We start from the raw sequence: 72,089 nt of genomic DNA, 5'->3' as shown, positions 1-72,089 counted from the left end.
CGTTTCCATATCCATAATGCACACACCCAGCAAAGCATAAGGGAGGGGCGTACAACAAAATGATAATGGAGGATATCCTCTAACTTCTCCAAGGGGTGTTTTCTCTAGGCATCCCTGACCTACTCTCCTGAGGCACAGCTGTGAGCTTCCTGGTCTCCATTAGGAAGTTATCACCACCCACTGTGCCCCAGATTGTGTGCAACCCTTACCTCCTCCCTGAAAAGATGAAAATGCCATGTCTGTTCATCTCTCCTCCTCCCTATCTGGACCCTCCACTGCCAAGGTTACTAATCAAACCTGTCTCTTGAGTTGCAGTTGGGAATCAGTCCCTTGTGCTATAGAAGCAGACCATATGTGTATGTATGTATGTACATATGAATTTACACACACACACACACACACACACACACACACACACACACACACACACACACACACACACACATAGTTGCAGTAAACTATGGTGAGTGCACTTTTCAATGACAGAGTGTTGAGTGAAGAAAATTGTTAAAAGTAGGCACGTGAGCTCTTCCTTTTCTACACTGTATGCGCCTGAGTTATAGTAAAAAGATTTTTCTGTTTCAGAAACTTTCAGATATACAGAATGTTTTGTAATTGGGGTTGGGAGGGTGTGTGTGTCTGTGTGTGTGTGTGTGTGTGTGTGTGTGTGTGTGTGTGTGTGTGTGTGTGTGTGTGTGTGTGTGTGTGTCTGCGTGCATGCATGTGTGTGTGTGTGTGTGCATGTATGTGTGCGTGAAAGTGTTTGCAAATTAGGGTAAGTGTAAGAGCTAAGGAAGGGGATTGATTTAGTGTTTTGTGTGCGTGTGTGTGTGGGTATGTGTCCCAATTCATGGTAGTGTTACAGAGTGTTTTTGTAATGTAACATTTAGGGGATGGAGCTAGGGACAGGGGCAGGGTTATGGTCAGCATTTCTGCAGGGATACATGCCCCCCAGCTTAATATTTTCTAACTCTTCAGTCACACAACAGTGGAAAAATGAAAAATTTCTGAAAACTGTGCACAATGAACTCTTGCAAACAGTGATTCCTCTGTGCCTACATGTCAATACTACAGTGAAAAGTAAATACAATCACTTGTGCCTGGGTGATTAGAACCTAATCAACGGATTGCTGTGAATGTGTAGGGCTAGTCACATATAAACACATTTACACATACACACACACACACACACACACACAACAACCCCAGCTACACTACACCATCTGATCACCAGATGACAGTTATACAGCAGGATGAATCACCTGTCTGATGTCCTTGAGGATGAGTGAGCTGGCCTCAGCCACTCACTTGAATCCCCCAACTATCTGGTCAGCATCTTCAGCATCAGACTCACTGTTAAATCGCTGAGACACATTCAGAGATCTATCCCTCTATGCCCGCAGTCAGCCATAGCTCTCAACCTCTTAGAGGAAGAAATATGGACAAAGCCTAAAATAATTGGGGAAAAGGTTCCAAAAATAGGGACAGATTTTAAATACTATTTTCATAAACTTAGAAAATTGCTAGAATAACAAGATTTGTGTTACCATGAATTTTCTGAAAGATATGAAGTCAGAAACTCAAAAGTATGACATTACTTAGTGACTTCAATCAACAGTCATTTTCCAGAAACCCACAAATGTTCTGTGGAACAGACTAAAAATATGAGACAAAAACCTGGACAATCTGTGAAAATCTGCACAGTTGAGAGGTATGCAGCCAACCATATCGGTCCATAGTGGCAGACCTGCCAATACCGTCCCCACTCCTGTAAATGGGAATAACTTAAAAGTGTTATATTAACAGTTAAGCTCCCTGCAGCCACATGTAGAGTGTTGCATCTCCTCATATCCATTGTTATTTCTTATGAGCATATCTGAGTTTGTCATTACTTAGAAAAAGGACAAATAGTTGATTTCACAAAATCAGAATCAGTTAGTCTTCTTTCTCTTTTCTTCAGCAACTTACAAATGGAAAAGCAGTAGTTTTGATTCACTACTGCTTGAATTTACCTAATTCAAGCACTTGCTTTTCAGAAAAAGGTGCGACTCTCCTGAAATTGTGTATACCACAGTAGCTCTTTTTTAAGGATCTTCTCTACTTACCCTCATTCTGTCATTCTTTGCACCCTAATGCATGCATGAAAAGTCTATATTTGCTTTCTTATATGAGCCTCTGTCTTTCCTTCAGCAATGGACTTCACTAGTATGGCTGCGATTACTATTCTGCTTTTATCAAGCATTACCTGTTAATGCTTCCTTTGTCCAGGATTCATGGCTTGATTCCATCCACCTTCATTTGCCGACTGTACGACTCTGAGCAAGTCAGGTAACCAGACAGTGCTCACAGGTCACCCCTGAAAAGGCACAATTTGTCCAGTGGGCTTATCTGGTCAACAAATAGGGAAAATTAGCACATTTCCCTCCTTCCTGTTTGTTCTGTTTTTTTCTTCTTATCTCCCAAATGCTGTAATTTTTCACATCCCCTATTTTGGTATTTTTATTTTTAATTGCCCATACTTAATTCACAAAAATGTGAAGTATAAACCTCTGGACACACCACGAGAAGTTCAAGTTCTTTTATTAGATAAAACAAGATAAGCGCTTTCACGTGCTGAATGCGCACGCTTCTTCAGATCTCAATTAACCCACAAAAATGTTGGTCCTTTTAACATAATCATCAGCCTATAAAAAAGCTTCCTCAATCAAAGGTTTAATTGATAACCTTAAAATAAAAGAAACATAACATTTCATTCTTAGCTTAACAGCATCGTACTATATAATTCATCCTTTCTCAGGTTCAGATTCTTATTAGCCTGTAAAGGTTTCATTTATATCTGAAACGCTACTTTCTATAAAAATATATATCGCAGCATGCGTTTTAGCATGCTGCAAGCAATAAAACAAGTAAAACATTTTACAGTCTGTCATGTATAGAAAACCTTAATTAATTTTTAATGTTGTATCATATAAAAACTACTAATAAACCTTAAAAGAGGCATGAATTTAATCTTGACCTTTTGTTTAGGAACATATTTTATATACTGTGCAAAACAAAGCATGTGATGATAATTTAACTTGTGTTAGCATCGATTCCTATAGACATAGCACTAGCCATTATTAAAACGTTAAAAACATGAAATCAGATACATTCAACAGTAAATGTAAATGAATTAATAATACTTTAAGTAAATTTCATTTTAGTCATCTGACTATATAGACATAGAAGTCTGAGACTTCATGTTAGAGTGAGGAAACTGACTTCTGAGATTTCTGAGACTTTTCAGAGAACACATAAACTAATCTTAAATAAATCAAAATCACCGAGTGAGGTCTCTGTTGTTATAACTTAGAGGCTATACCGATAAAGTTATTCTCAAATTATGTTGTGAAGCATTAAGCCTATTCCCATTACTATGGTTCACTCGCTGTTTCATCATAACAGTGATGTAAGGGAACCTAAGTGTATCTCCGTTATGAGAGAGCTACCCATATTTATTGGCCTATTCCATAGTCAGTTGTGGCTGCTCAAAGTTCATCGCTCATAATTTATTAAATTAATTTAATTCAATGCCTTTTCCTTAGAAAAAATTTTTTGTGTATAATTAATTCTTACTGGCTATGATACTTACATTGTTCAAGTCTACATATATAGGGCCTAGCATTTCAGAACATAATGCCCTTATAGTTTTTATCAATGCATAGTTAGCCCAGGTTACATATATTATCTAAAACTATTAATAAAACTGACAAAAGGTACCCTACTATGGATTTAAACTAGTTGTTTGTTCTGCTTTTTGAAGTCTGATGAAGCATCTTGTATAGATGTGAAAGCGCTTACTTATTTATTAAAGCAGTGTTATTTTCAAGGTGACTGGTTGGCTTCGTTTGTCGTGGAGTACCTGCAGCTTTTTTTACTTATTCTCGATTTTTGGCTTATAGCAGGTACCTTACCCCCAGAGGTTTTTCTGTTTCTACATAAACTAGCTGTATTACAGGAGTTATGCTGCCACAATTACAGTCAAGCCAGTAAGGAGAGTTTTGTTTCTGTTATCCTGCCGTTGTTCCGGTCATGCCGGTAAGGGGTGTTTTGTTTGTCTTATGCTGTCACGGTTTCGGTCATGCCGGTTAAAGAGAGTTTTGTTTGTGTTATGCGGCCACAATTCCAGTCAAGCCAGTAAGGAGAGTTTTGTTTCTGTTATGCTGCCACTGTTCCGGTCATGCCGGTAAGAGGAGTTTTGTTTGTGTTATGCTGTCACGGTTTCAGTCATGCCGGTTAAGGAGAGTTTTGTTTGTGTTATGCTGCCGCTGTTCCGGTCATGCCAGTTAAGGAGAGTTTTGTTTGTGTTATGCTGCCGCTGTTCCGGTCATGCCGGTGAGGAGAGTTTTGCTAGTGCTGATAGTTGCCCAGATCATTGCTGCCATGCCTGCACTATTGCTGCCAGAGAGTGTGTGTGTGCATGCATCTGCCAGTGTGTGTGTGTGTGTGTGTGTGTGTGTGTGTGTGTGTGTGTGTGTGTGTGTGTGTGTGTGTCTGCATTTGCATATGTGTGAGTCCGTGGGTGAATGGGTGTCTGCATCTGCCTGTGTGTAAGTGGGTGGGTGGGTATCTGCATCTGCCTGTGTGTGATTGAGTGGGTGGGTGTCTGCATCTGCCTGTGGGTGGGTGGCTATCTTTCTGGAAACACATGGTAACACAAAATACTATTTTAGCAACTTTCTAAGATTATACAAGCCATATTTAAAATGTGTCTCTGGTTTTGGGCCTTTGCCCCCCAAATAAATTTTGGCTTTTTCCAGATTTCTTGTGCTGCGAAGTTGAGAGATTTAGTTGAGTGTCAAGTGTATTTTACAAGGAGCTGAGAGCTTCAGGGGAAGAGAAGTTTAGTGCTGCATATGCCAAGCTGTTGGCATTGTTAGTAGCACAACAGGTAGTATACTTGCTTTTGATGCATAAGGCTATGGGTTCTACTCCCACAGTATGCAGATGGATCACTGATACTGTACTGTGTTGTACTTTAAAGGGACTGGATGCTGCAGTCCTATGAATGTCATCCTTTGGAGGAGTAACTATGAACCTGTTATCAGTTTGCCATCCATTCCCCATTGCAACATTACTAGCTTATCATTGTTTAATGTAACATAGGTAATTTATTCTTAAAACACGAAAAAATATAGTAGCAGCTGCAGGATACAGTTCCACTGGAACAAAAAATTCCAAGAAATGTAAAAATAAAATCCAGGGATAACACCACGGCTGAGGCAGGAAAAACTTTAATAGAGCAGAAGTGCTCTATTAAACTTTTTGCTGCCTCAGCCGTGGTGTTATCCCTGAATTTTATTTTTACATTTTAAATTTATTCTTAAAGGGCAACAGGCACTTTATTTGTACATGAAACAATGAAATATAAAGTTTTTTGCTAGTAGCAACCTCTTCATTAGTTACAGATCCCTTTAATGTGGAATTATTTAGATGACTTACTTCAGAGATTTTGCATATTTACTGATATTGGTGTATTATAATAACAGAGTGACCTATTGTGGTTGAAATATTCTGAAATGGGTAGTTTTGTCATTATTGGTGCATACAATTTGTTTCATTGCTTACTAAAATATTGTTCAAAACTACAAATGTAAAACACATTCTAACAAGTGGTGCTGTATTATACAAGGAATATAATGTAATACAATCATGAAGGTGAATCAAAGAATGTATATATGTATGCATGGCCCTAAAAATGTGTAAGGAGCCCATGGTGTGAAAACAACCCAGAGGTAAGCTTAGTCCTCCACTGGCCAAATGCAAAATGAATGTGGGTTTTCATGCCCTTTCAATGAATGTGAGTTTCAAGGGCAGAGAACTTTACTGTTCGTGCATAGTCTGGTTTAATTGTGAGACAGTATTGTTTGTTTAGCAAATCGTTCAGCGTTTGTCTGAAACTCAAGTGTTTTATCATTATTTAAGTTTTGCAATCCTCATAAATTTCCCAGGAAATCATACATATGAGAAACAGGCCAAAAATATGACACAAAATTAGGGACAGTCAAACGTATGCTCTGAACTGTCAACCTCTTAAGGCAAGAATCAGGAGAAAGCGTGAAAGGTTCAAAATCATGGGCAAATTTTAAGCTTTACTCTTGTTACCAAAGCAATGAATGAAGGCATAACAGTACACACCACATTACCTTGACCTGGCCAAGCCTTTTGACACAATCCCCTACTCAGGTGTAGTACAAAAGATGAATAATGTAGGAGCAAATACTTACATCACCAGCTGCATTGCCAACTTGGCTCACAGGATGCAGGAGATCAAAACAGGGGAAGAGACCAGTCACCAATGGAGTCCACCAGGGTTCGGAGCTGAGAATTTTTCTGTTTGGCATACACATCTCAAAGGTGAAAAGGAAATACCAAAGGGATTTGGCCGACTAAGTTTGAGATGACTGCAATCTAGGAGCAGTTATTGAATCCCCAAATGACTTAACCATCATGCAGGAAGGTTTGTCCCAAACAATAACTGGTGCCAGAATCATGAATTGAAACTAAACTCCAAGAAATACATTATCGTATCCTTTGGGACGTCATCTATTCCAGAGAACTGCCAAATTTACAATGCCCCCTGAGAAATGACCCAGTTGTTTGGCATTTGGGAACTTGTGTGTACAGTGACCTAACTTTTGACCAACATGAGCCCAGAGACATAAGAAAGTCTTTCTGTATTGCACAGCTTATAAGCAAATTGATTGTGACTAGATCTCAAGATGTTATTGTCCCCCTTTACAAAGCCCTCGTTAGGTCAATCATTTTGTATAATGACCACTTTGGCATGTATCTGTCCAGACCCATGCAACAACTGGAATACCCTCAGAGATACCTTACTAAAATGATACAAGTCCTAAACAATAAGTCTTGCATGGACCAACTCAAAGATTTATCACTAGACTCAGTATCCTACAGCGTGCTTAGAGGTGATGTGTCTGGCATACAAAGCATCCTCCGACCTAATACAGATGGACCTACTGAACATCAGCAAGTCAAATGGCATCAGAAATACTCAGTCCAGGTATCTAAACTGAATGTTGTGGAGAGATGGATATATATCACAGAGGCTACCATGGTACTAGAACAGACTATCCATTCAAGTAAAACAAAGCTCATCCCTGTCCATATTCTATTGCAACTTGGAACTAAGGATGGGTAATAGAAAATGTACTCCAGGAAATGCTGCATCCCTTAAATGGGTCCCCTCAAATTATCTACAGTATGATCACAGTTATTCTCACTAGGGCTAATATACAATTATCAGCCATGGGATAGGTAAGACCAATCAGGAAATGTTAATTCAAGCACCAAAAGGGAAATTGGCTAAGCTTAAAATGTCCTCCAAGTGAACCTATGTTGTGGTAGTAAATAGTTATAAAAAAATGCCCTTTTTAGATCACCAAGTGCCCCTATCACCCCCCACCCCCCCCCACCCCGTCTTCAACAACTTCCAGCGCCTCTGGAGAAGGGCCCAAAATCAGGGACAATTTTACATGTTGCTCTTATAAACTTAGAAAATTGACAGAATAACAAGTTTTGCATTAGCATGCAATTTCTGAAATATGTGAAGTCTGAAACACAAATATCTATCATTATTTAGTGACTTCAGTTCTCAAAGATTTGCAGAAAACCCAAATGTTTTATGAGGAACAGACCAAAAATCTGAGCAGAAATCTAAACATTCTACAAAATTCTGGACAGATGAAAGGTATGCCCCCTTCTCCTCTACCAAAGCTGCCAGCTTTTCTTGTTGGTAGCACATCAAGCATTCCTTTTGCCTAAACCTCATTAAAAACGGTAACCTGAAAGACAACCCCTGAAAAATAATACAATAACTAAGAAGTACATAAGCTCTGAAACAAACAAAAACAATGAGAGCCTTGTTCTGAAGAATGAGGGAACCAAGCCCACATTTTTTTGAAATAAATATGAAGGCATTTCAAATAGCATAAAATATATTTTGCAAGAGTAGCATCTAGTCTGCATCTTCAAAAACAAACCTAAAATTCTCATTTTAAATATTTCATTTCAAATACTAAGAGAAAGAATAGCAACATTGTTTCTGATGAAAATAACATTCACAAGCTTCGCTCCAATGTGTTCCTGTTCACTGTCATCAGCGGTAACCACAGCTCACAACCTTCCATCTTAAGAAGGTGGAACATATGAGCAAATAAACACTTCCTCACATAATGTGGAACAAATGGGCAAATTGTGGAACACTTCCTGTCATAATGTGGAACAAATTGGAAAAATGTGGAACACAGCCTCTCATAATGTGGAACACTAACTCTCATAATCTAGAACAAATGGATAAAATGTGGAACACCACCTCTCATAATGTGGAACACTTTTATAGAATGCTACCAGGCCAATGACCATGACAGGGCCTTTCTAAGCCTAGCCAAGTTTTCTCAAAAGAATAATGGGTACTTTTCCGTTATTGGGGCAACACTTTTAATGAGCGCTTTCCATTCCATTCATTGAGACAGTGTTGTCATAGATACAATGACTCTCTGGGTAGTAACAGCTATAATCCTGAAATGTGAGTATTATAACTAGCCCCAATTTTCAAGCACCCAGTTTCTAGGTCAAAAGGTTTAAGCTCTTTCGCCTAATTTTTTTCAAGACAGGGTAGCGATTTACAGTCAACAAACAGTGCCCAGTCCCAGCTTTAGTCACTTTAACTCCAGAAACTCCATTTTAATTAAACTCCTGTAATCTTATACTGTTTTAAAAGCCATCATTATGAAATATACACCACGTCTGTGGTTTGAAAACATTATTCCTATTATTTATGTATTTATTTTTCTTTTTTGAAGGGGTTCCAAGTCTGTCTCAGCTGTAGAAGTAAGAAACTGAGAGCTACGTTTTTTAGCAGATAATTGGACAGAGCAAAATAGTGGCTGTATGAGGCATTACAGTCTGAGAAAGTGTTGCCCCGATGTGCGATAAAGTCTTTCAATGTGGAAGTTTGAGGAACATTTACTTGGCAGTAGAGTTTTATGTGCTGGCTTGCCGGGCCTAATGCACAACCTTCAATGAAGGAACGCCCATTCACGCATGTCGAGACACAGAAGATGCTCTAACTGAGAATCGAATGGGCAATGTCTAACTGTGAGGCGACAACGCTACCGCAGCACCACCACCGCATGACAATATGTACCATAATAAAATAAATGCAAGTTAACTAAGACTGCTACCTTTTCAAAGAGCAAAGTGGGACATTTTTTGTATGAACGTGAGATTTTGCAGGACAAGCCATATCCGCACCTATCGCAAAGGTCAGAATGATTTTTGGTACAATAAAAGCTTATCCTTCTATGACTTGATTTGCTTATACTCCTTCAGATGATATTAATGTGTTTCAGATACAAAAAAAATTCTGTTCATTTTTACAAATTGGAAAAAGGGTCATTTACATAGTCACAGTAACACTTTCTAAGTAGTAACTGCATTCATAGCCATGTTCATAGCTAAAACGCAGGTGCATCACGTATTGCCCCGATAACGGAAAAGTACCGAATAATGATGGCCTGTATCTGAACAGGTCATTGAGAACCTTACCTCTGTCCATAAGGGACATGGTTGCCAGGCCCAGGTAAATTTCCTATTTCCCATCCACTGGTCTACGTTGCACTTAAAGTGGGTAACAGACGTGGATGGGAAGCCTGTTCCATAGGAAGGGCAGTCTCTGGGACACATATGTATATCTCCAGCATCTTCTGTTTAAATCACAGACAAAATCCAGGTCCCTAGATCTTGTACTTCTAGTACTCTTTGACTTACAAATATATAGGAGATTCATAAGTGTGAGGTTTGCGGATGCCTTGTAAGCCAGACATAGATCACCCCTCAGCAATCTACAGGAGACTGAGTAGAGGGAAAGGGCTTTAAGGCGCTCGGCATAAGGCAGGTTTGGTTTATTACGCCTTGTATCCTTTTGGTAAGGAATCTCTGAGATTGCTCTAGTTGATGCATATGCCTGGTCAGGTATATGCTAAAGGGGGCATTGTACCCTATGACTGGTCTGATAAGGACAGACTACAGTGGGAAGTGATCTCTTTGGACCAAGATGCCATGCCCTTTCTTATAAGTTGCACAACATACAAGTATTTCTTCACAACACGAACACAGGAACTGCTATTCAGCACAAATAAACCACACAGCGAAAGCCAGATAAACAAAAAGATAGATTTATTCCTCTAGCGCCTCGGCCACAATAAGCCTTCACTCTTTGAAGGCTTATTGTGGCCGAGGCGCTAGAGGAATAAAAGTATTTTTTCACCACTGTGGCCACGTGGTGGTCAAAGGTAAGGCTACTGTCTACATGCGTACCCAGACCTCTGACCACTGGGTCGATTCTTAAGGGCGTATTATCAACACGGTAATTAGCTGGGATGGTTGACTTCCTGAAGGACACAATTATGCATTTCTTAGCACTGAGTTTAAGACCAAGGCTTTGGCACCATATGTTAGTCAGTGATAGACTTTCTTGACAAACACTAATGTCAGCAGGGCATAATATAACATAGGAACATAATGTAGAACAAATTGGCAAAATGTGGAACACCTAAAAACAGTTTACTAACAACTTTAACTAGGAATCTCACGTGGTGGTTAAATGTGGCACTTTAGACTTCTAAAAGTTCTTTTAATGAATTAATAAGATTCTGTATTATTTACAAAAAATATGGGTTTAAAATTGTTAAAACTGCATGCTCGACAGACAGATCATTCAAAGTGGAACAGGGAAGAACACAGCATTTTTAAGATTAGTAATGAAATACGTTCTTCATAATGAAGTACACTTGAGAGACTTGATGCTAACAGCAAGCATCCACACAAATCTTCCTTGAGGTCAACATTCATGCATATCATGCTATTTAAAAGGGCACGAACGTGGATGGAATGCAAAGTCTCATTCAGCGTCAATCACAGTCATTTAGCAAACCATTCATGACATGTCATTTTTTTGTAATAAAAAATACTAGATTGCTCAAAAACTGAATAACTCTGCAACCTAAATTGGCAACGTTAACAACTAAGTAACTTTCTCTTTAAAAATGAGCATTTCTTTTGGCAAACCTGTATTACTGTTTCCAGCTTGACATCTGGCTGCTTCTTGCTGCTGCACACGCTATCGGCAGGTAAACTCATTGTACTTGAACACAATGCTTTAAATAATCCGTTTTTTGAATAAAATAACAAATTAATAAAGTAAAACTTAAGACTTGGTTTAAAACACTCCCCCAAACTGCCTTCTTTTCTCCAGCGTGTGGGTTCTCTGAAATCAGTTGTGCGATTTTTAATCTTGCAGTATTTAATACAGAGCTTTGCAAATCAGTCGTTGCACATTTGCTGATCAACTGAAACTTTTTAACAAAAAAAGTACACTAACCTCCTGAAATCTGTGCAACCTGATAATCGGGTTTTCTGCACTGCAGGTTTCAGGCAAAACCCGCACGTGGGGCAGCGGATGTTCCCGTGGCAACTAGACGCTTTCAAAGCCGTTGTCATGGAAATCCAACGCTCTTCCTAATTTTTTGCCGCGGCGAAAGGACGCCAACAATCGGGGCCCCAGTTTCCTGGACACCAAAGCACGCTTTGGAAGTAAGATTTCTGTGTGTCCCGGGACACGGCGAAATCTAAGCTATTATCTGTGTGTATGGTGACGGTTTGGACGGCGGTTAGAACAGAGAGAGCTACAGGAGGAGAGAGGATTCAAAAAGACTGCAATAATCTCATCAGTGCCGAGGGCTGTTTACATTTTAAGCTGCTCTGTTATTTGTCAAAAATGTGCTGCCTACAGGTATATGTTGTTTTTCAGTCAATAATGCTGATAATCCGGTGTGCTAGCAAAATACGTATATATGATTAATTTGCAATCTGCCCACGTAATATAAAGAAGATGTATATTTCGGCTTTTCCCGGTTACGGGTCGCCACAGCGGAACTCCGGTCTGCTAAGTAATATAAAGAGGATAAAATGCACAAATACGTTTCAAGACACCTACGCCGACGCGCCGCTTGTGTGTTGCTCTGAGTAAGAATTAGAATTCAGAAGGGTGAAGCTGTACTGTCCCCCATAGGTCTCAGGACAAATCTCAACAAACTCGTAAGAAAATAAGGGACTACCTTAACAATATGCAATAATTTAGAACTGTTTTTTTAATAATAACTCCAGAGCACAAAAACGTTTAGAGCAAGTTGGTTACCACCCATCCTTCTTTACGAGGGCACAGTCCCAGTTTGGACTGTTCTGTCCTGCAAAACAAAAATAAATTAAAAAAATAAATAAAAATGCCAAACGTCCTGAGTTTTTAGTACAAAAATTATTTCCTAAGTTGTAATGGTTGCATAAACTATTAATTTTGTATCTGAAATAACTAATTGTTGTATGAAATAGCACAATCAACTCCCATAATACAAGAATAAGTTTTAATTTTGGCAAAAAAGTGAAGTTCTGTCCTTTGCACTGGCCGTGAGTATGTTTTGTCTTGCAAAATCTCACATTTCTATAAAAAATGTTTAACCCTGGGCATTTGAAAAGGTGGCAGCAATAAACACAATGGCTCAGGCAACAGAGAGTAGGAAAGGATTGTTGCCAAGCTTAGGGAGCCTATGACAAGGAAAATAACCAGAGATCCTCTAGGGGCATTAGAACCATTTCAGAAATTTTATTAATATTTGTATAAAGCAGAGAAAAAGTACAAATGAAAATGTATGGAAAAATTAAATATGCCAAGGTTAGAAGTAGTTGAAGTTTGTTTGCTAACAGGATAGATGGATATGAGATAAAAATGGTGATATATAACCAATTTACAGGAAAGTCCCCAGGAACAGATGGTACTCCTTTGGAAGTTGGGAAGCTAGGAGGGAAGAAAGTTATAGAGGTTTGAAAGGTTTTGTTTAACAGTATTTTAAACGGAGAAGAAGCACCAACATCCTGAAAAAAAAACAGTGGTGGTTGTAATACACAAAGATTGTACAAACCCATCAGATCCAGCTTCATATAGGCACATTTTGATTCTAAACCATTATTATAAAGTCTTTATCTCTATAATGGCTAAAAGAATGGCAAAGGTGATGATAAAATAGCTAAATATGCATCAATGTTATTTTGTGAAAGGGACCCTAATATTTAACAGCATTAACAGAACAATGAAGATCTAGAAGGAAGCAAAATGTAAGAAAATACTGCTGCTGTTAGTGGGTCTTGATGCAGAGAAAAAAATATTCAACAGAGTAAGTTGGGATTTTATGAGTAGGGCAATGGAAGCATTTGCGTACCTTGATACAATAATAAGGTTAATTAGGAGGAGACATGAGGGATCTGAGGCAAATATTGAAGTAGATGGCTTTCTCTCTGATAAATTGTGTCTGAACAGTGGAACCAGGTAGGGGTGCCCTCTTTCCCCTTTGTTATTTGCATCATATTTAGAACCATTGGCCAAGAAACTAAGGGACTCAGAAATGCAAGGATATAATTTGTATGGTAGTCAAGAAAAGTTAGTTTTATTTGCAGATGATATTATTTATACCTCATAAAACCAGAAAAGACATTTCAGTGTTGTGGAACATTCTGAGACAGTTTCAAGTCTTTTCAGGATACAAAATTAATGAAGATAAAACAAAGGCAATAATTGTAAACTGTACCGACTCACAAATTGGTTCAGCAATACCCATATTTATGGGGACATGATAAAATGACGTACTTAGGAGTATAGATTAAAAAGGATTCTGTTATGGAAGGTAAGGATATGTGAGAAAGGACTAAATAAAAGGTAATACAAAAACAGAGAAAGTGGAAACTGTTTTATGGATTATGGATAGTAAGATACAAGCAGTAAAATGTTTTTAGTCCCTTTTAGTTTTATAGACAGGTCAGGCATATTTTTGTCAACCAGAGGAGAAGTTGTGGATAGCAATTAATAAAAGAGTTGAAGGAATTTATCTGGGAGGGGAAGAGGGCTAGAGTCAAGTGTGGTAAGATGGTCCTTCCAATAGACAAGGTGGTTTGGGATTACCTGATTTGAAGGGGTATTTCAGAGCTACACAGTTAAGGCTCCTATACATAGCACAAGCAGAAAGCTATAATTCAAAGTGGAAAAGAATGATGATGAAATTGGGCAGAAGCTCAGGAAACAAGGACAGACTGTGATTTTGGATCCAGATCCTTAAGGAGAATAACAATAACCATACAGAGTATTATATTCATAAAGTAACAAAAAAGTATTCTAAAAGCTAAGCAAATTCGGGGACGGAGAGAGAAGATTCTGTCGATAGGGATGACTGCAATCAGGGGTACAGATAATAGGCAAGAGGGGGTTGGAATTTACTGGAAAAATTAGTAAAGGAAACAAGGTTTGGGGAGCAAATAATTATACAGGCAAATGTAATAGAATGGGAAGAGGCTAAGAGTTAATTTGAACTGCAGGCTAGAGATTGCCTTCCCTATTGAGGACTGATATCAGAGTATAGGCAAAGAGAAAGAAATGGGTGGATCCTAAGTGAAAGACCAGCACTGATAGAGTTTTTAGTCAAATCTAGAACAGAAACTGCTGTTAAGAAAGGCATAATTAGTACGGCATGTAAAATATTGCATGGTAACTATAGGGATCAATCAGAGGAAGTTAGAATGGACTGGGAACAGAGGTTGGATAAGCAAACTGCTTCTTACTGAAGTTGGTGCGCCTTGTTTGCTGTGGCATAGACTGGATTCGGGCCTGCTGGATCTAGCTTTGTTTGTGTAACTTGAGCACTAATCCAGGCATTCTCTAAAGTATTCAATTGTATTTATTACTGCTTGGTAGTAACTTGATTAAAGTGTAGCTATCATTCTAAGACTTTTGGATTAAGCACTTGGGCTTCAGACCAGTTGTTTTACATTAGGAAGGTTTGTGGCATGCACTGTGGTGGCAGGACAGGTAGCTTTCATCCTTTTAAGTTGGGAACTGCTGATTGAGAGCCCAGTGTCTGTTATTCTTAAAGTGTATTAGTTCTGGTTTAAGCACTTGGGCTTCAGGCCAGTTATTTTACATTAAGAAGGTTCGTGGTCTGCACTCTTGTGGGAGAAGAGGCTGGACTCTGCCCTTCTGAGCTGGGAATTTCTGGTTAAAGGTTTATAGTGCCTGAATATTTGAACTGTATCTTACTGAAATTGGTACACCTTGTTTGCTGTAGCATAGACTAAATCCAGGCCTGCTGAATCTAGCTTTGTTTATAGGATTGTTGTTCGTTTGCTTGTTATTTCTCTGGAACGCTAATTCCACCTAATACGCGGCTTCTCAGCGCTTCTGTGGATCACTAGTGATATCTGCATTGCTTACTGTACTTATTTCCTTGTTTCACTTGAAAGAAAGTTACTGTTTGTCGTTTTTGCATTTAAGTTACCTGTAACACATTGCACTTAAGTTACCTGGCACTTGCTCGCTAAAGCAATTATATAAGTCAGCACTAAAAATTAAAAGCACTAAACCCTCACTCCCCACTGGCCCTTGTTTTCAATTATTAAGGAATTCCCAATATTATTCTAGCATGTCCAAAGGTCAGTTGTCAGTCTCCTCTCCGGTCCAGCTGGTGAATCTGGGAATCTTGAGGCAATGTTACAACTGCCTCATGTACACAGACAACCCTCTCCTCTTCCCAACAAATTCCAACACATGTGAGAGATGCAACCATATAGCCAAACTGGAGGCTAAGCTCTCTCAACTCAGTACTGGCATAACCAGTCAGGAGGAGAAGGAAACCACACTCACTACAATTCCAGTCTCACATAGACCTACCACGACAGCAAACCAAACACATAATCACACAAAAACATACTCGGAGGCTCTAAATAAAGATCTGCCTAAGCAGCAGAGCCCTCCAAAGCAGACACCCAAGCAACCGCTACCCCAAAACAAAACACATGCAACACATATCTCACAAAGCCAGTGTGCCGAACAGTCACAGCCCTTAAGACTAAACAACACACCTGATACACTTGTAATAGGTGACACTATCGTCAGGCACACTGATGTCCCGCTCACCAGGCTGAACAAGGAGAGGGTCACGGTGAGCAGCCTGTCGGGCGCTAGGATCCGCCACATAACACAAGCACTCAGGTCACTCCAAGGCAAGTACAAATATGACTCAGTCATTGTCCATGCTGGTGTGAATGACCTGAGATGTACCTCCCTGGACTACATGAAAAGAGACATAAAGGAGCTCTCTGAGCATGTAGCCCAGGCCGGTATGACCCTGACCTTGAGTAGCATCTTACCCTCACCAAGAATGATGCCACAATATGAAGACAAGATGATCAATTTCAACAACTGGCTTAAGTACTGGTGTCATTCAAAAGGGATCCAATGCCTGTCAGCTTGGGATGATATGCTCGACAAGCCACGATGCTTCACTAGGGACGGCTTGCACCTGTCACCCCTGGGCTTTTGGATATTGGCAAAGGCTCTTGCTACCCCCATAGTGCCTTTTTTAGGCAAGGCTCAAAAGACAAACCCACCTTCATAGGTATCACAAGGGATAAGAAACTAAGAGTAATGCTACTCAACGCCAGAAGTCTAAACCTCAAGATGCATGCACTCGAAACTCTCCTTAGCATGGAGAACATCAATATCTGTGCAGTAACAGAAACCTGGTTCAGGGCTCCCGAGAGCACACCAGCACTACCAGGTTATACCTCATACCATGCTTTTCGGCCCCAAAACTTGGACAGAACCACAAAAGGAGGGGGAGTATCGATATTCATCAAAGATACCCACACCTCCAGGTTGGTGGCAAAGCACGAAGCATCAGAGACTATCCATGTGCAACTAACAGTAGGTAAAACTGCCTTCCAGTTTATAGCCTGCTACAGACCACCCTCCCAAACCCAGGAACCCCACTCGGCCTTTCTGAGAACACTGGAAAATATGAAGGTCTCTCCAAATACCATTATATTGGGCGACTTCAACTACCCAAACATAGACTGGGAGCATTACTCTAGCTCCAACACCCTAGCCCAAAGGTTCCTAGAATTTATAAACTCAAATGCTATGGAACAACTTGTTACCACTCCCACAAGAGAGGAAAACATACTGGACCTGATCATCACCAACATGGGGACTCAATGCTCCAGACCAGAAGTGTATCCCTCACTGGTAAGATCAGACCATAAACTAATCTCACTGGATATTCACATCCCGTCCCCACCCCCTGCCCAGAAAACCACAGTGAAAAACTTCTCTAAAGCAAATTTCACACTCATCAAAACCGTGGTGGAATCCTTCAAAGCCCCCAGGCCTGTGGAAAATACGGCCCAGACCGCAGAATCCTTTATAAACGCATTCTATGAACACCTTCAGGAATGCATGGATCATGCGATCCCAAATAAAACCAAGACCCAATCCTCCAAAGGCAGACGTCCTGTCTGGTGGACCCCAGCCATAAACAAACTATACAATAGCAGGAGGAAGCTACTAAATGATAGAGCAAAATCCCAAAAAGGGAAGGCATCACTGATCAGTATTAGCAAAAAACTACGGGCACTCATAAAATTGTCTAAGGCCAGCTTCGAGAGGAAAATTGCACAGGACACTACGGATAATCACAAGGCTTTCTTTAGTTATGTTAGAGACCTGGGTGGTAATTCCCAGATATGCTCGGAATTAGTCCAAAATGACAAAAAATACACTGAACCCACAGACATTGCCAACATCCTAGCTGACAGGTTCAGCTCAAACTTCTCCCCGCCCCCTCCCCACCAAAAGGGCAAATATCTTTCCCAGCAGAGTGTTGCCCCCCTGACATCTCAGATGCTCAGGTAAGAGCCGCCCTCTCCAAAGCAAAAAACACAGCATCAATGGGACCAGACGGTGTCCCGGGCTGCGTCCTACATGAACTCCAAGAAGAGCTAAACCCAAACGTAAAACTACTGTTCAATCTCAGCCTTACTACAGGTTATGTGCCCAAAGAGTGGCGTACAGCAACACTGGTCTCTCTCCATAAAGGTGGTGCCTCAACGGAGCCTGTAAACTATCGCCCCATAAGCCTGACTAGCTTGGTCTGCAAAGCTATGGAAAGGATCATCATGGACCTCATAAATAAAGATATTGGGGACCTACAGGCACTGGATCCTACCCAGTTCGGTTTGTTAAGGGCAGATCCTGCCTCTTAAACCTGGTTGATTTCTTTGAAACAGTCACCAAGGCCATTGACGAGGGGAAGGTGGTCCACGCAGCCTACCTGGACCTCGCAAAAGCCTTCGATACAATACCTCACTCGGGCATTATAGATAAGCTCACCAGCTTAAATATAAACCCCTATGTCACTAGATGGATTGCAAACTGGCTCAAGGACAGAACCCACATGGTTAGAATTGCTGGAGCCATGTCAGACTCCAAACCAGTTACAAGTGGTGTCCCACAGGGCTCAGTACTGGGACCTCTCTTGTTCAGTATATATTTCTCGGAGGTACAGGCCAACACAGAAGGACTGTGGCTGACCAGGTTAGCAGATGACTGCAAACTGGGCGCCATAATCGACTCTCCAGCCGACACAAGCATCCTCCAAAAGGGCCTCATAGAAACAGACAACTGGTGCCAGAGCCATGGCCTCAAGCTAAATGCCAAAAAGTGTATAGTCATCCCCTTTGGCAAAATCAAAGTGCCCACAAATTACCACATAGGTGGTAATCCATTAAGTACAGAAGAAGTAATTAGGGACCTGGGGACCCAAGTTGCTAGCAATCTCTCATTTGACAACCACGTGGCCAAAGTGGTTAGAAAAACATTTTATATAGCCCACCTAATCATGAAGGGATTCACATCTAGATCAGGGGAGGTCATCGTGCCTCTTTACTCATCCCTCATCAGGCCCATAATTGAGTACAATGCCCCTTTTGGGATGTACCTTACCAGACACCTGCAGCAACTGGAAAGACCCCAAAAGTACCTCACCAAGAGGATCAAAGGGCTCAAACAGATGCCATATGCTGCCCGGATAAAGGAACTCCAGCTCTACTCAGTGGCATACCGCCTGTTCAGAGGCGATCTGTGCCTGACGTATAAAGCCATGTCCAACCCAGAATTAATGGACATGCTGCACCTCAGAAAATCCAAATCCCATCGAGCTACGCTCGAGAGACTTGAACCTCAGCACTGAAATAAATAGGACATGCTGGAGGGACAGATTCATAACCCAGAGGCTCCCTTCACTCTGGAATAAAATCCCAGTCCAGGTTAGGCAGAGTCCCTCATTGACTCTCTTCAAGAGGAATCTTGATGAGTGGATGGGAGATCGTAGGTTTACCCCAGGTATCACTTCTGTGTCACTGTTAGACAGAGGCACAGTATACTAACCTCGAAAAAGGGCATAGCAAAATAAATTTAAAATGGGTGGCGAAAGCCAAGCACATTCTGGCTAGGCTTATAAATGCCCTAGGGCAGATAGCCAAGTATGAACCTATGAACCTAATTCAGAAAGAAACAATGGAGGATATATGCATGGCTTGCCAATTCACAACAAAGTCTAGAAGATTTAGGATCTTTGCTTTGAAATATTGCATAGGTGTTTTTATACCCCAAGCAGAACCCAAAGACCTTTTTCTCAGGTAGATTACAAATGTTGGCGGTATGGTGGGGAAGAAAAAGGTAATTGGGAATATCTTTTTTGGGAGTGCAATAAATTGGCAGACTTTAAAAATCGCATGTAAACTATTCTGTCATTAATACAATGTGATTAAATTGGTGTAACTAAGGATTTTGTTTGAGATGATACAGAATTGTAATTGCCCAGACATAGTAAGGCCTTGTTGAGTTTAATTCTGGTGGCTGACAAAAAAGCAATTACTATAAAATGGAAATCAGTCCAAACCAACTGTACTAGAAGTACTGAATATAGTCACAGGGAAGAAATAACTGTAAGTGAGATATTTAGAAAAGGATAGGAGCAAATTACACAGAAAAAAAATGGGAATTGTGGGAACAATATATGTAGAATAATGTTTTGGAGGAGGAATGAGGTTTAAGGCAAGGCAGGAATTGAATGAGCTATGTAATGTCTGACCGACAATGGATTGATTATAAGTAATATAATGTTTGTAACTAAAATATGTCGATATGGTTTGTTTTCATTTATATAAATGTATAATTGCCTATGTCATAAGTGATAATTTGGTAAAGATGTTTCTTGTTTAAAAAAAAACAGGTTTCTCAGACATCACAAATAGTAACACAACACCCAGTTGTTCCATATACTGACTCAGTTCTCCTAATGGTAACCCTTACTCAATCAGTACTGTTACCGGCAACCCTTATATCATTTTATTTAGTTATTTAGTTATTTATTTATTTATTTATATATGTCTGTCTTTGTTGACTGGAAAAGTCTGACTGGGCAGAGCCCATTTTCACCGAGGTCTATATTAGAACACCGAATAGCCAAAATATCGAGCGGCTGAAAATGCCGGACCTCGAACTCGCTATTGTGGGGGGCTGCACCCCACTAATTATATATACCAACTCCGAGATCACACTACAGTGAGGAAAGTGCAAATATTCCAGTCTTCACTGTACCGCAATCTTACTATAACAGTTTGCTGAACGGTATTTTCGATGTGAAATGACATTCAATGAACTGACTCTTCGATCACGTAGTATAGACCCTTTTCAGCAGAGGCCCGGGGAGAAATGCTGCATTACAATACATTTATATTAGGATGTGAATTTAGATAGTCCTCAGAAAAAAACAACAATTATATTTCATGGAAAAAAAACATAGTTACAAGACAGGCATATACAGTAAAGTAATTACATCGATATGTATAAATCTATACTGTTCTGATAGCACTAAATTCTTGCTGGTTTATACAGCAAAAGGGAAAGCACTGTTGTAAAGTTTAGTGTTCTTACATTTCAGTACAGAAAGGTTTGTAAAGAGTTCAAGAAATACAATGAATAATATACTTGAGAAGTAACGTATAAAATTATGCAGTAGAGGAGATATTAGTATTGTATAAGATGCTAGTGGTAATAGTATTTGAGTGAGATAGCAGGGTACAGGATTAGTTTTATCTAAGCTGCTTGTTCCAAACTGCATTATTTGGAAGGCTTATAACTTTGGTACACAGGGAATGCGTGAAAAGAATAGGGCAGTTAGAGAAACAGAAAGATGAAAAGTAGCTTTTATGTATTTAAGGAAGGGAAAGATGAGCAGTAGAGTGTATAAGGGTGTGAAATGATTCAAGTACAGGAAGTCAAACGGCGATAAGTATTAAAAAGGTCAGGAAAGCAAGGTATTATGTAGAAATTCTATGAAAAGAAGAGTATAATTGAGTGTGTGGATTGCAGGAAGGTATAGTGTGTAATAAGTTGATACTGTTATTGAATAGTAAGAAAAGTAGGTGTTATTTTTGTTGTTACTTTTTATGATAAAGAGATGTTTGTTTTCATATGCTAGATTTTAAATTATTTTTCTTGTCTCTTTTTAATTCTCTGTGTAACTTTAGCAATATATTGATTCCTTCGTGTGATTCTTCTGGGGATAATTCTGTAAAATGTTAAACTCTACGCGATTGTCAACAGTTTTTACCTACTTTGCCTGAGTTTTGGCTGAAAAGGTTTCCTGGACAAGCCCACCTACCTGGCTGACAAATACATAAATAAATATGACTGTGCAGACGGTGTTGCTATAGCTGTTCAGTTTGTTTGGGCGGCACTGAGAGTATAGGCTAGGATACTTCAGGAAACCTGTATATTCAAATGTCTGCTGTTCTCACCTTGTAACATCATGGCTGTCATAAGATACTGTATTTTTGAATACAGGGCATTGGTGCTATGTACTAAACTTTTTTTTTTTTTAAGTGAAACTTCTTATGGGACGGTGTGAGAGCTCAAGAATGTAATGGAAAAGTGAAACATAAGTACGCAAGTCAAACTCCAGCCTTATGGGTGGAGTTTGACTTGTGTATTTCTACTTCAGCTTTTCACACACACACACACACACACACACACACACACACACACACACACACACACACACACACACACACACACACACTCACACTGACAGTGAAGAGTGACAGCGAGCGATCTCACACACACAGTGAGAGTGAAGAGTGAGAGCGGAAGAGTGACAGGAGCGAGCGATCCCTGGCAGCCGTGCACGCACACACACACACACACACACACACACACAGCGAAGAGTGAGAGTGAGTGAGCGATCCCACGCATACGGTCTTATTTAGAAATGACACTGACACAACACCAGTGTTAGGAATCCAATTCAAAATGCTGAAAAATGTTTTGCAGGCTGTAGAGTATGAAAAAACAACTGTGACTGTGACCCAGGTGCCCAGGTTCATTTAGCTGTTTGGGTGCAGAAGGAGAAATCAGTTGAAACAAAAGTCATCTTCTGATGGATACTCGCACATCTCAGAGGGGGCAACAGGGCTATGATGAGGACCAAAAGCCACTGCTGACATATGGTAGAGGCCAGGTGTCCCTGCAGGCATGGGGATGATGGCATACGCAATAGCTTGGCAAGTACCAGATAATTTTGTTGTCAAAAGTGACATGTATCTGGTGCCACATGTTTATCCAGATGGTATTGCAAACCCTGCCTTGTCGGGTGCATATCACATTACAGTGGCAGGAGAGAAGGACATAAAGAAAAAAATACAAACTGTCCAAGAATGGTGGCTCATCTTAGCTGGACTCTTTCTCATCTGGTTCTTTGGATACAGAAGGTAAGGGAACATGCCTAATGTCTGCATGGGAGGTTCACCAACATAAAAAAATATGTGCGAGTGCCATGCTCATTACAAGTGAAACTGCTATAATGAAGTGTGAAAATGAACATACACACACACACACACACACACACACACACACACACACACGTGCGTGCGCATGCATGGTTTTCCAAATAAGTACATTTTTGCACTTTGTTACATAAGTTGCACTTCTAATGTGCATGGCGGCCACACACAATTTTTTTTTTCCATCTCAGGATAAGTCCGTTAACACTTGAGTAAGGGAGAAAGACGTTATGGCATCTACTTTAAATTTGTATTGCAAAACTAACTTTGGTAAATTGCTGCTAGGCATGTAGGGCACAGAGCAACAGTCTGTTGGCTTTTGAGTTTGCATATGCAATCAGCATGGCATTTTAAAATCCTGTTTCCCTCTGCGTGTTTGGCCAAAAACAAACATTTGCAGCATTTCTGAATTGCCTTCTTCATTACTATGCCTTTGCAAGCAGTAATTACCCAAGTGAGGTGTTCATTATCATAATGCACTCTGTAATTTTTTCACTGACCTAGCAGTGCCTCCAAATGAAAACAAGCTACTATTCTGGTATGCAGCTTGAGCTTTCTCTGGTGCATTTAATTGCTGTCCCATCTACAATAATCATGGCTTCATCATCATAATAAAAACATTTTCTCTTTGCCAGAAGTAGGCATCTGCATATGTGTTTCTTTATGTCCCAAATTCAGTATCTAACATAAATAGGTATGTCCATTGGTAGCTTTCTTAGCAATAAAGACAGAATGTGGGGTTCATAGGTTTTAAAGATGGCTTTCAAGATTCTTGATGTTGTTATACAATGCTGTAGTTTTCTGTTGCCAGTGTACTTATTGGTGTTTTTCAATTCTCTTGGTGAGGTGCCTGTCTATACTGAGATCTAAACAGTAAGGCCAGACATACAGGTATGTGTAAAAATGAACACTGACTGATGCTTTGAGTTTTTTTTTTTATAAAATACAGGAGATGGAATAAGGAGAGGTGGTCTGATAAAATTACAAAATCTCACATAGTGCAGGTTTAGTGCAAGAGACAGTGGACACTCAAAGAGGAATGATTGAAAAATGATGAATATTTGGGATGGGGGACCTGGCTGGCCTGAAACAAGATACTCCCATCAAACCCAGGCAGAATAGTTGTTTTTTTTTAATTTTATAACTCAGTTTCTTTGTACAGAAACTATGTCAGCAGCCATCAAAGCAAGAAAGCCTCCCCAGATGGGAGGATACTATTACTTTTTGAACACATGACCCCGGTAGTCTGTAAGTGGAAGCCTACCACTCACTAACCACCTGGCAACAAACAAGGATGAAACAGCTCGAGGCAGAAGTAAACATTTTAAAGAAAGCAGTAAAAACTAATGGACCTTACAGATACTTCTGTACAGAGCTTAATTTCAATAAAAGAGGACCTCTCCCTACAGGCATGGAAATTGGAGAATCTGGAAAAATGGTCTTGCTAATTTAGCATGTCAGTCAAAGGGCTTCCTGATTCCATTATTAACAGAGACGTGTGCTCATTCTTTGAACATCTCCTGTTAATGGTGATGCATCTACTGGGATACCTCAGCCCAGAGAAGAGTGCATAGGATTGGACAGGTAAGGAAAAGACCAAATGCACTGCCATATGTGCTTATAGCCTTATGATCGGCTAGTACTAGGGATTTGATCATCCAGAACAGTTAAAAGCACAACACTATCTCCATTTTGTGACAAATTACTTACAAATGTTATATATGTTGAGGAAGTTGGTTCTTTACAAGAAAGAACTGACTATGGATACAAGGTAACACTGATATGCTAAACACTCTTGTGGTTGAAAAGGAGGGCAGCAAGGTAATTATGCATGATATGAAGGAAATACCAGCATTTGTGGATGGTGTGAGGTCTCAGAGTAACCACTTGACAGAACACTCAGAGAAAGGCCAATGGACTGACAAAGAAATGGGATAGGAGCTGGTGCATAGTAAACATCAATGACCAGCTACTCCACACAAACCAATAGGCCTGCACAATAAAAAAAAAACTTATGTGGTAATAAACAGTCCCCTCCTAATGCAGTTTCAGCTAATAAACCTCATTTGCTTTCCCCACCAAAGTCTGTTGATAACTGTAGGACACAGGAAAATGGATCTTCTAAAACTAGGATGAAACCAGGGCCACATAGCAGGGATTCAAGGCAGGTTCACAGAGAATTGAGACCTACTAGGACTTGAACAAACAGGGTCCTAGAAGGTGGCATAAATGTCTACATTTTAGAACCACACCTGAGAAGACCAGTACACCCAGTGAGAAGACCTGTTCAAAGACTTTGTCACGTTCCTTGGATGTGACTGAACGACATTGTTGGACTGGGCAGGGTCTTAAAAATTGGATAAAAGTGCAGCAGATGGCTGAGGAGGAATGCTTGACTTTGAGACTTTGTTAATATCTATGCCATTTCTTTTACTACAGGTTTTAAGTGGACATTGCTCCCTGACTAAAATGGGTAAGCTACATATTTTATATGTAAAGCCGTGGTAGTACATCGGTAGCATTGTTGCCTCACAGCAAGAGGTTCTCCTGTTCGATTCTTGGCTGGAGTGCCTTCTGTGTGTAGTCTGCATGTCCTCTCCACAGTCGAGTGGCCTCCAAAAGACATGCGTGAATGGGCGTGCCTTCGCTGAAGGTTAGGCGTTGGGCTGGCAACTCAGCACCGTAAAAATCTACTGCCAGTCATTAGCGGACCGGAGTTCCGCTGTGGCGAACCCTAACCGCGAAAAGCCAAAAAGACAAACAAGTGGACTTCAGCAAAGATTAAAAAGATTTAAATTCCATTGCAGCAGTCTGATAGAGTAGTGTTTCATATTACCAACTGTATATGGGTAGGTCCACTTCATTTTATTACACCTTGGTGCACATTGGGGAAGCACTATTAGACTATTAGTTAATCCTCTTTGTTTGTATTGTAGGTGATGTAATAATCCATGTCAGCAGTGAAGCTAATATAACTGCTTGATTTCCTAGTTCAGTACTCTATTATGTACCATTTGGTATATTCCTTCTAGTGTGTCCCTTCTATAAATTTCTGCATGACTTTTGGTATTGGTGGACGGTCTGTCTGGACTTTGGATACAACATTTTGTCAGTATTGGTGTGATACATACAAGTTTCAACTTTTATGGGACTAATCACTGACAAGTTGTGGTGAGAAAGAAGTAAGTTAATCCTCCCAATGATTTTCTCCCTACTTTTCATATGGTGGGTGTCACTTTTGTTTACCCTGAGTTGCTGTGCTTTTACTTTTTAAGCATTTTAATTAAATGATGATAATTTACCTGAATGTCTTACTTCACAGTCTTGCTACGCTGTTTTGAGACTTTGTTTGTTCTCTTTTTAGGCTGCATTTAGCTATCTTTATGATGTTTTAGAAGGGGATGTCTCTAGATCGTCTTCTGTGGATGGGCACAGAGGAATGAGCAAGGAAACCATAATATCCCATGGTTGAGAAGAAAGCCACAAAGAGAGAGCATTAAGTTCTCATTGTGGAATGCTGGGATAGTATCCATCCTACTAGAAGAACAAGTATACAACAAAGGATTAAGCAGGAGGAAGTGCAAGCAATTTCTCTACAAAAAATTAAACTTAAGGTCAGAAAGGCACATGTATTTAAGAAAAGAAGCTTTAAAATAGTTTTTGCAGATAATCTAAGTGGAGGGAAGAAAGCAGTGCGTATTATGTTTCACATCTCCTTGGTGTGGGCAGATGGTTAATCTAGGAAGGAAAGATTAATCAAGGAAAATGAGCAATAGGGAACATCTGTGTCCCTAAAGAAAATGATAATACATTTCATACAGATTTTCTGGAGCTTTGGGAGGTGTCATTAGTCCTATCCAGTTTAATATCTTAGCAGGAGTCTTCAACTTGGTACTCAATAAAAGAATATATGGATTTTCCACAGGTAGACAGACAGCAAATGTTGGAGGTGTGATGAAGAAGAAAGAGGTAACTGTAACAAATTTTCTGGGAGTGTAATGAGATGGCAGGCTTTAAAGATTCCCTGAAGACTGCTTTGTCAGAGATACTGGGTGAGCAAATTGGTGTAACTAAGGAAATATATTTTTGGAGCTATGATACAGAATCGGAATTGCCTAGACATGTTAATGCCTTGCTAAGTCTAATTATGATGGATGCCAAAAAAAAAAAAAGCAATTGCTAGAAAATGGAAATCAAAGTCTAAACCAAATGTAGTAGTAGTAAATATAGTAACAGAGATAAAACAACTGGAATTGGGATATTTAGAAAAGGGAAGGAGCAAATTACATAGGAATAAATGGGAATTGTGGGAACAATACATGCAGAGAAGGAACAAGGTTTAAAAGAAGGTATGATTTGAATGAGCTATGTAATGTTTGACTGACAATGACTGGATAGATTATAAGTGATGTATAATGTTCACAACTACAATTGCGTCAACGTGGCTTGTAATGTATAATATTTGCAACTAGAATTGTACCAGGATGGTTTGTCTTCACTTATATAAATGTATGGTTGCCTATGTTATATATGATAATTTAATAAAGTGTTTCTTGTTTAAAAAAAAATTGCTATTTCTACAAAATAAATAAATAAAAGACTAGCCACCTGGAGGTGTAAACCTTGGCTCTAGATGATTGTCACTGTTGAAGTGACACCCAACCCCATATGCAAAAATGGAAAAGAGGTTGAGAATGGATGGATGGATGGTAATATTAGGGTACCATAAGAAAAGCTGGATGGTTCCAAGATGCTGTATGATAGCTTTGAGTGGTTAAATATTTGGAGAGAGACTCACCCTGATGAAATAACTCTATCCTTTTTCCAGGAATCTTGTTCAACAGGGCACTAAGATTGACATAATACTTATTCTAGCATGTTTTAGGCATAAGGTACATGGCAGTGCTATACACGAGCTAGTGCTATCAAATCACACTCCATTTACTATTATCATTAAATTTAGATAGGGTTACCCAAATGCTTAGAAGATAGAGATGGGTTCACTTTAGATGGAGGACCCAAAAGGACAAAGAAAAGCTACATTGTTTATTATTTCTAATGTATTTGCTAGGAGTGACCATCATGACATCTCTGGACAGGTTTGGTGAAAGGGGTGCAAGACAACCATACATGGAAATATTTTTGAGCGAGAGTGAGTTGTAGAAAGAGAGAAAATGGAATTTCATACAATTAAAGACTAGGGAGCCGAGATCAGTGCATGATATGATAGCCAAAAGGGGAAACTCTAACCACTTAAAGGACCACTATGTGCAAAAAGTGGAAAAATATATTACCCATTGAAACATACATGTTAGAGATAACAGAGCTTTGAGGAGAGGTGAGTTTTGGTGGTTGAAACACGAGAAAGACTCTAGGTGTATTGTTTGGTTGAAACAGGAGAAAGACTCTAGGTGTATTGTTTGATCTGATGTTGTCAAATTTCATTCATTCCTCAACGTGGTTCAGATCCAACCTTTGGATCTGACTTGGCCACTTTTTACAGCTCATGGCCTACTGCAAACTCTTGATCTCATTTGCCAGCTTTGCATATGGATGTGTTCACTGACGGCTCTCAAGCATTATAATGAGTTTTAAAGTGTTAAAGTTTATTCATTTTTTTTCTTATATCTATTCTTTTAATTAGTAATTTTAAATCCCCCCTTATCCCTACACGTTGTCTAGCATATCTTAATACCATTGTTGGTAGTTTTTCGCCCTGTCTCTCCCTTTTTACCATTTCCAGTAATCTTTTCTACCATTGTTGGTATCCTTTTCCTTTTTCTCTTCCTAAAAAAAAAAAAATACTTTTCTTTGCCTTGTTTTTCTTTGCTGTGAATATGGTTGATAAACCTTCCAGATTCAAAAAGTGCAAGGAGTGTGGGCACAAAATTCCCTTGTCTGAAACTCATGACTCTTGTGTGTATTGTCTGGGCCCTGCCCATTTGGATGTCCCTTGTGAGATTTGCTAATCATTTAATCCTAGAGCTTTAGTGGATAGGAAGAATAAGCTGATTCTGATGGACTTCTACCAGATAGTTTTTCTGAATCACTGGCTTAAGCTCACCCCTCTAAGACAGGCCAGAAAGAGGTGGGGAAACAACTTGCTGAACCTTCTGGATCTTCTACTGTCTCTTCGGATCCTAGCAAGGAACCAGCCAGGAAGGTTTCGAAATGATCAGATCCAAAGTCCAAATCCTCGAACCTGACTACTTTGGATACTAGGTCTTCCTGTGTAGATCTAGTTGTCTCACAGCTGACACAGCTCTCCCGGACCCATTTTTCATCCTGTCCAAACCCGGTCCCTTTTTGGATACCTTCCCCATTCACCAACGCTCAATATGTACTTCCCTAGCTTATTCTTTCCATTCTTCCAGGAGTCTTACAGAGACAGGTATGGATAGAATGATGAGGAAATTTCTCTCGGCTCAGATACAGATGAGAGTTCTCCTGGCTCCTACCCCTTTGGGTCAGGAGATCGTCACCAGTGTTACTCCACCAATCCTGGTTCCTTCTCCAATCCATCCTTTGGTTTCAGAGGCCTTGGATCTGAGCCTTCCAAGACTATCTGTTTTGGATCTCAAGGTGGTGGTGTCTTTGGATCAGATCACTTCTGATCTGGTTTGATCCAGCTTCAAACCTGTCAGAGCCAGGTGACTGTCGGAGCTGAAGCACCCTTGTCAGCTCTGAGGTGTTAGAGTTGACTCCAAAGTGGTCAAAGCCTTCTCTGCCCCTCAGAGCTTCGGCACTGGACAGCTTGGTTCTGCCTTGGTTGGACTGCCTTCAGGTCAGAGGAAGCAGATAGTTCAGAAGCATGCCTTCTTGGCTCTGTCAGCTTCTTTCTCCCCTGGGCATTTTTTTTTGAGATGGTAGAGAGAGTATTCTCTTCCAGAATTCAGCCAGTTTCTCCCCACTCAGATCTTCCATCTGGTTCCCAGATGTATTTGCGCTGTGAGCTTCATCACTCTACCACACAGGACAGCTAGCTCAAAGTCTCCAGACCACCCAGCAGGGTATCCTTATTTCTTTCGATACTTCTCCAGAGCACCCCACTGAGGAGAAAGTCCCTAGGAAGAGAAAGTGCAAGAGAAAGCACTTGGACTCCCCTATGGAGTCAATCATGGAAGATACTGACTTTGATGAAGGGAAGGGTCTCCAAGATCACCACTTGAAGATGTCTCCTTTGGAGACGTTTTGGAGATTCTTAAGCAAAGAGTTGGTTGGTCTACTGATAACCCTTCCAAAGATGAATTGGTATTTCTGGAGACATTTGTGTCTGGCACATCTACTTCCTGGGTGACCACACCCACCAATGAGCTCATTGAGTTGATCTCTCAGTGAGCATGGAAGGTACCTGATTCTAATGAGCTAGTCCCCACTAGACCAGATATGATCCTAGCACCACCCAACAGGAAAGAGTTTTGGAGCAAAGGAGTACCAGTAGATGCCATGGTTGTGGTGGCAGCCACAAAGAAAGAACTTGCGGAACAGAGTTAATCTTTTCATCCCCCTAACAGGAAGTCTAGGGAGAGGGACAGATTTGGGAAGCATGTTCACGCTTCAGTGACTTTTGCTCTTAGCTGAACTACTTAGCACATTTTACCAGACTATAGAGGGCTTTCATTAAAGAGCTCTCCAAATTCCTTTCAGGAGCAGTAATTGCTGAGGCTCCGACTTCAGTTGCATGAGGGCTAATTTCACATGCAGCTGAAGGTACCTCAAGAGCGGCAGGTTCAGGCATTTCTATTAGGATGTATGCCTGGATGTGCCTGTGTAATTTTGTGGAGCCCTTCAAGTCCTCCTTCATCAATACTCCTTTAGACAGATTTTCGTTGTTTGGCCCTAAAGCTAAAGACACACTGTCCAGGTGTAAGCAAGATGCTACAACCCTGTCTGCAGTGGGCATATGTTTTTCAACTCCTCAAAGAACCTTCTGTAGGAATCAATGAGATGGTCAAAAAATGTGGTTCGGAAAGTCCCAGGGTCCTTTCCATGTTCCAAGTGGAGATAGTTTCCTCCAGGGCAGAGGCGAGAACTCTAATGAAAGATGCCAGCTGTGTGGCAGAGGAGGCCCACAGAGCCAGAGTTCCAGAGATTCTTTCTCTGATAGACCCTACCAGTGCTCCTGAAAGGAGGCCCAATTGCCCACCTCTGGAGGCAGTCAGGGGTCATCTGTCTTTACACCAGAGAGCCTGGTTAAACATTACAAAAGATAACCTGGGTGCAGAGGATTATTTGCAGAAGCAATGTAATACCCTTTGTCCCCTTAGCAGTAAACAAAATTCCCGATGTTCCACCCAGTCAAAGGAAAACAGCAACTCTGGAAATTAAAAAGCTGCTAGAAAAAATAGACATCCAAGAGGTCCCCCAGACCAGAAAGAATCCAGAACTTACTCAAGATTCTTTTTAGTGCCAAAGAAAACAGGGGACTGGAGACCAGTTTTGGATCTCGGCAATCTCAACAAATCAGTTCAGCATATGAAGTTCCAGATGGTCAAGTTCAGTCCATTTTGCCCTTTCTACACGAGGATGACTGGGTATGTTCAATAGATCCGATAATCCAGGAGATACTTATGCTTCTGGCTGGGAGCCACTCATTACAAGTTCAGAGCACTGCCCTTTGGCCTCACCACAGCCCCCATGGTGCTCAACAAATGCATGGCAGTAATAGTAGCTCACTTGAGACTGCACGGATTCTGAGTGTTTCCTTAGTTGGACAACTGACTCATTTCCACTCCGACCAGGCATCTACTAATCAAAATGAGAGATTGTGTACTCCAATTTTGCTCCCACCTAGGCATTACAGTCAATGGCAACAAATCTCAACTAGAACCAACTCAAGTGCTAGAATTCATATGAGCCTTGTTCAACACTGTATCAGTGACAGCCTCCCTTCTCCTGCCAAGAGTACAAACTATAAGATTTGAAGTTAGAAAGATAATTCGGAACTCATTACTGTCAGTCTCATTCTACAGGCGTTAGGGTCAATGTCCACCACCATAATTCTGGTACCTTTGGCAAGATAAAGCAAAATTCACCAACCAGAAGAGCAAAATAACAGCAAAGGAAGAGAACCACAGGTGCTAAATCCAGTAAAATACCATTTATTGGTAAGCGCTTTCATCAGGTTTAAAATCACCAAACTTCTGAAGAAGGTCTAAAAGATACTAACACCTCTCTATTAATGTACAGCTCCAAATCCAGAAATTGCATTACCCTACTATGTATTCTAAATGTAAATGACAATCCAAATGTGTTATCTTCCACCTCAGCCATGAACTTTTCAAAATCATTTCTGTCCCCCTACACACAAAAATTAGGTCATCTGTGTATCTTTTGTAAATGACAACCTTCGGGGGAAAAAATTCCTTATGATAAATAAACTGAAGTTCAAAAACATTCATAAAAATAATAGCATAAGAGGGAGCGTATGAGGCGCCCATGGCTGTACCACCTTTCTGCAAGAATACCTGCTCTCCAAAATAAAAACAACTGTGTGTCAAACAAAATTCTAACAACTGAAGAATGTAGTTGGGTCTCAGTCCCTCACCTAACATCCTAGCTACTGCTTCCATACCCAATGAATGTTTGATGCTGGTGTATAATGCTTTAACATCTACACAAGCCCAATAAAATTCCTTCTCCCAAACTATCCCCCCAACCAATTCACCAAAAATCCTTGCTATTTCTTATATGTGAAGGCACTTGTGCAACATGTTCCTTTAACTGTGAATCCAAAAAAATACCCACATTTTGAAGGTGAGACAGATAAGAGGTCAACACATATATCCATCTCCTAGAAATGAAAGTGGTTCTCCTAGTGTTGCAGGTTTTTCAAGACTCTCTCCTTTCAAGGACTACTGCAATTCAGAGAGACAATATGGCAGTAGTCTGGTACATCAACAAACAGGGAGGAAACAGATCTTACCCCTTATGTCAACAAGCTATAAGAGTATGGTAATGGGCAATCTTATCCAATCGTTTTCTGATAGCAACTTGCATTTCAGGGAAATCCAAAGTGATATCAGACAAGCTGAGCAAGTCCATTTTATTACCTCATGAGTGGTCTCTGAGCAAGAAAAGTGCTGAACAACTATTCCATCAATTGGGCCAGCCGTGCTGTGATATATTTTAATCTCCCCTCAACAACAAGTGCAACAGGTTTTTTGCCCTAATCACCCCACCAGGGAGTCACTGAGAGATGCTATCCTCCACAATTGCTCCCCCAGTCTCCATCTGTACCCTCCAACCCCTCTGATACCTAGGTTTCTTCACAAACCATCCCAATTGAAGAGCACAGTAATCCTCATTGCCCCTTATTGGCCTAGTCAGATTTGCTTCCCCTTTTCTGGCCTCATCTAATTCATCCACAGTGGATCCTGGATTTGATTCCAGATCTTCTGTTTCGTGTAACAGACATGATTCATCCAGACATTTTGAGCCTAAAGTTAACAGCATGTTTTTTTTCCTCCAGTTCCACTGATAGCTAGACAACCCAGACTGTCTTCCCCTGTCTGTCATATCCTATTGTCTTCCTACAAAGCTTCCACTAGGAAAATTTACAAAAGTAAATGGAAAAGGTTTGTTCTTTCGGCTCAACAGAAATAAATCAACCCCTTTTCAGTGCCATTTCCTAAGGTTCTGAAATTTTTGGCTACTATTTTTAATGAAGGGGCTAGTTTTTCAACAGTTAAAGTTTAATTGGCTGCTATTTTAATTTTCATGTCAGAATTGACAATTCTTCCTTAGCTTCATCACGACTATGTAAGCCATTTACTAAAGGAATCTTTTTACTGAAACCTCCCTTTAAAGGTCCTATTCCACCATTTGATTTGAACCTAGTCCTCCAAGCCCTAACTCAATCACCATTTGAACCAGTTGCTAAATATGAACTAAAGTTTTTAACTTAGAAAACAATATTTTTGATAGCTATTACATCAGCTAGAAGAGTTTCAAAACTGCACGCCTTATCCTCTAAACGTCCTTATTTGATCTTCCATAAAGACAGAGTGCCTCTAGGAACCAAACCATCTTTTCTTCCTACGGTGGTGTCAGGATCCAACATTAATCAATGCATTAACCTTCCACTCTTCTTCCCCAATTTCTCCAACAAAGAGGAAGACATTTTGCATTTGTTGGACATTCACCGACAATTACGTTTCTATCAGCATAGAACTGACAAATTCAGAAAATCAGATCAATTATTTGTGTCCTTTTCAGAACTGAACTGGGCAAGCCAGTTACCAAAATAACCTTAGCCAAGTGGTTAACTAATTACATTTCTTTTGTCTATAATAAATAGGGTTTGTCCCTGCCAAAGCTTTTGAGAGCACATTCAACCAGATCTATGGCAACTTCTTCAGTATTTCTATCCAGATACTCCATTGAGGATATTTGTGCTGCAGCTACTTGGGCTAATCCTCATACTTTTATTGCTCATTACAAAGTTGATCTGGTCTCTAGGGAAAGAGCAGGTTTTGGCTCAAGAGTGCTCAGGAATATCCTTAGAGTCCACATGGGACACGGGTTACTGGGGACTCTGTCCCACATGTTGAGGAATGAACAAAAATTGACATCAGATAAAGAAGTTATATACTCATAAAACGTTCCATCTGTGTTGTCCATTTTCATTCTTCCTAAACTCTCCCCCTCCATTCCCCTTCCTTTTGTGGTTTTTGACTACTGGAAGAACAAGTGTAAATTAGAGTAGCCAATGTTCCTCTTTTTGAGCTCCAGTTAGTGGCTTCTCATATGTACATGATTGTTTAGAAATAAAGATCAGCAAACAAGATCTGAGGTATGGTGGAGGACCATAGCATTATGGGTAAGGGAGAAGATCGAGAGTTTGCAGTAGGCCACGGGCTGTAAAAAGTAGCCAAGTCACATCCAAACCCACAAGTTGAGGAAGAATGAAAATGGACAATACAGATGTAACGTTATGGAGAGTATATAACTTCTTTCTTTTAAGCAATGGGTCTCCCCAGGTGACTATACAACAGATTACCACCTAGGCAGGTATCACCATTACAAGGGAAGATGTTAGAGAAGCATTTCACAAATTTAATTTATCTCTCTGCAGCCCTGTCCCAAATACAGCTGATCCCTTGTGGAGCTTCTTGGCAGCTTGTGTGCAACCAGTTAGTATAGAGAGAAACAGAAACCTTAATAAGTCCATCGCCTCTTTAGAGGTAACAAAAGATTTTCAAAGCTCATGGTCAATTAATCTCCAAGCTTGGATGGTTACCCCTTGGAATTCTATAAGTGGGGTGGAGGTAATTTGTAAAGAGTACTGTTACAGATTTATAACTCCTAGGATCTCATAGGATGTCCCAATGTGGTCTACAACTATATACTACTAATGGTCAAACTAAAAGTCAAGGAAGGGATACCTACGTCAGGAGATTTTAAACCCTAGATTTGAAAATCTTAGCTAAAATTATGGCTTTTAGGCTGGATATTCTGTTACCACATTTACTCCAAGAGAGTCTGAATGGGTTCCTGAAAGATAAAGGCATAACAGACAACTAGTGGCCCTTGATAATCTTCCTTCATAAGTACAGACAACTGTACCAGAAACTTGGCGCTGTCTTTTGTGACATTACTAAGGCATTTCATGCTGTATCTTGGGACATTTTGTAAAGTACCTAGGGCACAAGAACTGTAGGGATAACTTCTTGAGATGGGTGGAAAGCCTTTACACTATGCCCTCATTTAGGGTAATTATTAATGGGGGTTTCTCAGAAGCAGGGTGCATTATCAGAGGCACAAACAAGGCTGCCTGTAATCCCCTGGGTTATTTCATCTAGTTATCGAAAAACTTGCATTTCAGACTGAAGCATTATTCAAGGCTAAACAGGACTCTAAAGGAATATAAGCACTCCATTCTGCTGTTTGTAGACAATTGTGCATTAATAAGCAACATTATCCCAAAAGTTTTAGGATGAGAGTTAGACATTTTCCAAACATTTGGCAGAACATCAAGACTGACATGTAGCTTTACTAAGCCAGCATTAATTTAGTGTGGAAGTTCTGATTTTAAGGTAGATAACAGAAATATTCCAGCCATTAAAGTTTTCAAATATCTAGGCTTGATAGTTGGCCAGAATATTGGCAGTACAGTTGAAAACATCTTATGCAAGCTAGTTAAGGAAAAAAAAAGATTTTTTGCCTAAGCTGCGCAGCTTTAAAAAGAAAAGTCTGTGGTATCCCTTGAAGTCTTAGAAAAACCCAGTATGCAACCTATACTGGGTCAAAAACAAACCAAGAAGAAACTTTGCAGTGTGGAGGGTGTGATGTTCACTTCCTGAATTATGTTATGCACCTAGTTCACTTAATAAAAATTGAACTATAAAATACATGCTACAAAATAATCAAATAGAAAAGAGTAGGTAGTTCACAGTTGAGTTAAAAATGTAATATCCTTTATTGAAACACAGACTTTATTGCAGCTGCATGTGTTAGTGAGGAGTTCCTCCTTTCCCTACTACTGTATAACCATGGAGTTAGTTTATATAAGTTAGGGGATTTGCCCCCGACATGTAGGCTGCAGGGTGGACTTACCTCTCTATAAAATTACTTACTTCAATTTGTACAAGTGATGTGTAGGTAAATTGTACCGATGATCAGTTCAAATCATGCAGATGCTTTTCAAGCAACTGGTATCTCAATTAGTCTTAGGGTAAGTGACAAATCGCATCTGCTTGTTTCTACACAGCACATGTAGAAGTTCTTCTCTGACTCATACCACTCAGTGAGAGCCATCAAGCTGTGACTAAAACCCAGACAACTCCAGTTCAATTAGCAGCCCAATACTAAAGGAGCTGATGACAGGAGAAGAAAAGTGATGAGGTAATGCCTGCTCCCTTCTTTCAGGGGTATTTGTATGAGGGGATATTTTAAATTATCTTACAGGATGGCAGCAGTAAAATGGGATAGACGGGAAGATCACTACTGCAAGGTTTGATATTGAATCCATTTCAGTCTGCAGTGCACACAAACATAATTGATGGCATCTAATTAGGTACCATTCACATTTAAATTAAATAGGACTTTATATTAAAAAATATCATCATTGAAGGCACCTTACAAGAATCTGTGAGAGACCCTGCATGCCATGGTAGCTCACAGCAGACCCTGTTCCTAAATGCAAAGAAAACAAAGGTAATGCTCTTACTTGCAGGTGTGAATAACAGAAACATGCAACTCGAAGTATGTTACTTCAGATGCCTATTACTTTTAGAGAAACACTGACTGGACTGTTAATGATTTTTAAATTCTGAAAGGGGGAGTGTTGAAAAAACAGAATTTCTTTTTTTAATAACATGTATTACCTGCTAAAAAGTTTTAACCCCTTTTCCACAGGCAGCATAACACAGAATAATCCAAAAACATTATTCACTATGGTGAAACAGCGTTGAGTTTTCTATAATGAAAGCAAAAGCTACGCACTGAGCAAACATGACACTTGCTGTACCATGAATCTTTGAGGCTTGTGTCTTTCGGCTTTTCCCAGTTAGGGGCCGCCACAGCGAAACTCCGGTCCGCTGATAATTGGTAGTGGATTTTTACGTACCAGGTTACCAGCCCTGACGCACAACCTTCAACGAAGGCACGCCCCCATTCACGTTTGCCTCCACACAGAAGATGCTCTAGCTGAGAATCGAACTGGACAACGTCTTGCTATGAGGTGACAATGCTACCGCAGCTTTTTTTTTAGGCTGATTATGCAAATTCATCATTATCTCTCTTAAGTACACTTCCTGAACTGCTGTGAGTTTGTGGTCTTCTAAGTAGAGAAAAATAGAACTCTTTTCATCTGCACTTACTCACTCATTCCTAAATTTTTGTCCCAGTGTACAGTGAACCATTGCCAAAAAGTTCAGTTGTCTGTCAATACTGGCAGTGACCTTTCACTGAAGAGCCTGAAGAGCATCAGAGGATCCCAGTGGGGTGAAAGGGGGAAGGGATAAGTATTCAGTATCAGCTGTCTGCCTTCCTCATTGGTACGGTGGGGATGGGTGCCATAGCAGCAATCGACAATGAAAACCACACACTTGCATATTTATACCAGCTGCTATAACACAGTCTTGTACAGCTTCACAACCACCATGTTTTCATTCAAACATTAATTTTTCTGAACACTCATACTTTCTTGTACTATATAAAACTAAATTCAACCATATGTGATTTACTAAAATGAGCATTTACTGATTTGTGCATTCTCCCTTTTCTATACCCCAAAACGTTTTTGCCAAATGTGTAGTCTCCCTTTTGAATTACAATATATATGTCTGTGTGTACATATATTTATGGAGATCCAGGATATCATAAATGGAATGTGCTGTGAGTTTTGGAAACAGGCCTTGTTATGAGTCCAGAGGCAAGTTCCTATACCTACTATACAGGTATTTAATGGGCCGGATTCACGAAGGCTTGCACGGAGTCTAAAAGTAGTGTAAGACTCCATGCAGCCTTTGCGATCCAGGAACAGCCCAAAGACCGTGTAAGAGACAAGCTAAAACGGCTCTTACACGGAGTGGGCGTGGATAAGCTAATCACCTCACTTGCAGCCGAATAGCATGCAAATGAGGATGATTAGCGATCCAGGAAGCCCAGAACAGCCCGTGTAAGAGCCGTTTTAGCTGCAGAAATGTACTCAGTTGACAACTGAGTACGTTTCTGCAAAAACCGCAATGGAGCCATGTCAGCTCCAAATAAAGGGTGCATATGTGTCAGGCAGCATGCCAATGGCCAAATATGTGGCCATTGGCAAGGTAACCTGATGCAAATATCTTAAAAATATAATTTTTTTTAACCCAGCGCAGCCCCGCGCAAACGGGCTGCGCTGTATAAAACATAAAAACGAAGGTTATAAACCCACAAATGTGGGTTTTATGCAATACATGGAATGTCAATGCAGGGACCAGCAGACCAAAACCAACATGGCCACCGTGTAGTGGTTGCTAAGGGGGGAAGCTGAGTCTAAGAGATGTAACTAAGCATTAGTAGGCAATCTGATGCAAATGAGTGTTAGGATACTGAATTCCACTGTCACATAGCAAATGAGCACAGTCTGAGTAGTGTAAGAGTTACAGAAGGGGGCGGAACCGAGTAGGAGATAGGTGACATCACAGGGGGGAATGGTAGAAAGAAATGCAGTTCATTGGAGGTCAGAGTTACATGACAGATGTCAGACAGATATCATGGAAAGAGGTGTGCCACTAAATAAGCATGAGAAAGTCAAGAAATGGAAGGTGCACACTGTTGCCTACACCAAAGTTTCTTGCTGGGCGTGCATGCGCACGTGTGCGCGCCATGAAGCGCGAGTAAGGCAGTGTGCGCGCGTGTAAGGCAGACTGAGCATGTGGGAGCGTGTTGGGAGATGTTTAACACTGTTTGCGTGGGTGTGCACGCGTTTTAATCCGAATAAGCAGATTCTGAACCATGTAAGCATGTGTGCGCGCGTGTAAGCCACTGTAAGCGTGTTTCTGCTGTTTTGCACATGGCTCCACCCTGAAGAAACAGAGGAAAAAGGAAGCAACAGATTTAGTAGGAAGCTAGCAGGGAATACTGCTGGAGCTAGCAGGTGAAAACAATTAGAAGCAGGCAATTACACAGGCAGAATAGTAGCCCAGCCCAGCACTTAAAACTCTGCAAACAGCAGTGCAGGATGTTTCTCTCAAGAAACACTGCAAGACAGGAGTTAAGTTATTAGAAGTGAAAACTGAAAAAGCTGAACTCAGAGCAGAAATGTTAGGGGCTGCCATAGCTGTCATAATGAGACATAGGCGACTTGCTGAGGGTGGTGACAATGCAGATGGTGCCAGACAACCCACAGTGAGGAGACGGAGAAGAGTGTACAGGCCCAGGGTCACCTACCACGGGTTACATGAGCTGGAGATAGTAGAGCGCTATAGAGTGGACAGAGACCTCCTGCAGCAAATAGTGGAGCTGTGCAGGCCATGCCTCACACACAGAACCAACAGAGGGGAACCCATCCCAGTGGAAACCAAGGTATGTGTTGGCCTAAGAATACTAGCAACAGGTACCTTCCAGAGACCAACTGGTGATATGATGGGGATATCACAGGCATCAGCCTCCTGGGTACTGCACCAGTTCCTGGATGCCATGTCAGCACATGTCGGTGATCATGTATATTTCCCCAATGCCCGTGAGGTATTGGCCAGCAATATGCGTCTCTTCCAGCAAATAGCGGAATACCCTGAGGTAGTGGGTGCAATAGACTGCACGCACATACGCATCAAAGCACCAACCGGTGAGCGGGGTAGGGCATACATCAACCACAAGGGCTTCCCCTCCATCAACTGCCAGGTCGTGTGTGATGCCCAGGGCATAATAATGAATGTGTGTGCTGGCTGTCCTGGGAGCTACCATGATTCCCACATCTGGCATTTGACGCAGCTGTACCAGACATTTGCCAATGGGGGCATCCCGCACGGACACGTAGTGGGGGATGCAGGTTATGCACTGGAGCCGTGGCTGATGACACCCATCAGAAACGCACACACACCTGAACAGGAACGCCATAATGAGGCACACGCACAAACACGTAATGTAATAGAGCGTGTGTTTGGGCTGCTCAAGTCATGGTTCCGGTGTCTGGACACATCTGGTGGAGCCTTGCAGTACACACCAACTACATGTACCCAAATTGTCATGGTATGTGCTATGCTACATAATATGATCTTGCGAAAACAGCTGCAGCAGGACCAGCATAGGGCCGGGCCAAACAGCCCCCCACCATTGCCAAGGCCATCACAGGCAGAGCGTGACTCGGAGGAGGAACAACCTGAGCCTGCCCCAGTAGGCAGAAGGAGGCGTGCCCAGTATGCCCTGGCCTTGGCAAAGAGGCAACGCATAGCACATACACTGGCTCAGTAGGAACCCTGGGAATGATACCCCTCTCTGACTCACTCATATAGTAACAGGGATGCCTAACATGACACAACCTGCTCTTAAACATGTACAGGGAAGTGTAATATGCGCATCCGACAGAGGCAGCCCTGCAGCACCACCTGAGGCATGAATGCCATGTGTTAAGTAATGTAACACCATGTACTATATGCACACCTGAGGACCCTGACTAACATCCTACCCTCACCAAGCATCATGCCACAATATGACAATGAGATGATCAAGTGCAATAATTGACCGAAGTATCGCAGTTAGTCAAAGGGGATCCAATGTGTGCCAGTCTGGGATGACATGCTGAGCATGACATGATGCTCCACCTGCTAGGACTGGCGTGCACCTATCAGTGCAGGCCGTATGGATACTGGCAAAGGCTGTTGTTACCCACAGTGTGCCCTGAATAGGTAAGGCTCAAAACACAAACCTATCTCCATAGGTATCAGAAGGGATAAGAATAAGATAAGGGATAAGTCGAAACAGCAAGATGCATGCAGTCTAAACTCACCCAGTATGGAGAATGTTGATATCTGTGCTGTAACAGAAAACTGAGTCAAGGCTCACAACAGCACCCTAACACTACCAGGTTACACCTCATACTGTGCTGTACAGCCTCAAAACATGGAACAAGCTACAAAAGGAGGGTGACTAGCAAGAATTGTCAAGGATAACCACACTCCCATGTTGGTACCACAACAAAAAGCAGCATGGACTAGCCATGATCAAGTAACAGTGGCTAAAACTGCCCCCCAGTTTATAGCCTGCTACAGACTACTGTACCAACACCAGGAACTGCACCTGGCCTATGCTGGAATACATGAATATATCAAGTCCTCCAAACCACATTATATTGGGTGACTGAAAATACCCAGACATAGACTGGGAGCATTATACTAGCTCCATCAGTGTAGGACAAAAGTTCATAGAATCCATAAACCAAAAGGCCCAGGAACAATGTACCACTCCCACAAGAGGGGTAAGCATACTGGATGTGATCATCAGCAACATGGGTACTGGATGGCAAGACGAGAAGTGTATTGCTCACTGGTAAAACCAGACCATAGAGTAATCACACTGGATATACAAATCCTGACCACAGCCCCTGGCCAGAAAACCACAGTGGAAAACATGTGTAAAGCAATATTTGCACTCCTTCAAACTGATGTGGAATCCATTAAAGGTCCTTTGCAGGTGCAAAATATGGGCCACACCTCAGAACCTGTAATACAGCCATTCCATGAACACTGCCAGGAATGCTTGGATTATGCAATCCTAAATTAAAACAAGACACAATGCCATACACACAGGCATCTGGCATGGTGGACACCAGCCATAACCAAACCATGCAAGAGAATGAGGAAGCTACTACATGATAGAGCAAACATAAACAATGAAGTAATCACTGATCAGTAGTATGGCAATAAAATCTGTCCACACATACAATCCACTAAGGCCAGCCATAACAAGTTGAATCTGTGAATCCTGAGGCAATGTTACACCTGCCCCAAGTACAGAGACAACCCCAACTCCTCGCAAGAAATACAAATATATGTGAGAGATGCAACCATCTATCCAAACTGGAGGCTGAGCTCCCTCAACTCAGTACTCCCAAAACTAGTCAGGAGGAGAAGGTAACCACACACACCACAAACACAGTCCCACATAGACCTATCACAACTGCAAACCAAACACATAAACACGGAAAAACATTCCCGGAGGCACAAATTACAAACACAGCACACCAACAGAGGCCTCTAAAGCAGACACCCAATCAAACAACCTCCAAACATAGCACATGCAACACATAGTACACAAAGCTGGTGTGCCAAACAGTCGCAGGCCAGAAGGAGAAACAACATGCCTGATACAGTTGTAATAGGTGACTCCATAGTCAGACACACTGCTGTCCCGCACACCAGACTGAACAAGGGAAAGGGTACAGTAAGGTGCCTGTAGGCTGCCACAATACACCACATAACAGAAGTATGCAGGTCACTCCAAACCAAGTAGAAATATGATGCAGTCATAGTCCATGCTGGTGTGAATGACCTGAGATGTACCTCCCTAGACTACATGAAAAGAGACATAGATGAGCTCTCTGATTATGTAGTCCAGGCCGGTATGACACTCACCGTTTGCAGCATCCTACCCTTACCAAGAATAATGCCACAGTACAAACACGGAATGATCAGTCATAGCAAGTGGCACACTTACTGGTGTCATTCCAAGGGGATCCAATGTCTGTCTGCTTGGGATGTCATGCTTGACAAGCCACGCAGCTGTTCTTGGGATGGCTTGCACCTGTTACCCCTGGGCGTCTGGATATTGGATAAGGCCTTTGCCACCTCCATAGAGCCTTTTGTAGGCAAGGCTGAAAAGACTGACCCACCACCCTAGAAAACATAAGTGGAAAGAAACATAAGGGTAATGCTGACCAATGCCAGATGTGTAAACCCCAATATGCATGCTCCCAAGGCCAATCCCAGTATGGAGAACATCGATGTCTGTGCAGTGACAGAAACCTGCTGCAAGCCTCCTGACAGCACACCAGCACTACCAGGTTATACCACATATCATGTGTCATGGCCCCAAAACCTGGAACAAAACATAAAAGGAGGGTGAGTATCCATATTCAGCACAGACACCCATACGTCCAGGTAACTGACAATGCACAAGGCATTGGAGTCCACCCATGTGCAACTAACTGTAGGCAAGACTGCTGTACAGTCTGTAGCATGCTACAGACCACACTCTCACACACAGGAACCTCACCCAGCCATCCTGAAGACACTGGGACAGTATGAATGTCCCACCAAATACCAAACAAGGTACCACAAATTACCACATAGGTGGTAAACCATTATGTATGGAAGGAGTAACCAGGGACCTAGGGACACAAGTGGACAGTAACCTGTTATGTGACACCCACATTGCCAATGTGGCTAGGAAGACTGTCTACATTTGACACCGTATCAGGAAAGGATTCACATCTACGTCAACAGAGGTCATTGTGCCCCTATACTGTTCTCTTATCACACCCATAATCTAGTACAATGCCTCATATGGGATGTACCTTACCTGACACCTGCAGCAGTTAGAAAGACCTCAAAGGTACCTCACCAAGAGGATAAAGGGTCTCAAATATATGTCATATGCTGCCTGGCTGTAGACACCCCAGCTGAATGCAGTCACATACTGCCTACACAGAGGCATTGCATGCCTGTTGTAGAAGGCCATGCCCAACACAGGAGTAATGGACATGCTCCACCCCAGAAAACTCAAAGCCATCGGAGCTGTGAGAGATGTCAACCTCAACAAATAATGAAATAGGATGTGCTGGTGGGACAGATACATAATCCAGAGGCTTCCCACACCCTGGACCAGAACCCCACTCCATGTTAGGCAGAGCCCCTCACTGACACTCTTCAACAGGAATCTTGCCAAGTGGATGGATGATTGTAGAGTTACACTGGGGGTCTTCACTGTGTCATGTCCAGACAGAGGCACAGCAAAGCAAATCATAAATGGCCATAATATTCACATAGCAAGGGGTGGCAAAAGCCACACACACTCTGGCTAGGCTAACAAATGCCCTAGGGTGGATAGCCTAGTATGAACCTATGAAGATACAAATTGTACAGGACACTAAGGATAATCCCAAGGCTTTCACAACTGATGGTAGGAACTATGTTGGGAATTCACAGATATGCTCTGAATCACACAAATATCACAAACACACACACATATTGCCAACATACATCCTGACAGGTGCAGTGCAACCCCGAATGCAGAATATTTATCCCAGCAGACTGCTGTCCCCCTGACATTGCAGATGCTGAGGTAACAGCCAGCATCTACAAAGCAAAACACACAGCATCAATGGTATGAGATGGTGTCCTGGGCTTAGTGCAACATGGACTCCAAGATGAATGGAATGCCAAATCACACTACTGCTCAATGTCAGCCTTACCACAGAATATGTACCCAAAGAGCAGTGTACAACAACAGTGGTCCTTCTCAACAAAGGTGTTGCCTGAATGGATACTGAAAACTACTACCCCAGAATCCTGAGAAGCTCGGTCTGCACAGCTATGGAAAGGATCAGCATGTACCACAGACATAAAGATATTGGGGACCTACTGACACTGGACCCTACCCAGTGTGGCTTTCTTAAGTGCAGATCCTGCCCCTAAACATGTTTGACTCAATTGAAACAGTCATTAAGGTCATTGATGAGGGCAATGTGGTCCACACAGCGTAGCTGGACCTTGCAAAGGCTTCTATACAATACCCTACGTGTTCATTATAGATAAGCTCACCAGCTTAAATATAAACCCCTATGTCAGTAGAGGGGTTGCAAACCAGACCAAGGACAGAACAGACATAGTCAGACATGCTGCAGCCATGTCAGACTACAAACCAGATATAACTGGCATCCCACAAGGCTTGGTCCTGGGATCTCCCTCGTCTGGTATATATGTCCCATAGGTACAGGCAAACATGGAAGGACTGTGTCCGAACATGTTTGCAGAGGACTACAAACTGCTCACCACATATGATCCACCAGCTGACACAAGCATCCCACAAAAGGGCCACATATAAACAGACAACTGGTGCCATAGCCATGTCAGCAAGCTAATTGCAGAAAAGTGTATAGTCAACCCCCGTGGATATACAGTAAGTGCCCACCAATTACCACATAGGTGTTAACCTATTATGTAGTTAACATGTAATGAGAGACCTGGGGACACAAGGTGATAGATATCCTGCATTGGACAAACATGTGCTGTAGTGTGTACAGAAACATACCATATACCCACCTAATCATGAAGGTTGTCAGATCTAGATAAGGGGAGGTCATTGTGGCTCTGCAGTCATCCTTCATCAGCGGTACAATTGACTACAGTAGCCCCTGTGGAATGTACCTCAGCAGACACCTCCATCAACCGTAAAGTCCCCAACAGTACCTCACCAGGAGTATCAAAGAGCTTGCACAGATGCCATGTGTTGCCTGTGTTGCTGGTATCAATAAACATGCTGCACCTTGTACAATCTGAATGGCAGTGAGCTATGCACATGAGAGACCTGAACCCCAGCACTGACTTACATAGGACAAGCTGTACTGCATGATCCATAACACAGAAGCCACCCCCACCCATGAGTGAACTCCCAGTACAGGCTACCCATAGAGTCACGTATCAATCTTCCTCAATAGGAATCTTGATGAGTGGATGGGAGATGGTAGCTTTATCCTGGGTATCACTGTCATGTCACAGGTAGACAGAGGCACAGTATACTAACCATGACATATGTCATGGCAAACTCCACTTACAATGTGTGTTGAAGGACAAACACACTCTCCAGCTAGCATTAGACATAGACTAGGGCACATCGCTAGTGTTTGCAAATGTACACCTGTGTTGTGGAATACACTACCAATGTTGGACAAGCCTGGTTTAAGTAGTTCATATCTGAACAGAATGCAACATGGTCAGATGTACACAACTGGCCCCTAACCAGGCTGTTGTGCTCACTATCGAAATGTAAAGCAGTGATAGCACTAAAGCCCAGGATTCTGTCCACCACAGTCAAAGTACTACCAGTACACTATACAGTACTACAGTGTTAGGTCAGTGTGAAAGGATGTTGACAACTGTATGCAAAGTATCCCATGCAAACACTGCAGGCACAGTATAATCCTGTTGTGTTCACACCCAAAGTAGTTGTACAGTAACTACATAACATGACACACAACACACAACCATAAACGTGTGATATTTGTTGAAGTTCACACTCATCCACAAATGTGGTGGGCTGCAGAGTCCAACATATGGAATACTTACACTGGGCATGCACACACACTTTGATAAATGAGACATATGTCAGACAACATGCCATGGGAAGGCTGAACTGGGCATGCTCACACACTTAGGCCAAATCTCAGTGTAGCAGTTGGACACACATATCTGGTATTTTTACGTGTTATTCCAGGAACCAACCACATTACATCAGTCTGCCCAGTGCACACAGTTAAATGACTACAGAGACATACGTGATATAGTGGATCCCTCCCATATGCAAACATCTTCCACAGATGCACAAGTTGTTCATACAAACAGGGAATGCTATGGCAATAAAGATGTGCAAACAGTCTATCAGCAACAAATAATGTGCATTTGACAATTAAACATATGGGTGTAGAGGTCAACACTAGGCTGTTTGCCCTAGGGAATGACAGCTTAGCCAGAGTGTGCATGGTGTCTGCCACCCCACAGGATGCACATTCCCCTTTCTAAACACCGATAATGTCAGCACCCTATAAGTACAGCAGGAGAAAAGAAACCTCCCAGTAATGCGAATAGTGCGCTTTGCTAATGTGTCTGTCACAAGTGTCATAACATAGTTAGGTATGGGGTTTGAATCCTGCAAATGTTCAGTGTGTGTGTGTGTAAGTCTGTGGGAGAGAAATGTCCCTTTTGGCAACTAGGAAAACACACTACAGGATGCACATTCCCCTTTCTAAACACTGATGATGTCAGCACTCTATAAGTATAGCAGGAGAAGGTAAACTTGCCAGTAATGCGAATAGTGCGCTCTGCTAATGCGTCCGTCACAAGTGTCATAACATAGTTAGGTAGGGGTTTGAATCCTGTAAATGCTCAGTGTGTGTGTAAGTGGGGTTGGTGTGTGTGTAAGTCTGTGGGAGAGAAATGTCCCTTTTGGCAACTGGGAAAACACACTACAGGATGCACATTCCCCTTTCTAAACACCGATGATGTCAGCACTCTATAAGTATAGCAGGAGAAGGGAAACCTCCCAGTAATGCAAATAGCGCGCTCTGCTAATGCGTCCGTCTCAAGTGTCATAACATAGTTAGGTAGGGGTTTGAATCCTGCAAATGGCAAGTGTGTGTGTTTGTCTGAGGGGGGGTTAGTGTGTGTGCAATTGTGTGTGAGAGAAATGTCCCTTTTGGCAACTACGAGAACAGACTACACTATGCACATTCACCTTTCTAAACACCGATGATGTCAGCACTCTATAAGTATAGTAGGAGAAGGGAAACCTCCCAGTAATGCGAATAGCGCGCTCTGCTAATGCGTCCGTCTCAAGTGTCATAACATAGTTAGGTAGGGGTTTGAATCCTGCAAATGGCAAGTGTGTGTGTTTGGCTGAGGGAGGTTAGTGTGTGTGTGTGCAATTGTGTGTGAGGAAAATGTCCCTTTTGGCAACTAGTTGAACAGACTACAGGATGCGCATTTCCCTTTCTAAACACTGATGATGTCAGCACCCTATAAGTACAGCAAGAGAAGGGAAACCTCCCAGTAATGCGAATAGTGCGCTCTGCTAATGCGTCTGTCTCAAGTGTCATAATATAGTTAGGTAGGGGTTTGAATCCTGCAGTTGGCAAGTGTGTGTTTTTGGCTGAGGGGGGTTAGTGTGTGTGAGGAAAATGTCCCTTTTGGCAACTAGGTGAACAGACTACAGGATGCACATTTCCCTTTCTAAACACTGTTCAGCTGAAGGCCATGGCTCTGGCACAAGTTGTCTGTTTCTATGATGCCCCTTTGGAAGATGCTTGTGTCGGCTGGAGAGTCGATTATGGTGGCCAGTTCGCAGTCATCTGCATATTTGGTCAGCCACAGTCCGTCCGTGTTGGCCTGTACCTCAAATAAATATATACCAAACAAGATAGGTCCCAGGACTGAGCCTTGTGGGACACAACTTGTAACTGGTTTGGAGTCTGGCATGGCTCCAGCAATTCTAACCATGTGGGTTCTGTCCTTGAGCCACTGTGCAATCCATCTAGTGACATAGGGGCTTATATTTAAGCTGGTGAGCTTCTCTAGAATGCCCAAGTGGGGTATTGTTGTGAAGGCTTTTGCGAGGTCCAGGTAGGCTGTGTGAACCACCTTCCTCTCGTCAATGGCCTTGGTGACTGTTTCAAAGAAATCAACCAGGTTAAACCTGGTAGTGCTGGTGTGCTCTCAGTAGCCCTGTACCAGGCATCTGTTACTGCACAGATATCAATGTTCTCCATGCCAAGGAGTGTTTTGGTTGCATGCATCTGGAGGTTTAGACTTCTGGCGTTGGGTAGCATTACTCTTAGTTTCTTATCCCTTGTGATACCTATGAAGGTGGGTTTGTCATTTGAGCTTTGCCTAACATAGGCACTATGGGGGTAGCAAGAGCCTTTGCCAATATCTGAAAGTCCAGGGGTGACAGGTGCAGGCCGTCCCTAGCGAAGCAGGTAGTTCAACAGAAGATGAATATGTGAAGGTGTAGTGCCTGTGATTAGTTAGCAGTAGCATATATGACTGCTCACGTGGACACATGCCAGGTAAGTCATATGCACTGTGTCACAGGCAATGTCCATGTGAACAGGACAAACAGTGACATCCTGTCAAGTGGGACATGGACATACATATAGTAAGCTATGCAGATGGCACTAGGAGTCCACAGAAGCTCTATAACTATGCATTGCAGGTGTGATCAGTATTCCAGGGTAATTGCAAGCAAACATGCATGCAAACAAAGCTACAGTAAACAGGGATGCATGTAGTCCATTGTACAACAAACAAGCTGTACCAGTTCCAGTAGGTAACACTGCAAATATGCAGGCACTATGCACATGTACATGGAAATACACGGGTCAGATGGCTAGGGTCCAGTCTCAGTGCACACAAGTGTACAGACCATGTACTGTCAGGATGAAAAATAACTGGATGGAAACCCATGTGCTCATACCTGCAGTAATACACATGTCAAATAACAGACACTGAGCCTTCACTCAGTGGTTCCATACTTAGTAGGATGTATGCTACCTGGCCTGCCACCACAGTATCCCTGACATATATGGGGACTCTCCCTCCTGTGACAGCTAGTTTTGTGTGTTGGGGCTGTCTAGCATGGTATGAGATGTGAGCATGCAGTGCTAGTGTGCTCCTGTGTGTCCTGTACCAGTCGTGTAGTACTGCACATATATCAACATCCTCAAACATCTGCATTGCAGAGTCCAGTGTGGGCAACATGCCACTTGCAATTTACATGTCCATCATTGCGTATTACTACATTCATTACCTTATCCCCAGTGCTACCTATGTATGTAGCCTTCTGTTGACATCATTACCACCAGTATGCCAACATGTGCAGATGATACACTATGGTACTTACCATGGGTGTAGACAACAGGACATGACAATCACACACTTACTGCATCAGGCATGCTGTGATATGCCCACAATTAATTCAGCACACAGTACTGTTAACAACATGATACTATTACTACACATCTATGTGGTCACCCTGTGCATCAGCAACATGTTAACCTGTACCTGCACAGTTGTTACAGATTGCAGGAGGTGGCACAGTTTCATCATATGCACAGGGTGTGAACTTGGTATGCCTGAGTCAGCCACCGATACCACCAATTGACATGTATGTGTGTTGGTGAGGGACAGCAGTAGAAGGTGGGGCAATGTTGATGCAGTGTGTGCGTGTATGCGGTAGCCCTAGGTGTTGTCAATTCACATGTGTGTATGGATGCACACAGTTCCACCTCATGGCTGCCATATACTGGTGTTTGTGGACAGCCACAGACTGTACCTGCCAGGTCATACAGGTCAGTGTCTCTGGCCACGGACACGGTACCTGTGCCTTGCAGGGGTGCTACGGACCGTATCCAGTACCAACCCAGACTGGGTACTGTCATCAGAAGCAGGTGTTCGTTGACTGGACACAGATCCCTGTCGGGCCTGGCCAGAGCCACGTGCACGTGGTCTCCTGGGGCGGTCTGATGACAGCACAGACCCAGCATTGCTGGGGCTGCTGCTGGCACTACGGGGGCGGCCGCGGCCCTGTTGTCCGCGACGACTGCCAGCTGCTGCTGTTGCTGGCATACGGCCATGTCGACGCCTCAACCGCCCACCATTGCCCTGGCTCATGGACATGTAGTTGTGGAACCGGTCTAATATGTCCCCACAATGTCTGTCTATGACATCGGTGAAATCACGGATGGCAGCCGCAATGTCACGCATACTGTCAGTCATGGCTGTGCGACATGCTGTCAGCTCCCTTAGACCCTGTCTGGTGTACCGTTCCATACGTAACTGTGCCTGCATGACAGCCCGAAACATAGCTGAGGTTGTAAGACCTCTGTGGGCACGTCTGACAGGGGCAGTACGCCCACGGATGCTCCCACAAGAACCCCTGGACATCTGTCTGTGTGGTACCATCTCTGGGCCATGCCCATGGCTGCTGTGTGGGGAGGCATGTGCCACAGATACCACATTACCCTGGTCAATGCCCATTGTATGCTGTCCATCACCTAGGGACATTGGTGACAAAGGGTGTATTGGCAGGATAGCTGTGCGCATTGATGGGGTCGACAGCTGTGTACTGTCAATCGGCTGACCAATGGCGGACCCTGGCATACTTTCCTGTGCCATTACACAGATGTCATCATTATCAGTACCCACGGCACCTGATTCAGGTTCCCTGCTACATGACACCAGAGCAGCACCAGAACCTGTGGGAGGGAAACAGGAAACACAGTTTACAATGTCTACACATTACCAGTGATGCACACATGCACAGGTGCACACATGCACAGGTGCACACATGTACACATGCACACATGCACGGGAGCACACATGCACAGGTGCACACATGTACACATGCACACATGCACAGGTGCACACATGCACACATGCACAGGTGCACACATGTACACATGCACACATGCACAGGTGCACATGTACACATGCACAGGTGCACACATGCACACGTGCACACATGCACACATGCACACATGCACAGGTGCACACATGCACACAGTTTCACACAATTGTACAGTACTCAGTATGCATGATATCAACACACAGACACAGACACACCTACATGCATACAAAGAGCACTACTAAGTGAGCCAAATAGTACTATTACTATCAACACTATTGCAGGAATTGTTAGTACACACTCACCAGCATGGATAGGCTGCATTGCTGTTATACCAGAGGGACCTGCAGACGTGAAGAAACTAATGTCAGTGGGCACAACTGTGCCACTGTTACTGAGTATGATACAGGTCAGTAGTACAACAGTCGCCTTTCACAGGTCAGCTGCTAATATTGAGGATATCACACTTGCACATTAAATACTATGGTGACAGCTACAAACCAAGGACACACCTCACACATGCATTAACTACCAGTGTACACAACAGTCAACTATACATATGGCATATTACCTGCACGTTCACTGTCTTGCTGCTGCGTGGCTCCAGCCTCCATCATAATGCATGTCTGCTGCTGTTGTTGTTGCTGGCAGACTGGAGCCACTACACTCATGAGTAGTCCCTCCAGTCTGGTGAGTGGGGGATGTGTAGCCACCCCACCACCTGTGGTGAACTGTTGCCTGTGGATATCCGACACACGCTGATGGACATGTCTGATTAAATCACTGCAGTGATGTTGTACCTGCTCATATGTCCTATTATGCGTGCCTATGTCATTTACCCGACGGGCAAGGTCTTGCCACAGTGCAGCCCTCTCCTGCTGATTCTGGCTGGTGCGGGAAAAGAGTATTGCATAATCCCGCACCAGGCTCTTGTGTATCTCCTCATCCTCAGCTGTGGAGTAAGTGGGATTCTGCGGGTGGGCCATGTACCTGAGAAAGAAAATAACCTGATATCAGCAATATATGTCAGCAGAATTTGGCACACATACTACACATGCTACTCAACTGTTATGATACAACATATCTCACATATGTAGCATCTGTCTGTCTATTGGTGGATACACATTTAAATGGCCAGGTATCAATGCTCAGCCAGCAACTGTGCAACAGTACCTGGCACACTCCATACGACATACTACCAAAACCCAGCAGCCAGAACACTGATTCAGGTCAAGAGCACCTCCTCACTCTGGGGGTTTGTATCTAGGTACTGTATGGCCTACATCATCAACTACTGTGAGCTGACCACACACTGATTGCCCTGGATATACATATCCCACCTCCACCACCAGCACAAACGACTATAGTGAATAACATTACAGATGCAAACTTTACACTTTGTAACAGTGACATGGTATCCTTTCAGCCCACTGGGCCAGTGGCAGATACAACCCACAATGCTGACCCCTACACAATTGCTTTCTACAGACTTCTCCGAGAATGCATGGATCATGCAATCCCATATATGACCAAGACACTCTCCACAAAGGGACAGCATCCTGTCTGGTGGACCCCAGCCATAGACAGATTGTATTATAGAAGATGGAAGCTACTGCAAGACAGAGCATAATTCCATTAAAGGAGGGCATGTCTGAGCAGCACTAGTAAGGATCTATTTTCCATCATACAAACATCCATGGGCAACTTTGAGAGGGAAATCAAGAGGGACACTACAGATAACCAGAAGGCCTTCTTCAGTTATGTTAGCAACCTGGTCAGGATCCATCCTCTATGCCCATAGTTAGTACACAACAACACATATTTCACTGACACCACAGATATTGACAACATTGTGGCAGACAGGTTCAGTGCAGGTGTCACCCTGCCCTCTCCCCCAAAATAAGACATAGTTATCCCAGCTGACTGTAACCTCCCTGTCATCGCAGATGTCCAGGTGAGAGCCACCCTCAGGACAGCAGAATACACAACATGAATGGGACCTGATGGTATCCCCAGTTGCATGCTACATAAACTCTGACAGGAGCTAAACACACATATAGAAGTGCTATGTAACACTAGCCTGACTACAGGATATGTACCTGTACACTGGTGCACAGCAGCAGTGGTTCCACTCCACGAAGGAGGCACCTCAACATACCAATACAATACAACACAATACATTACATTACAATACAATACTATACAATATGCTATTGCCCCTGGGACTACAGCAGCGTACTGTTCTGCTACCCTGACCATTGTGACACATGTGGTGTGATGGTACCTGTTGCTGTCACACAGTTACACAGGGTGACTCATATGGCATATTACCTATCTGACTAAAATTTAGCAGGGGTATGTATGACATGTACTCATGGGGAGTCTTGCTTCTTAACACTGTGTGGTTTATTGCAGGGTATATCTTATCTGTGGGTAGAAACTTTTGCCTCCACATGTGCACTCTATTGCAGTGGAATGGACGACACACAGCAGACATTTAGGTTGTGGATGGTGTGAGGTGTTACTATGGTTGTTGGACATCTGTCATGGGTGTGACTTACATATGTAAATCCGGGAGTGGTAACCTCTATGTGGGTAGTATATGTGTACTCTGTGGTGTTGTCAGTCACTGTGCATTGGTAATGTGTTTGAGTGCATTGTCACAGTGTTGTACATGTCACTGTGTCCTTCTCCATATCTGTAGCTGTCATGTGAGGTCCATACCATGGCATCCATTATGTGGTGTGGAGGGGTACACCGACCAACATGTCCATAGCTGACACACCATGTCCGCTGACATACCATGTGCAGGAATTCCAGGGATAGTGTGCCACTGTGAATATCATTGGGGCCACTATTGTACACATTTATGACCCTGTTCACCCCTGACACATGCAGTGGTGGGCAGCCAATCACATATCTGGTGGTTACTGGTGTAGGTGATTTGGAATGTGGTATGGTACTCCGGTTTTGACACTGGTGTTCACTCCATGCCTTTGTCACCAGGCACCTGTTGCAATACATCTGTACACATGTGCCTCACTCAGACTTTATATACATCTCTCTCTCTCTCTCTATATATATATATATATATATGTATATAGATATATCTATATGTATGCATATATATATATATATATATATATATATATATATATATATATATATATATATGTCTGCATACATATACACATATATATATATTGATGTACATATATTGCTATGGATGTGGAGAGGGGGGGACACAGAGGGGGTGAGAGTGACAGAGGGGGTGGGACAGGCTGTGTTGAAGGTCGTCATATACAGTCATACCTGTAGATAGTCAGATTAGTCTGTCTATGTATATGTATCTACAAATATCTATATCTGTATGTGTGCATTACATATATATGTTTGTACAATATTCTATCTGCATCTGTCTATGTATTCCTACATCTCTCTCTCTATGTATGTATACATATATGCATATCATATATATATACATATATATATATATATATATATATATATATATATATATATACACATACATATGTTGACATACATACATACGTATCCATATGTTAGATAGGTATATCAACATGTTTGTCTACCATACTGTATACACACACTAACATACTGCTAAACATACATAACTGTGAAACCTACTTTGCACATGGCACTACAACCTACAATCAACCAACATTGATATGTGCACATAGATGCTCTCACATACAAATGTATGTACAGCCTTCACTGATAGTTGCTGTATGTCCCCTGCCCTTTACACATCTTCATATACATATGGATACAGACCAATGACACATATGGAGGGTTCACAGTATGTAGACCTTTATAGTATTACTTTACATTACCTGTGTTTGTCACAGTTGCTTGTGTTGCCGTTGTTCTCTGTCCTGCTGCTCCACTTCCCAGTTGTCAGCTTTCAGGTGGCTGTTGCTGAACAATTTGTTTGTGTCTGCTTAATTGCAATTTTCTCTGTCTCTGTCTCTCTCTCTCTCTCTCTCTCTGTCTGTCTCTCACATCCTTCTCAGGGTGCAATGAAAGTATTGCATGTATGGACTGGGAGTACAGCATACTTTTGTAGGTATCTGCATATGCCCATGTGATGGCCTCTGCACCAATTGTTAGCCAGCATTTGCTAATTGCATGCAGCCAGTTGTGTACTGATTGCAGTTCTCACTGTGATTTCAGAACAGTGCTATAAAAACGTATGTGAGATAGGCATAGCCCTTTCAGATTTTAAGGGCAGGGACCATGCTGTTATGCTGTGGACAATGTTCTGTGAGTGTAAAGGTTGGTATCTCTCTCATATTTCCAGGTGTGTTGTAGATTAACATTCCTCCATTCATTTCTCCAGTTTCCTGTACTAACTGTGTATGTACACTGACACCTACAACTACTACTACTGTTAATGTGTGTGTGTGCTTTCCTTTCACTTTTGCTTGCACTTTGTTGCTAAGGCTTCAATAGTTGCCCTTTACAGTCACTACTTGTATGCCTGCTAGGTGTCCTGACTGTAGTGTGCTGCTGTAGCTTTCCTATTTTCCATGTACATTCACACCTTGGAATGCTTGCTATATCTGCTAGGGTGTTACAGCATGCAGTGTGATCTGGCCACGGTGTGGGCCTTGACATCTATTAGGGTATTTGAGTATGCTGCTGAGCAGGCCCCAGAGACTTTCAGGTTAACCTGTTATGTGCCTCATGGAATGGTACATATCAGTGGGGTACACCCATTAAAATGTCTGGTATGCTGCAGTTGTGACTGTGGGTTAGCATGAGCATATGTATTACTACACTTTTTCTGCCATGCAAGTGGTGAATACTTTCAGGACTCCATAGTTACCATTGCATGTGTTACACCTTTCTGCCTACTGTTTGTATATTTCACATGGAGTCTGTGGGGCATCCCTGTAAGTCATTCACTGTTGCTATGTCTAGGCTCTTAACTATTCAAATATGGTGGTGTCAGACCCGTCATGTGTACAGATATTTGCAGGTTGTCCACATTTCTGCCTCATATTTTGGTCAATATCTCATGCACACCTTTTTCTGGCAAATCACTCTGGGCTCAAGTCAGAATATGGTGACAAACATTCAAGTTTCAGACTGCATACCCTTCCAAACATCCCACAAAGTGCAGACATTGTGCAGACCCTGTTACTCTCTGAACTGTCTGCGTTTGTTGTAACATTATTTGTAATGTGTCCCTGGTTTTGGGCCTTTGCTCCACATATTTTATTACTTGGTCCAGATGTGTTCCTGTAAGAGGTTGTGGGGTATGGGCAGTGATTATAGGTTCATAGGTTCATAGGTTCATACTAGGCTTTCTGCCCGAGGGCATTTACAAGCCTAGCCCATCGTTTTGTGGCTTACGCCACCCCTTTAGTATGGGGAACTATACCCATTATTTTGCTGTGCCTCTGTCGAGCAGTGACACTGAGGTAATCCCTGGGGTATATCTGCGATCTCCCATCCATTGGTCAAGATTTCTCTTGAACAAGGCCAGCGAGGTGCTCTGCCTCACATATACCGGGATTTTGTTCCACAGCATAGGGAGTCTTTGGGTGATGAATCTATCCCTCCAGCACGTCCTATTAATAGCCGTGTCGAGGTTTAAGTCTCCCACCCTTGTGGCTCTGATGGATCTAGATTTTTGATGTGAAGCATATTCATCAAATCTGGGTTTGACATGGCCTTGTATGTTAGGCAAAGGTCACCTCTGAGCAGCGTGGCGACTGAATAGAGCTGGAGTTCTTTCAGTCAGGCAGCATAGGACAGATTTTGAGACCCTTTATCCTTTTGGTGAGGAACATTTGTGGCCTCTCCAGCTGCTGCAAGTGTCGGGTCAGATACATTCGAATGGGGCATTGTACTCAATCATTGGTCTGATGAGTGATGAGTAAAGGAGACTATGACCTCCCTTGATCTAGATGAGAATCCCTTCATGATAAGGTGGGCAATGTAGAAGGTCTTCCTAACTACTTTAGCTACATGGGTGTCGAATGACAGACTACTATCAACCTGGGTCCCCAGGTCCCTGATAACTTCTTCTGTGCTCAGTGGATTGCCACCTATTTGGTAGCTAGGGTAACCTTGTTTTTCCGAAGGGTATGACTATGCATTTTTTGGCATTTAACTTTAGGCCGTGGCTCTGGCACCAGTTATCCGTTTCTGTGAGACCCTTCTGAAGGATATCTGTGTCAGATGTGTTTTCTACTATGGCGCCCAGTTTGCAGTCATCTGCAAACTTTGTCAGCCATAACCCTCCTGTGTTTGCTTGTACTTCGGAAAAGTAGATGCCAAACAAGAGTGGGCCCAGGACTGAGCCCTGTGGGACACCACTTGTGACAGGCTTTGAGTCTGACATGGCGCCAGCAAGTCTGACCCTGTGGGTTCTGTCACTCAGCCAGTTTGCAACCCATCTTGCATATCCTTGCATATCCTGCTGCGAGTATGTGTGTGGCTTGCAAGGTGCTATAGTGACATTATTACCTACTAGCTTCCAACTAACATGGCCGTTTCTGTTCACACACTACTATTATGGAAATCCACTAGTTTTGATAGTAATTCTAAATGGCATGCTTTGTGTACTACACATCTATATTCCCTTTACATTCATTCCTACTATTACACGATATATTTATTTTAGCACAATGTTCTTGTATAAGAGTCATGGCTTAGTGGTAAGTCATGCAGACTACTGTTTCCAAGGTCCTGGGTTCGGGACTGACAGTGGAATTTTATTTTGCTTTTGAACTGAGTACAGGACCTGTCAATCAAAGTGACTAAGGCACTTTTAAGCAGTTGTAACCGGGTTAGCGCTGGTTTGCTGAGCTCACACATGCGCACTGGCGTTAGCTCCGCACAAGCACACCCGCTACAACCGCTTAAATGTGCTTACTCTTGCACACCGCTATTTTCTTTGAAAGAAAAGAAAATGGGGAGACAGGAAAGTGGTGAAAAGGGGTCACAAAGAGGGTAAGACAGTAGGGAAACAAGCTTGGGATGTGCAGGAGGGATGTAGGTAAGGCCCATAGCTGCCCATTTCTTCATCAGCAACAGCTGTGCATATGTATGTAATTTGGTGTGACATTTGAAACCTTCCACCCCTGAGAGAGGTGTCAGGACAACAATAATACTTGTTGTACAGCCAATTGTAATTGATAGGTTCCATGTCCAACAGACATGTGTGCGGAATGGGCAGCTATGTATGGGGCGTAATTTTTTTGTGGGTACAGAGTGCCCTTTTTTTTTTTTTTTTTCAGGTGAGAGTGGCATGTCAGGTGAAGGAAGTCGGTACAGCTGGGGAGTTAGGTTGGGTAGGTAAACAGACAAGACAAACAAGACGCATACAGGGGCGGTGTATGACACGTGTGGGGGGGGTTACACAATTGATGGGGACGGAGGTTTGGATATCCAGAGCCCATGAGCCCACAGATGGCAACAGTGGAACTGATATCCCCACCCATAGGCAGTTGCCACTGTTCCTTCACTGCCCAAGACGGGGTTGTGCTGGGGGCTGTGTAGGCGGGGCAACAGGCATGCCCGTTAGTTGCGCCACCCGTGCCTCGAGCTGGCGTAGGGGCTCGAGAACAGAGTCCCGAATCTCCCTACGCACCACAGTCCGGACGCTACGAAGGGTGAGTGGTGGTTCTCCTCCGGCCACACTTGCAGAGGGGGGGCGAGCCCCATCCCCTGCAGCGCTTCCACCCGCAGGTGGCACAGGGCCACCGGAGGAGGGTCCGGACTCGGCACTAGTGGCAGGTGCACTCGCCAGCTGAAGTGGGAGAGGTGGGTCCGCTGGAACCGGCCTTCCCTGTCGTCCTATATTTTGCATTATGTCATGACAGTTTGGGTTAGTGACATATAATACCATTCACAATTAGTTGTAACAGCATGCATTAGTATTCCCATTAACCAAACACCCAGATATTCACACCATTGAACAGCGTGCATAACACATGCATAATTTGAACAGAAATACACAGTCCAACAACATGCAGGGTTAATTGATGGCAACAGGCCATCAGGTGTGGATGTATGAACAGGGCAGATGCATCAACGGACATGCAAATATATATGACCCAACAGGACAAACGTCCAGGGGTGTTAATTGTGATTGCACATACCATTTTCACGTGGAATGGGTTATATGTGGTTATAGGGTGGGGTAAAGAAAGTAATATTAACACCTTCGAATAACAATACATATGCTGTACATTTCTAATAGCTACAGTTATATGCACACTACTGTTCTAACTTCAGTTGCCTATATGATAACTATTTCAACTTGGTGATAGGACTGTTACTGCAACATCAATATACATTTTATGGTTCTTCATACACATTCATATCTAGCTTTGTTCAGCTACATCATCCTGCTACATTTGCTTTATATAGCTGTAGACAAGTGTGGATGTTTGGTATATCAGACAATCATCCTATCTGCATATTGCAGACTGAGAGCAACATATCCAGATTTTGGGATACACAATCCAGATGCAGCAACACTTTGAACAGATTTTGCTGTTTGGTTTTGAATCTCACATGCATTTCATTCTGTCTTGACTGCAGTATACTTTATTCAGGGGTTATTACTACTGTATTGCTGGATTCATGACACTTTCTCACACTCTCTCACTTGCTATCATTTTACTATTCAGGATGCTACTTCTAGGCTTTATTGACTTGTTTTACCAGTAGTTATTACAATCCTTTCCAGCAGTCTCACTTCTGTCATGTTTCAGTATTTCCACAGGGATATATTTCACACATGTGATTTCATCATCTTCTGCAGCTATACTTTTCAGCCTGCTGCAGGTTGTGTACTATTTTCTTACAGGTAGGGCATTTTTATTTCAGAATATATGTCAGACAGTTTCATTTTTTGGTTAAACTTACAGGCTGAAACACACTTTTGTAATCAAGCAATACTTGCATACACTTTCACACTGTTACTTGCAGATTTTATTCCTTACTGACTACACTTCACTCTTTTGCTGACTGTCATACTTTTATATTTCTTTACAGTTACTGGTAGTGGATTACTGACCTGCCTGGTGGCGCAACCGCACCAGCCTATTGCCATAGGCTCTGCGGTTCGCAGAACATACACCTGCAGCTGTAATATAAATGAAGTAATATTGGAATACACATCTCCATAATATCAGCTAGTTTAATTTCTTACATACATAATTAAATGTTACTTACTCAGTAGTGGGGCGTTGGGTGTTTGCCGGGCCTCCTGGATCCAAAGGTTCAGTTGGTCCTGCTTGCGTCTCTTCAGGTCCGCATGGTGGTGACGTACCTGCTTACCAGTGCTTGGAATCCCTGTGGCACTGGTGAGATCATGAGCCAACCGGTCCCACGCCTCGGCCCTGTATGCTCCCCAGAGGGCCTGGCCCTGCATGAGTTGGGCCTCATGATTATGGACTAGGAGCCAGACCATGTACCTGGACTTCTCAACACCCCACCTCTGTGCTCGGAAGCAACTACCCTCTCCTACTCCTGTCATTCTGCCTGCAGGTCAGTTCTACAATTGTTTATGCTGTGTATTCCCGCCTATGGGGCTTATATAGTCCGTTTTTCCCGCACATATCTGTGATTGGCCATTTTGGAATTGTATCAACTTCAGTAAACCTGCATTGTCATGCTCCAGTTTGTATTCATTCCTATATATTAGCTATTATTGCATTTCTAGGTACTGCTGTCGTGGCTTAGTGGTTTGGTACCTTGACTATGGTGTATAGTATCCTGGGTTCGAACCTGGCCACTGCTTTTTATTTTTCAGGACTGTCTAGACATGCTGAAGGGTGTGTCTGTGTAAAGGCAGTTTTGATACGGCTTGCTCAACGTTGCCCGTCGGTTACCTTGTTTGCGCGGTGCGCAGCTCCTCGCAAATGGGGTACGCTGGTTTAAGCCTCATTTGGCTATCGGCACGCATATTACGCTCAGCTCAGTTAGGGGCACATAGATTTAGCGTGTTAGACCACTGCTCAGCTACGGGCACTCATTTTGCACCAGTTAAACCACTGCTCATATACGGGCACATGCACTCACTCTACTGTAGCTCAGCTATGAGCACATCTGGCATTTTTTCTTCTTTTGTTACCTCACATGTCTTCAATATAAATGGGCTATTTCATTACATTTTACATAAATTGTGGTTTTGTGTGTACATATTTGTCAGGGACTTGTTTCCTGCTTATTTTGAAAAAAAAAAAATTGGTGTTGTGGGGGCTCGAACCATGAATGCCTGCTCTTCAGCCAACATCTCTACCGCTATGCTATTGCTTCCTGGTTTATTTTGCGTATTTAGTTCTTATATGCTTTCCCACTGACTGCTAACTGTAGCTGCGCTACGAGCACGCCCGTGCAAACGAGCGCACTCACAGTTAAACATCTTTACAATTTAAAAAAATATATAACATGTTCATTTATATATATTTTATGTTCATAGTCTGTGGGGGCATGTGTTGTGTTGTGTTTATTCACATTTCCATGGACTCTGTTGTGGGTGTTTACTTTGGGCACTTTTACACTTCTGGGGGTGTGTCCGCTTGCAGGGCTCAGCCTACGGACACGCCCCCTACTGTCTTACACGGACCGTGTTAGACTTAGATGTGATTCAGCATGCTCTCATGAATATGCAAAGCATGCTGACATCACTCCGTTTAACTGCAGCCTCCGTGTAAGAGTTATAACTCTTACACGGAGGCTTCCTGAATCCTGGGGAATGTCTTATATCCCAGATCCTATGTTTTTACACCTTTCTTTCTCGGTCATTTCAATGGTGCAGTTTTAGACTTTGAGTGTTGATATTGAGCCAAAGTAATGATTTTTGTTTTTTTTAATGCAAAAAGCACACTGATTTCAGGATATGCTTATTTCAACATAAGTTCATGGTACAGCATTTTTCTGGGAAAAGTTTTCTAAATATTTGGTGTTAATTTTATATCTATTGGTATTTTGTTGTCGAAGTACTGTATTTTGTATTCATGTGTGTGTGTGTGTGTGTGTGTGTGTGTGTGTGTGTGTGTGCGTGCGTTTGCACCTGTGTGTGCTTGTGTGTGTGTGTGTTTTCTTCTTGTTTTAGATTTTTATTGACATAGTAATGAGTTTTGACGTGGTTTTAGGTGGGAGATGTTATGTGGGTTGATTAACAGAGTCTCTGTTGGGTTCTTGTATGTTTGGTCAGTTTACTACTTTTCCCATTGTAGTGAATAGGAAAAATTGCTGAGTTTTTTTTATACTGTTTATATTATATTATATATACTCTTTTGTTTTGTGGATTGTGTGACTAGATTTTTAGTTCTGAGGTATTGAATGACTTGGCTGTATTTTCTGGAGGGAATGTTTTTATTTAGCTTTTTTTATAGCATTTTTCTCCATTATATGATAAAATATATGCGGCTTGGTATGAAGCTATGGATATTTTGAAGTTATGTACTCAACCTATAGTTATGTTTAGTATTCATATTTTATACTAGATATGTGCTTTAATTCAACCCTTAAACTGTGTGTCTGTGTGTGTGTGTGTATGTTCATAGGTAAGTACTAGGCTAGCTGCCCTTGTGGGCCATTTCAGCCGTAGCCAATTTCCCTTTCATAGGTGAAAATCAAACCATGTACCTTGTGTCTATGAGGTACCCACCCTGTTCTTAACCATTATTCCAGTGTGTGTGTGTGTGTGTGTGTGTGTGTGTGTGTGTGTGTGTTTGTGTTTGTGTCATACCTCTTAGTGCAAGAAATCTGGACAAAGCCTGAAATAATGGGGGGACAAAGGCCCAAAAGAGGTTTTAAATATATCTCATAAACTTAGAAAGTTGCTAAAGTAACAGGGTTTGTGTTAACATACATTTCCTGAAGGATTTGAAGTATGAAATTCAAATGTATGTCATTATTTAGTGACTCCAGTCCTCAGATCAGCCCATTGATTTGCCAGAAAACCACAAATTTTATGAGGAATAGACCAAAAATAAGAGGCAAACATCTGGACATTCTGTGAAAATCTGGACTGTTGAGAGGTATGGTGTGTGTTACTATTTCCATTTATCCTAACAGTAAACTACAGGATAATGGTGAGATAAAAATATACATCTGGTACACCATACAAATAAGTTTTTTACTGCACTGTTCTATGGTATGTCATCAACTTGTATCTACACTCTTTGCAATTTAGCAGCAGCCTGTCTGCACGCTTGGTGTGTTTTCAGAACTGCCAAAATTATCATATACCTGCCATAGTTATGCTATTTGCCAGAAAGTAAAGTAAATATTTACAAATTGAATACACAAAACACGTATATTGGCATACCCAAGATACCCTTGTCCATATAAAAGAACTCCAAACCTAATTCTGTAATCTATACATAACAAAAATAAGTAAAACTGGGGAAAAATGAAACATGGGCTGCTTGTGAATTCACAACAATGTAAAAAAGAACTTTACACACTATAATTAAATATTCCCCATACACCATCCCCCAAATTCACTCCTGCAAGAGATAAGGGTGGCCTACATCTCTTACTGGCTTAAGAATCATATTGACTACTTTGCCCAGCTAAGCTGATCTAATTTACTTTATATCTCAGATGATTACTCCTGTTTCCATTCATCACTTTTCAGTGAGTCAATTCTTCTGCCAAACAAATGCCTTCACGTCAAACAAATTTGAGCACCTGGTTTTAAAAATAGTGCTTTTCTCCAAACTTGCTGGAGAAAAGATGAAGAACAAATTGTTAATGTTTTAAGAAAAAACAAGTATTTGCCTTTCTCAATCCTCAAAGAACATTAATTTTGAGTTAATACCTGCCCAAATGTTCTGATCATGGTTTTGTGCAGTCTCTAACTGAGTAAAGCTGACAACTGTGTGCTTTTAAAAGTTAACTGGTGAGCTTGACTTTCTCAGAGCAGTCTTTGTCCTTCTAACTTCCTTCTCTAAATCCAGCTGCCTCAAGTCCATGCCATTTTTTGATGCCAGTGCCAAATCATCCCCAACACCTATATAGTTCTCATTATATTGAGAAATCACAGCATAGCACTCGGGTATGTTCCCTAGTATTCTCAACTTCATTTGCTACCTTACCAACAAAAATTAACTTGTGTATTTCTGGAAATCCAGTTACCTAAACTTCAGCAGGTCTGTCACATTATTAAAGCTAAGTATTCCATCCTTGACTCTGACTGTTCTGGGTTGCTAATATTTAAGTAACGTGGGGAGGTAGCTTACATACTGTGCAGAAATTGTCAAAGTCAGTGAAGAAACACTTTTGTCTTTAGTCTTATGTATTCTGACAAAGATAAGATCACTGACTCAACAGACCTTATATGACCTCACACAGTTCTGGCATCAGCCTAACAAGAACCAGGCTGCATGAAAACAGTTTTTACCTTCATGGATAACTTGGTAAGTGTTATCCCTTCTGGGCACATTACTCACGCACTTAGTAAGCAATACTTCACTGTTCTTCTAATACAGACATCACTCAGCAATATAATGCAATGTAATGAAACTCTGTAAGTACTACTACAGGTATTGCTGGACTGGCTATCACTCATCCTGAATCTATGATCTTTGTATTTAATTTTTATATGTTAAGTTGTCTATCTCGCCTTCATTCTTGCTGGATGGGTTCGGAGCCGACCTCGGCTCCGACTCGGCCACTCTAAAAGCTCGAGAGTTGGTTCCACCGGCTCGAGGCTCCCCTTATATCCCACAATGCTAGGCGAGAGTTACCTCAGATCTCGTTTGCCGCTACAGCGATCGAGGTGTTGGTTTTCTACCGGTTCTTGGTAAGTGACTTTCTTGTAAAGTTAGTGTATTTAAACCCCTTTATTTTTAATTTTTATACTTATTTCCCTTAGTTTAGAGGAATTCTTGCCCCCTTTCTTAAAATTCCTGTTTTTCCCCACAAGAACTTTAAGTTCTTCCCTCGGGCCTTCAGGCCTTCTTCCATTCCCTAGTGGGTGTGTGTGTGTGTTATTTTTCTTAATTTAAAACCTAGTTAGTTGTTTTATTTTAAGCTAAAACTAGACAGGGTGTAATCAGTGTGTTTTGACTGTGTGTGTGATTGCACTTTCGGAATGTCTAAAGAATCAAAGGTCTCAGGCTTCAAGAAGTGTGATGCGTGCTGTCAGAAAATGTCTCTGACAGACGGTCACACTTCTTGTGTCTACTGCCTGGGACCTTTGCACCTGCAGGACTCCTGTGCTGTTTGCCATGGCTTCAGTCCCAGGGTCCTGCAGGAAAGAAAAAATAAATTAATTTTAAGAGGTTTACTCAAGCCTGAGATTCCCTTACTGTGTCTTCAGGGAAGCCCTCCAAGGCTTCTAGGTCTTCGGCTCCAGCAACTGAGCCGAGGCCTAAGGCTTCTAAACCTCCGCCTACATCGGCTCCGGCTGGAGCCGATGAGTCTCAGTCCACAGTTTCTGTGGTTCCCTCGGCTCCGGCTGGAGCCGAGGTATTAGAAATTCCCGTGTCGGCTCCGACCAGACCTTTGGAGCCGACATCTAGGAAGAGGTCCAGGTCACCATCCCTTGGCTCCGTTCATTCGGCTCCAGGATCCCCCCTGCTGTCTGAACGGAGCCATAAATCTCACTCCTCTAGGTCATCGAGGCTGTCGGATCATGACCTTCAGAGGGTAGTGAGTCGACTTCTTAAGTCCGAGGCACTGGCCCAGATGCTTCAGAGCCCGACTCATCAGTCGATGCCTGCCCCTGTCCATCAATATATTCCTCCTCCGACTCCATTGAGCTCGGAGCCGGGTCGTGTCGGAACCGAGACTGTGGCAGCGTCGGAACCGATACAATTGTCTTCGGCTCCATCGTCGGCTCCGATTTCTTCCTTAGAAGAATCTCGGCGCCGGACTTCCATCGTCGGCTCCGAGGGGGTGAGTGGCATCGGACCCTTGTCCGACCCCGCTCTCCCTCTCGGAGCTTCGGCGCTGGTGAGTTCGGCTCCGACATCGGCCTCGGAGCCATCACTGTCGGTGCCGAGGGAGGTTTTCAGCTTCTCGGAGCGGGGACCTCTGGCTTTGCCTGACAGGGGTGCGTTCGAGGTCATGCGGAGTGTGTTAGAGCCTGGCTCTACTCCACAGTCGGCTCCGTCCGCCCCTCCCTCTACGGTGCCTCAGGTCAAGTCGACTCACTCCCTCATCCCGGACCGCAGAGAGCCAGCTCCTCAGGAACCCCTTGTGGGGATTTCATCCTCTTCCGAGGCCTCTCCTGATTTGGCAGAAGAGCCCCCTCGGAAGAGGAAGTGTAAGAGGAAACACATTGACTCACCTGAGTCCATCACATCTGATACAGATTTAGATGATTCCGAGGGTTCCCCCCGTTCCCCTTCTGAAGATGTCTCCTTTGCAGACATTCTAGAGATCCTGAAGCAGAGGGGAAATTGGCCAGCCCTTAACCCTTCGGAGGATGAATCTGTGTATCTTGAGGCGTTTGGCTCTCGCCCTTCCACCTCCTGGGTGTCCCCCCCCTTTGACCCCCTCATGCAGGTGGTTGCAAAAAAGGTATGGACGGCTCCTGATTCAGTGGACCCCACTCCCAGGAGACCCTCCAAATTCATAACGGCACCAGCAGACAAACAGTTCTTGACAAAAGGAGTTTCTGTGGATGCTATGGTGGTAGCTGCTGCCACTAAGAAGGAACTAGCTGATCCTTCAGTACCTGTCCATCCACCTAACAAGGAATCTAGGTCCATGGACAGGTACGGGAAGTGGATGTTCTCGTCAGCGACATTTACTATGCATTCGCTGAACTACCTCTGCCATTTCACTCGTCTTCAAAGGGACTTGATCAAAGAAGCGAGTGACATGTTGAAGGACCCTACAGCTGCGGGGTTTCAAGATAAGATGAACACTCAGCTGGCTACCCTTAACTCCATAACCAACTCCTCCATGCGCCTCCTTTCTTATGCGGCTGATGGAGCGAGTAGGGCCGCAGGGACAGGTGTGGCCTTACGTAGGCATGCCTGGATGCGGCTATGCAATTTTGCGGACCCCTTCAAGACGTCTTTCACTAACTCCCCGTTTGATGGATCATCTCTCTTTGGTCCTCAAGTGAAAGAAACCTTGACTAGGTGCGAGACTGATGGCAAGACTCTTTCTGCCGTCGGAGTCCGTTTTTCTACTCCTTCTAGACCTTAAAAGTGGGAAAATGTGGTTCCGTAAACAACCTCAAGGGACTTCGCCTGACGCACAAAGTCGTTTCCCTGCCAGAGGCAGAGGCGGGAATAACAATGGTAGATGTCGCCCTCGAGGCAAGGGGGCTCCGCAGAACCAGGGCAACCGGGAAGCTTTCTCTGATAAGCCCTTTCAGCATCCCTGAGGTGTTGCCCGACTGCCCACCTTCGGAGGCAGTCGGGGGAAGATTGTCACTGTACCCAGAAGCCTGGCTATCCCTGACTCAAGACAAATGGGTACAGTCCGTCATTTCCGAAGGCTATTCTATCCCCTTTCTTCGCATTCCAAACCAATCAAAAAAATCCCTTCCAGATGTTCCACCCGCTCAAAGGGATCTAGCGGTTTTGGAAATTTCAAAACTGCTTGCAAAAAGAGCAATTCAGCCAGTTCCAGCAGACCAGCAAGGATCCGGAATCTACTCAAGGTTCTTTTAGTTCCAAAGAAAACAGGGGACTGGAGACCAATTTTGGATCTCAGTATCTTGAACAGATCAGTCAAGAAAACAAGATTTCGGATGGTCACGCTGCAATCCATCCTTCCCTATTGGGAAAAGGAAACTGGATGTGCTCTATAGACCTTCAGGATGCGTACTATCACATAAAAATGAACAGACGCTCCAGAAGATTCCTCCGCTTCAGGCTGGGAACCAGTCATTTTCAGTTCAGGGCCCTGCCCTTTGGTCTCACCACTGCCCCCCGGTGTTTACCAAATGCATGGCAGTGGTAGCTTCTCACCTGAGACGACAAGGATTCCAGGTGTTTCCATATTTGGACGACTGGCTCCTCACAGCTCCCACCAAGCATCTCCTTCTGATGGCCAGGGATTACACTTTTCGCATTTGTCAAAAGTTAGGCATTTCAATAAATTGCGAAAAGTCTGTTTTGTCGCCTTGTCGTACTATTACTTTCATAGGCGCAAATCTAGACACAGTAAACATGTCTGCAAGACTAACACATCAAAGAATAACAGACATTCACAAACTGGTCTCACTCCTTTTCAACAACAACAGAATCAAAGCCAGGTTGGTACTGAAAGTGTTGGGAATTATGGCGGCTGCCATACCTCTGCTTCCATTAGCCAGATTCCACATGCGGATCCTTCAATGGATGCTCTTTACACAATGGTCATACCAGCAACTTCCAATGTCCCACACCATTATGATCACGCAGGCGCAGAAATCATCTCATGTGGTGGATGTCTTCCCCTCAGCTCTTGTTGGGAAGACCCTTTGTTCCACCCCCTCCGGTTGCTACTCTGACAACGGATGCCTCCCTGATCGGGTGGGGGGGGGGCATTATCAGGGCAGGACGGTCCAGGGCACATGGCAACCGAACGAATGCCACTTGCACATAAATGTTCTGGAGATGAGAGCAGTGCTTTTAGCGTTGCAAGCCCTTCAAGACTCTCTTCCCTTGGGAACGATTGCAATCCAGACAGACAATATGTCTATAGTGTGGTACATCAACAAACAAGGCGGAACCAGGTCATACCCCCTGTGTCGGGAAGCACTCAGATTGTGGCAATGGGCGATTTCTTCTCAGCGGTTTCTGATAGCAACGCACATCCCCGGGAAGTCCAATCAAATTGCGGACAAGTTGAGCAGAGCTATCCTCATGCCTCACGAGTGGTCTCTGAAAGACTCTGTTGTGAGAGAAATTTTCCTCAAGTGGGGTCAGCCTTGCTGCGATCTTTTTGCTACTCCCCAAAACAGCAAGTGCAGAGAATATTTCACTCTATTCCCTTTACCAGGCCAACCCAGCAGAGACGCTCTAGTCCAAGTTTGGCCCCGGGGACTTCTGTATGCATTTCCTCCCTTCCCACTAATCTCTCAAGTGATACAGAAAGCTATCGCTCAGAAGGCCTCATTGATCCTCATTGCTCCTTACTGGCCTCGACAGGTGTGGTTCCCCTTTCTACATCAATTTCTATTGGAGCGATCTTGGCATCTGGACCTAGTTCCAGATCTTTTGATCCAACAGTCGGGTCAGTTTCATCGCTCCCTCCCCTCTCTGAACCTCACTGCTTGGTTCCTCCAGTTCCAACCTTAGCCAGGCTTCCTCAATTATCTCGCTCCGTTCGAGATATTTTGATAGCTTCCCATAAATCTTCCACTCGGAAGATTTATTTGAGTAAGTGGAAACGCTTCACATATTGGGCTCAAGGAAGGGACATAGATCCTTTCACTGCTTCCATCCAAATAGTCCTTGATTTTCTAGCTGAACTCTTCCATGCAGGTTCATCTCCCTCTACTCTTAAAGTTCAATTGGTAGCTATTTCTAACTTTCATGTGGGTATTTCTGAATCTGCCTTAATGTCCCACAAGCTTTGCAAAGCCTTTTTGAAAGGAGTTTTTCTTCTCAGACCTCCTATAAGAAATCCTCCTTCTCCTTGGGACCTAAATTTAGTTCTTACTTCTTTGATTCTTGCGCCTTTCGAACCTGCAGTCTCCTGTTCTTTAAAATTGCTATCATGGAAGACTCTCTTTCTGGTAGCTATTACTTCAGCTAGGAGAGTTTCAGAGCTTCAAGCACTCAGCTGTCGACCTCCTTATCTATTGTTTCATAAGGACAGAGTATCCTTACGAACGAACCCGTCCTTTTTGCCTAAGGTAGTCTCGACGTCAAATCTAAATCAAAGCATTGACCTCCCTGTCTTTTTTCCAGAATATTCCAATAGGTCTGAACAAAAATTACACTGCCTGGATGTTCATCGTCAATTGAGATACTATTTGGATAGAACAAAACAATTCAGAAAATCTGACCAGCTGTTTGTCTCCTATGCGGAAGGCAGAAAGGGACTTTCAGTTTCAAAGGTATCATTATCCAGATGGCTAACATCTTTGATTTCCCTTGTATATGAAATTAGACACCAAAAGCTGCCTAATAAACCTAAGGCCCATTCCACCAGAGCTTTGGCTACTTCTTTAGCCTTCCAAGACAGACTGCCTATTGACACCATTTGTGCAGCGGCTACTTGGGCTACTCCTCACACTTTCATTTCTCATTATAAGTTGGATTTAGCTTCTAGGCATAGAGCTAACTTTGGTTCCACTGTTCTCAGGAGTCTGTTCCGTTAGGCCACCCGGGACAAGGTGCTAGGGACGCGGTCCCATCCAGCAAGAATGAAGGCGAGATAGACAACTTAACATATAGAAGTTATGTTCTTACCATAACGTTCCATGTTAGTTGTCTTCTTCTCGCCTTCTTCTTGCGTCCCACCCTCCTTCCCCCTGGCCTGGACAGACCTAGAGGAGTTGTGATTGTGACCTCTCTTTCTACCACCTCTTTTTATTAGGCATATGCTGTTGTGCATATTTCCTGGATGAGGATTTAGGTCACCCTTCTTTCTCCCTGGTTTTTAGAGGTGGACTTTTTTTATAGCTATTCTGATACTATTATAAGCTGGGGTTAGCTTACAAACGAGATCTGAGGTAACTCTCGCCTAGCATTGTGGGATATAAGGGGAGCCTCGAGCCGGTGGAACCAACTCTCGAGCTTTTAGAGTGGCCGAGTCGGAGCCGAGGTCGGCTCCGAACCCATCCAGCAAGAAGAAGGCGAGAAGAAGACAACTAACATGGAACGTTATGGTAAGAACATAACTTCTATTTAACAGCTATATATGGTTACTTGTATATGTTTATACCTTTCAGCCATACAAGAAAAGAGTCCACTAGACTAGACCACCTCTCCAACTAGCAAATGTATAAATAACTAACTAAATAAAAAAGCACTACACTATAAGTGGAAATGATTTAAATCAACCCATAGCAGTAGCTTGTTTGTGGTTCTCTTATCTGATGAGATCTGCTGCTAAAATATTTATTGCACAAAAATAAAACAATAGCAAATGACAAACTGAAGTATGGCATATTTAAAATAGAAAGGAATCCAGTTTTAAAAAAAATCACAGTCTGGAAATCATTGTGGATAACTTAAAAGTCAAAGTACCATGGATTTATAATACAAGTTGGACCTGGATTTCTATTTTACATCCAACTGTTTTACATTAAGTTGATGCTTTTTGTTTTAAATACTCTGCAGAGCTGTTTAATTTCATTTTTTTATTTCTGGATAACTACTGTAAGTGTTCCTTGCATATTTCAGTTGTGTGGTGAAATAGTTGCTTATTTTTTTAGCCTGTTTTTCATCTTTGCAATACACTGAAAATTAAATAAAAAGAAACTTCACCAAAACTAGAATTGAACAAGTGTTATGTTAAAATTTCTACCACAAGAGGACATCATTTTCATTGCAGTCGTGATTATAATTACAGTCCTTAAAGAACAAACATTTTTTACAAGTTAATTGGCAATTCCCTGTTCTCAGAAAGTGTTGAGCTGCAGACTGCTAGTCTCTATACTGAGCATTCTACTTCTTGTTTAGCTGCATTCTTTTGAAAGTGTTGCACTTAAAACCCCTAAAACTAACACTCTTGAACTCTCTTGTTCCTGT

This window comes from Protopterus annectens, chromosome 4.part1, assembly GCF_019279795.1.
Source record: "Protopterus annectens isolate FY-2018-M chromosome 4.part1, PAN1.0, whole genome shotgun sequence".
Classification (NCBI taxonomy): domain Eukaryota; kingdom Metazoa; phylum Chordata; order Ceratodontiformes; family Protopteridae; genus Protopterus; species Protopterus annectens.
Note: the sequence above shows the minus strand (reverse complement) of the source record.